General features: G+C 37.7%; 2 protein-coding genes across 2 annotated transcripts; one reads left to right on the top strand and one right to left on the bottom strand.

Moving 5' to 3' along the window:
- Window positions 1–13203: 13203 nt before the first annotated feature.
- Window positions 13204–16470, top strand: LOC150088461 (uncharacterized). Its single transcript, XM_090370167.1, has 3 exons — window positions 13204–13359; window positions 13780–14158; window positions 16373–16470. Exons 1-3 carry the CDS (start codon window positions 13204–13206, stop codon window positions 16468–16470), a joined length of 633 nt encoding a protein of 210 aa, XP_090226293.1.
- Window positions 16471–23391: 6921 nt separating this feature from the next.
- Window positions 23392–49476, bottom strand: LOC150088460 (uncharacterized). The gene is made up of 3 exons (XM_090370166.1): window positions 49324–49476; window positions 48670–49048; window positions 23392–23489 (listed from the first exon to the last, which is right to left on the bottom strand). The coding sequence occupies exons 1-3, from the start codon at window positions 49474–49476 to the stop codon at window positions 23392–23394; spliced, it is 630 nt and encodes a 209-aa protein (XP_090226292.1).
- Window positions 49477–72089: the final 22613 nt, after the last annotated feature.

The raw sequence follows: 72089 nt of genomic DNA, 5'->3' as shown, positions 1-72089 counted from the left end.
TTCATTGGGGCCCACTTTTTTCTATTTACGTTACTGATGACAATGCAATACCATGAAGGTATCTGGTACTATAAAGTCCCAACATAAGTTTGTGATGATCTCCAAGGATTCAATTGACACTTGTAGTTCCATTATAAAGAATGAAAATGATTAGAAGTCCAATCCAGGAAGCAGATATCTAAACCAGGAATTGTGGTCACAACATTTCCTTAAACCTGAACAGTTCCAGTGCCTTATACAACGAGATAATCACCTCCTTATCCCTGCTTGCAAAATTTTTGTATATCCAGGTAAATAGGATATTTCTCGTCGCAAGCGAACTCAATTATGTTCCCCAAGTTTACAAGATAATCTGCCATTACCAGGTCTGTCATTTACTTTAGTGGAAAATGAGATCTTTGGTAGAACTGTTTCCTTTCCTTTGGATGGTGAAGACATTTATGCCAGCACCTCCTGTTGGTCTTCTACCTGCTTCGAAACTAGTGGATAAGCTAGTGAATAATTTCCAAAAAGTCCTTGAAATTTCGACTCTCAAAATACACAAATAGTCAAACTATTTTAACTGCTCATTATAAAAATCCTATACATACAGCAATTTAAAGTTTAAATTTCTGTTTCCCTAAACTAAATATTTTATATAAAGCATAAAGAATTAATACCACAAAATAAGTAGAACCATCCCGCCATGCAAAAAAAAAAAAAAAACAGGAAATAAAAGAAATTACAAGAGCACTAGACTACTGTACTGAAAACCATAAAGTGCTGCCACCTATCAATAAAACGTCTCATTACAGTCTCTATCGCCGTAAACAAAATGCAATAAATTCGTTTTGAAATATTATTATTATTATATTTTATTATTTTATATTATTATTATATTTTATTTTTTATTATTATAATTAAATATTAATGATAATAATATTGTTATTATTTATTAAATATTATCAATATTATTAATTATATTGATAATGCAAGATAATATAGCTTGTAATGTAAACAAATTCAAATGATAAATAAATTTGTATTCTATTGTATTAAATGTTATTATTTCTCCCTGATTGATGAATTCCACTCCGTGACGAGTACTGCTACCAAGTACACAGGGTGGTTGTTACTGTTGGTCGAGGAACTCTCTGACTATCCTACAGGTGTTCAGGATTGCGACTTTCTGGAGTTCCTTGTAGGTGTTCTCTGGGAGACTTATTGCTGATAGGCTTCTATGTAGGGTCTTTGGCACCATACCGGTGGTTGACACGATGATCGGGATTGTCGTTACTTCTTGCATATGCCACATCTCCTTGACCTCATGTTTCAGGTTCGTGTACTTATTAATTTTTTCCTCATGGATTTTCTGCAGGTTGCCAGTGTTGGGTACCACTATGTCAGATAGGTAGAATTTTCCTTCTTCTCCACAAGGGTTATGTCCGGTCTGTTGTGCGAGATTATCCTATCCGTTATTATGGCGCAGTCCCAGTACAGCTTGTGGATTGGGGTCTCTAGTACTGCCTGGGGCCGACCGGGCTAGCCGAGTGGGAAAAGTACCTGCCCGGCAACCCAAAGGTCGCGGGTTCGATTCTCGCCTCGGGCTTGGATCAAAGTACTGCATAAACCTTGGGAGGTGCAATATGGCCACAGAAGCCGATGCGCCAACAACTACCAAATCAAAAAAAAAAAAAAAAAAAAAGTACTGCCTGGGGTTCGTACTTGTAGTATGGTACACTTTGTTATTATTATTATTATTATTATTGTTGTTGCTCTTATATTATTTCTCCCTGATTGGGGGTTCCACCACGTGACGGGTATTGCTACCAAATACACAGTGTGGTTGTTGTTATATCTGGTGTTATTGTTGGTCGAGGAACTCTCTGACTATCCTACAGGTGTTCAGGATTGCGACTTTCTGGAGTTCCTTGTATGTGTTTGCTGTGAGACCTATTGCTGCTAGGCTGTTATGTAGGGTCTTTGGCACCATACCTGTGGTTGACATGATGATTGGGATGGTCGTTACTTGTTGCATATGCCACATATTTTCGATCTCCTGTCTTAGATTCGTGTACTTCCTGATTTTTTCCCCGTGTGTTTTCTGCAGGTTGGGACTGCATACGTGTTTATGGCTTTAACTGTGTTCCCTCCGTTCAGCCTTTGCTTTCAGCAGGCTTCTAAGTCTCTGATGGTATTTTTCGGTCAGGCAGGCCTTAATTTCCTTGTGCTGTAACTGCTGCCTGCATCATCCCTAAGTATTTTTAGGCCTCTCCCTCTGCCATGGCTTCGATCTCTTTACCACTCTGCAGCTGGTAGTTTCGGTTGACTAATTTTCCCTGGTGCAATCCGTGAGTCTTGAATTTGTCTAGACCAAATTCCATCCTAATATCATTGCTGAATTCTTCGGTGATCTGGTGTAATTGCTGAAGGTGCTTCTCGGTTCCCGCGTAGAGCTCGATGTCATCCATGTACATCAGGTGGGTGAGGGTGTACAGGTTCTTCCTTCTTTCTTTGAGGTTATATCCATACTTGCTACTGTTCAGCATGGTGGATAGCGGGTTAAGTGCTAGATAGAACTTAACCTAATGGGCTCAGGGCATCTCCCTGAAAGATTCCTCTCCTGATGGGGATTGGCCTGATTGTGATGTTTTCGACCTTAATGGTGGTACTCCATTTCGCCCTCGTTTCTCATAGGAAGTTTATCACTATCGGATTGACTTTATAGATGCTCTGCGCCTCTATTAGCCAGCTATGAGGCGCGGAATCGAAGGCCTTGCGGTAATCGATGTAGGCTGTGTACATGTTGCGGCGCTTCTTATAGACTTGCTCCATAACCGCATCTATGGTTAATTGCTTCTTGCATCCTTTGCTCAGCCGCTTGCATCGTTTCTGCTGTTTGGTCATTATGTTCTGGCTCTCCAAGTGATCTGATATCTTCCTGGTTATGCAACTGGTCAGTGGGCTCAGAGCATCTCCCTGAAAGATTCCTCTTCTGATTGGGATTGGTCTGGTTGTGATGTTATTATTATTAGCTATATGGTGCAAGGAAGCCTTGCACCATATAGCTTAGGCTACACCAGCCAAAAGAAATTTGAGCACCCTGAGAGAGAGAGAGAGAGAGAGAGAGAGAGAGAGAAAGAGAGTGTGTGTGTTTAACAATAATAATATACATTATCCTGCAACTATCTTCTAACATGTTCGCGCTCCTGATTTTGTAGTCATTTCTCTGTCATATAAAGATAGAGAAAAAATAAAATTTCCATTTCATTTTGAGGCAAATGTAAAATTATTGTATGTTATTACATGCTATTTTTTATGTACAGTGTATAATTTACGAAACTATTTAATACTGTCTCTTCTACCACAATATTTTAAGCCAGCGGCTTAGAGCTTTTTGTATGGGCTACCTCAAAAATAAACAAGGTTACCAGATCGACCTACTACATTCTTTACAAGAGCATTTATATTTTAAATAAAATACGCTATTTGTAGAATTATCATAATTTTTATTACAAAAAACGCGTGAGGTACGTAGCTGCGTTAAAATCGTAAGCAAACTTTAAAAAAAAAATCAGGCAAACAATTATTGAGATCTCTGCCATGGTGTTCTTCAGGAAATTATATATTTTTATTTCTATGCACACTAAAGATCTGAGTGTAAGTTATCGCAATGGTGGGCATTAATTATTGGTGGGCATTATTATTAGCCATATGGTGCAAGGAAGCTTTTGCTGCACAGCCAAAAAAAAAAAATAATAATAATAAATTCAGAGTTACTCTGAGAGAGAGAGAGTCAGAAGTAGAACGAAATCACAAAGAAAATGAAGAATGATGATATCCAGCTTAGGACCCTGGGTGTGCCAAGCCCATACTTACCAGATGTGAGTCCCTGGGGTTTCAACATGTCCTAAGGTTTTTCATTAAAATATTGCATTTCGTAATTAGCTTTCTTCCACATCTCCAATTCATTTTCTGCCTACACTAAGGTCACAACAATTGTGAAGCAGTAATTAATCAATCCAAACTAGAATTCGGACACGTTAAGAGTTGAAAGTTGATGATTCTGATCATATGCATGGAACACATGACCTTACTCATCTCTTTTGAATGTTCATGTATTTTTTAGCTGCCTTTCGCTCTGTTTTCTCTGTCTGCTTTTTTTCTTTTTTCATGCGTTTCCACTCGGACAATGAGGCTCTACAAGTACAATTAATTCATAATAGTAGTGTGCGTGTGCATTAGTAATAAAAGCAAAATAGTATTTAGTTTTACTTTTTATTATTATTTTTTTCTCTGTATTTATGTCAGTGCTATGGCACAATGGTACTTAATAGCTGGCCATCAGTGATTTCTTTTACTATAAACTTAGAGGAACAAACTTCTAAGGAACAAATTCTGGACGCGGTGTCGAATTACTTTTTTGCATGCGTTATTTTTTATATACACAACAGTTTGGAAATCACTGGTCAAATGTTTCCACCAAATAATTCTACGAGGCTTTCACTAATGACAAGTTCAATGGAAACTGTTGTGGAAGTAAATAGTTTGATTTTAATCGATTTTCGTGTAAAATGCGGTAATGTGTACATTAGTCCATACTATTATTACTAAATGGTAGCTGGATAGTAAACAGCAGTAATAGCAAGAATTCTTATTTATGTATATGTTGTTGTTGGGTTTTAGGAGCATCAGTTACTAAGACCATATTGCTCCACGTATATTGTCTGTAAATTGCGAATATTCTGAGGCCGATTTTCTGTTTTCTGGACGAGAAACCCAAGTTTCCGAGAGATAGAAAACGATGCTATCCTCATCTGAGACCGACTACCTCAGCCACGCTGTGAAAAAGGCCCATAAAAATTCCTCACGTCATCGACGGGGCTCGAACTCAGGTCTTTTGCACCAATGCACTACTCACGAGAGCGATTTATCCATACTCTATTAACTATGCTTCTTGGTTAATAAAGTAATGCATTTTAAAATCAATAACGACGCAATTATTCGATAACTTTTCATGATATACAGTAATGAAAATTATGGAGAGAGAGAGAGAGGATTGGTTGCTATAGAAATTTAGGCGCATCAGCAACTTAGGCCATATTGGGTTGTATATAACATGTCGGTAAAAAATGCGTATTTCTATGGTTAATTTGCTATTTTCTGGACGTAAAATCGGCGCTTCCGGGAGAAAAAGCCATACTGCCTTCGCCTGAAACCAACTAACTCAGCCACGTTTGAAAAAATGGCGCATAAAAATTCCTTATATCATTGACGGGATTCGAACTTAGAACTATTTTAAACCAGAGAGGGGTGATTACACCAACTGTGCTACACACGAACCAGAGAGAGAGAGAAATGATGATTATAACATCAGCTATATAACCTTGAATTAAAGCATGTTATCGTGGGAAGCTGTCATCTGCGGTAGTCATTCGGTGGTACGCACACAGCTGTAAAATATGATTATATAATGCAATGTTTCATTGGAGTTTTGTTGAATCTTTTTGAAAATGAATGAAAGAAAATAGGAATGGTTTCCTAGCTTCTTCTATGTTATTATTCTGAAATATTTTATCAATGTGATCATATGTGATAAATGTGATAAATTATACAGAGCTTTTCTTTATAAATATCAGCAAAAAAAATAAATTTATAAAATATTTACATTAATATAACTGTTTCATCAATGTGTGTTTTACCTGGAAATCTTGAAACAGAAATTTTAAACACAAACCCATATATGTACTGATAAAACTTTGATCTTAAAATGCAGTAAATTAAAAACACTGGGGTGAAAACATATGTACATATTAGATAATATGTTTTACCGGGCATCCTTTGGGATTGAGCTGTGCTGGATTTTACAATTTTCCAGATTTTGGAGAAGTATGCCTAGCGTAAACTCTTTTGGTAGTGGAAACTGCATGCTGTTGTAGTATTCCCTCAACATGAATCGCTGAGGAGGCTTCCATCCTGCAGTGGGTTGATAAGGGCTGCTGTTTACCTTTTTATTTAATACCGTGTGGATGAACACGTTTCGAAAATTACATTTGAATGTGGTGCTGTTTCTTGTATTCAGTCTATCTTGTGAACTCCTCTGACCGTTTGGTCGTCCCGGAGTATAAACAGAAAATTTATTTTTTATTTATTTCAATGAATATTAAGCACAGAAATTGAGCTTATTTACATCTGCAATATTAAATGCATACCTGGAACAGCATCAGTCAGAATGTCAATGAATTCGGCAAAGAAATAAAAATAAAAACACAAGCAAACATACTTTCTCATTGAAGAATAAGATAAATGTAGCTATTCTTCTTAAGGAATAATTTTAACGGGTATTGATTTAATAATCTACTAGGGGGTTCCGCTCCCTGCTCGCTTTGCTTGCCAATCCCCGCGCACGCTTTTTGACGTAATATGTAGAGGTATGACGGAGTAAGTCTAATCTTTTCTACGTAAAACACACACCTGTCGAAACATACTGATCGAAATCTAATCTCATTTATAAAAGAAAATATAAAGTGTAAGAAAAAATTATAAAAAGTAAAATTGTGTGAATGTTGAGTGAAAGTAAGTTATTATTAATTGCATGTTCTGTCTTAGCCTCTTCACTGGACAGACCGATGGCTATGCAGGCCCTCAGGGGCCTCTTGGTTATCCAAGCTGTAGTTTTTCCTAGCTGGCATGGTGTGGGATGTTGACGCTAGCCATTAGGGTAAAACCCCCAGGTCAGTGTGGGACAGAGCTGCAAAAAGCACGCTCCACCATAGGAATCTTTTTCCCTATGTTCTTTTATTCCTACCACCTGGGATGATTGAGTCTCTTTCCTCCAATCCCCTTCCCCCAACCTGTGTGGCCCTACCCCCTTTTGACTGGTGGCTCACCCTACCACCCAATTTCAACTCCCACCCTCTGGACCAGGATGCCCCTTACTCTCTCCCCTTTTAAATCAGACGAATGTATGAACACTGCTTCCTCTGTTCTCTACCCATTTTGTCCCACCCTCTTCCTATTTATTCATTATCTTCTTTCCAATAATTTTTTCTTTTTCTTTTCTTTTTTTTTGGGGGGCTCTCCTTGGATGCCTAGACTACCACAGGGTTCACCCCACCAGAGCTTTCTTCTCTCCTGTGTCCTGGCCCGCCTCCCCTTGGCGGTGGCGGAAACTGGGGTTGTTAGTGGCTCTCCATAGCCTCCAGGCTAAGTGGCCAGAGGAACAACACAACCCACACTAATACTCCACAAAACACAAACACACTAGCGCCTCCGTAGCCAGGTGGGCAGGAGCAGCAGTGCGTAGCACACGCTTCTTGATTAGACCGGGGTTCGAGCCCGTGACCACCAAATACGGAGGATGCGGAAAGGTCAGGTCGGGGATATGCGGTGGTCCGTGACCACCGCATATCCCCGGAGCAATATGGCCTTAGTTGCTAATGCTCCTAAAAAAAAAAAAACTAACACACAACCTGGCCTTATGCAGAGTATTGTATTCTACACAGAATAAAAACATGGGGGAGACCCCCGGTGCCTCCAGACAAAAAAAAAAAAAACAATATTTTGCGTGATCGACATCTAATCAGAAAATGACCTATGTAATTATTTACCTGTGCAAGGTCTATAAATATAAATAGAACGCAGGTAAATATGTAATTATTTACCTGCGTTCACATAGGTCACTTAGGAAAAGGCCTTTTGCTTCCGGTACAAAACAACGGTTTAGTACAAAATACTAAACCATTTACAAATACAGTATACAATATTCATTAATAAACAAAAAACGTTATAGTGGAACATCAAATGTGAGACAGCGATCCACGTGCACAAGGTTGGTGAACGTAATGGAGGCAGTTGTCAATAATTAATTCCATTTGTAGTAACGTAATTGCCTCGCTCTCTTCTTCCATTGGCTCGAATAAATATCACTAGGAGGAAAACTTTTTTAACGTATCGAGAGGTTATGGAGAACAGTTTATTTTCGCGTTTCCTTTTTTTTTTTTTATTATTATTTTTTTCTTATATAGGGGACTTTATTTTGCTACTTTAAATTCGAGGGTTTAGTGTCAAACAACGTTAACTACAAAATCATTTTGTAGTTGATGTTTTTGTAATTAACCAAAAAAAAGAGTCATTTGACATTTTTTTGGTTTACCGGAAATGTACTTACAACCTAAGCTAACTTGTGAAGTACTAGAGAGATACAGTTCTATGACATGATATGCATTTTTATTTGTATAAAGCAAAACTAAAGTTAACGCAAAAAAAAAAAAAAAAAAATCCAATTTTGTAGTTAACGTTGTTTGACACTAAACCTTCGAATTTTTAAGTTACGTTTCCTGTCCGGTCGGTCTCCACAAAAATATTGATCGTACTGTGGAGAAATTGAGTCGATTGTTCGCGCGTAATAAAAAAATTAACGGTTTCGTTTTTACTGACATATCAGAGAGAAAAACAACAGGCAGCTCAAAAAACATCAGGCAAGGTCACTCGCTTCGATAACGTTGAGTTGTGCGGAATTAAATCTATTGTTTGCGCGCGTCAGTAAGTAGCCGTTGATGAAAGAGATTGACCATAGATTTAATCAAGAGTATCATTTTCAAATGACTTCAGCTGTATCATTTTCTATCACTCTTTTCTCCCAGCTGTTCTAAAGTGACATCACATTGTTCACCAGCTCACGAAAGCGCCGTACTTTTTATTTATGTGGTATGTGCAGTCTTTAAGATTGGCTGCGTAGCTGTAATTTGTAAGAGCAGTTTGCACTAAATTACGACACTTAATGAATAATAAACACTAAAAGAGAAGAATTTCGAGGTTCTCGACGCCGTATAGATTTAGCTATATGGCCTCGAGAAATTATAAGATATCTGCAAGACTGTCCTATCCTGATATATATTTTAAACTATATTGATAATGCAATGGTCTTAATTCTCACAGCAGAATAAGCTGGCCTTTGTAACTGGTTGCGCGGTATTGCACTGGTTTCAAATAGATAGCCTAACCAAAAAGGCTAATTGACCAATTGTTTCAAAATTACACGATTGAACTGTGGTACGCTTTTAAAACATTAATCACAGATGCCTTGAATGCGTATATACCATTAAAAAAATACTCCACGAGGAGGGTTCCAAGTTGGATGACTAGTGAAGTTGCCGCATTACTTGAGCAGAAAAAGGTGGCATGGAAAGGTTACAGAACAATAAAAAGTACTGAAGCCTATAACAGCTACAAGGTGATGTGTAATAGAGCCACAGAAAAGGTTCGACAGGCAAAGGCAGTTTATGAGAAATCACTAGCAAACAGAGCAAAGAGGGGGGATAAAGAATTCTTCACATATATAAATGCCAAGAAGAGCAGGACAAACCAGATCGGACCTTTATGTAAGGGAAAGGGGATAGTAATAAATACACCAGCTGCCGTTGCAGATGAACTCAACAGTTATTTTGCATCGATATTTACAAATGAAAAGCCTTTTGTGGCAAAGGGAAATTGTGAGAGCGAAGTTAAAAAATATGTAATTAATGATATTGAAATTTCGCAAGATTATTTAATGAAAAAACTTTCGAGCCTACAGACCAGTAAGGCTCCTGGAGTTGATGGAATATACCCTATAATCTTAAGAGAGGCGGCAAGCGAGTGCATTGAACCATTGAGGCTAATTATGCGAGCATCATTAGACTCTGGGGAGATTCCCTTGGATTGGAAAAGTGCAAATGTATCTCCCATACATAAGGGTGGCTCTAAAAGTGAAGTTGGAAATTATCGACCTGTCAGTCTGACTTCAGTAGTAGGGAAAATCATGGAGGCAATGATCAAGGGTGGAATTCAGGATCATTTGGATCGAATTGAAATTCTCAAGGATACTCAGCATGGTTTCGTAAAGGGAAAATCATGTTTAACAAATCTGGTTCGCTATTTCGAAAGGGTCACTCACGAGCTGGATTTAGGGAATAATTTCGACATTGTTTATTTAGATTTCAGCAAAGCTTTTGACTCAGTCCGACATGAGCGGTTGCTTTATAAGCTGGAACAGGTTGGAATCACTGGGAAAATCCTTAGATGGATAGAAGGATGGCTTCAGGGCAGGAGGCAGAGGGTTGTGATAAATGGCTATTCCTCAGATTGGGTTGATGTAAGAAGTGGGGTTCCCCAAGGATCAGTATTAGGACCACTGTTGTTTTTAATTTTCATAAACGACATTGATGAAGGGATAGAGGGCGTGATGTCTAAATTTGCAGATGATGTTAAAATTGGGAGAGTAGTTAATGATCACTGTCAAGCTGAGCTTCTTCAGAGAGACCTAGATAGACTTCAGGAATGGTCAGAAAAATGGCAGCTGTGCTTTAATCCAACAAAGTGTAAGGTATTACACCTGGGAAACAGTAATCCCAAAAAAACTTATTCACTTGGTGGAGTTCAACTAAAGCCAGTACTGGAGGAAAGGGACTTGGGTGTTACGATACGGTCAGACATGAAATTCTCTGAGCATTGTAAACAGGTTGCAAGGAAGGCCCATGGTGTCCTATCAATGATCTATCGAACTTTTGCAAGTACAGATAGGGACGTGATAATCCCATTATATAAGGCTTATGTTAGACCACACTTGGAATACTGTGTTCAAGTATGGAGACCGCACCTGAAGAAAGACATCGAGCTTCTTGAAAGGGTGCAAAGAAGGGTAACTCGCCTGGTGAGATCGGCAAAAGGGCGTCCTTATGAAGAAAGACTTCGAATATGTGGGTTGCAGAGTTTGGAAACTAGACACCTTAGAGGAGATTTGATTGAGGTGTTTAAGGCTCTGAGAGGCATCAGTAAAATGAATGAGGACAAAATTTTCAAGATTATAAATGATGCTAGAACTAGGGGACATAAATTCAAGTTACGGGGGGAAATGTTTAGATTGGATTGCAGGAAGTTCTATTTTAGCCAGCGAGTTATAAATTACTGGAATAAGTTGCCTTCATGGGTGGTAGAGGCCGAGAGTTTGGGGAAATTCAAAGGTCATCTGGATAGTACTTTCGGGTAAGGGAAGCACATAGGATGATAGGTTTAATTTCCTTTTTATTTATTTTTTATTTTATTAATTATTATTATTTAGTTATTTATTTTTATTTTTTTGTTTTTATCATTGTTTTGTTCGGATTTATTTTTTTTATTTATTTTTTATTTTTTTTTTTTTTGGCTGGTGCAGCATAAGCCATAGGCTTTCTTGCACCATGCGGCCGTTACTAATACTAAAAAGATAAGACATTGCCAACTAGTCTCTCATTAGGCAATAGGTGGTCTCTAGTGAAAAATTTCAGGCATAATATATGACTTTAGCTGTATTATAGCTTCGAAACTTTGAATTCGTATGCCGCATGGCAGCTCACATTAAACAATTACTTTACAACTGTTTCGTCTGTGTTGTCACTAGAGACCACCTGTATGATGATAAAAGATGAGACAATGCTGTGAGTGAGTGAGATGAATACAATATAGTAGTGGCTCGTCTTTTGAGCAAATAATTAGTTGACCTTTCAGCGAGGCTATCTATTTGAAAGTAGTGTAATATCAGACAATTCGTTGCCTGCTATTGCACTACTTTCTGAGAATTGTGAATCTGAAAACTGTGAGAATTAAGACCATTGCATTACGTATCCAGTTGAAATCTTGCTGGTCACAGAAATTGATGACAGTAGGACAAGAATCTTATAAAGATTCTTGTCCTACCACCACCAGACCATATGTCTGCGGTTGGTTGTATTTTTCCGTCGGTTAGCTGTCTGCTGAACGAAAAACCAATTCAACCCCCGCCTGAGACTGACGAACTGGATCACGATTTGAAAAAAGCCTATAAAAATTCCTTGCATCATTCCGGGATTCGAAGGTTGCCAATTTCCAAATAACGTTGTGGCTGATGGAAAGTCATTCTAAAATACTAGCAGGAAACAGTATTCTCAACTTCAAGCAAGAGTCGTGGCTGCTTTACAGGACTGAACAAATGCAGGATGTTGGGATGGTATTGTTAGAAAATTCTCGTACAAAATTATACTTACATTTTCAGAAGCATCTAATATCAGTTTCGTGGCAATAAAGTGGACGTAGATATGGACCGGCTCCACGAATTTTGTTGTGCAGAATTTTTAAGGAAAACAAGATATATCTGTTTATGGTTTATGAATTACTGAACTTCTTTCAACTCATCTATGACCATTTTTCTTATTTCAATATACTTTTCGAAAATGGGTGTTATTGAATCATATATGGATATAATAACGCGATTTGACACTTTTAATTTTTTTTTTTTTTTTTGATAATCAACAGAATAAAAGAGAAGTCTATTCAATAATTAAATAAAAACCTGCTGTACCTAGGGAATTAAAATATACATTAAGGTTTTTAAAAATGTGTTCGGTTCCTTGAAAGTAATAGCAGTATTTGGTCTCTTTGCCCTATATTTGTGTGTGCATATTTTTTTTTATTTTATTTTTATATCGCTAGCTTTTAATTTATATTTCACCCCTGTATTTTAACTTCCTTAGTATTGTATTTTGTTTTTTTTTTTTTTCTTTAAGTATAATATTTATCTCTATTTTATTGTAAATTAAGTTTAATTTTACTACTCTGCCCGTTTGGTCGGTGTACCCTGTATTTCTGTTTTTTATATGCAATTTGATATTTTCCATTAAAAGCATGAATTTCTTTTATTAATCCAAGATAAAAGTGGACCAACTCATTTGTTAAAAGAACAATATCTAAGAATTTAAAAATAATAATTAAATTTTAAATAAATAATTAAATAACATTAGTTATTTAATTTAATTTAACAAACAAATTTTTTGTTCAACATATGGACGTTGGTGCAAATTTCTTAGGATTTCTTCGAGCAGCATGTATGCTGCTCGAAGAAATCCTAAGACACGGAGGAACTGATGAACACGGAGGAACTGATGCAAATCACCGGTATAAAGAATACTGCTCTTTTAACAGTTAATAACTAACTGTTTCAGTCAGTTAGCTCTGTTAGCTCTTGTTTCAGTCATCGTGAATTTCTTTATCTGTCAAAAAAAAAAAAAAAAAGAACTAGAGTGTACATTAGGCTAACGATAACCCCTATCTGCCCTGATACAAGCAAAACGTTATGCACACGTTTTTCAGAGAACAGGTATATAAATCCCAGAGAGAGATAAATAACTTGCTTTCATACCTTTGCCAGAATTCTTTGAAGCTATCTTCAAGATGATGTTCAGGTTTGTTGTTATAGCGGCACTTGCAGGAATGGTGTGGGGTCATGGGAGACTTATTGATCCCCCTAGCCGATCTAGTATGTGGCGGTTTGGTTTTGGCACTCCAAAAAACTTCAACGACAATGAACTCTTCTGTGGAGGATATGGGGTTAGTCTAGTTTGTTTGTTCTTTATATTTTTACGCGGGCTTTCAATTTTTATTTAATCTTTTCTGTGCACAAAATCTGTATGTTCGTACTGCATACTTGATATATTCTCTGTTAGCATTTCCATGTTTCCATTGACTGTATTTGCTTGGCATATTTATTTACTGAATATCCAAAACAACCATATACATGTATATAGTTGTTCTTGTATATTCATGTATGGTCTAGCATATATGTATATATATATATAAAATCCACACATGTAATTTCTTATACATACATATACAAAATCCATACATGTATTTTCTTGTTATGGATGATTTATATTTCAATAAATTTTTATAAAACTTTCTAAAAATTTTAATATAATTATAAATATTACCGCTGATTATCTTTATTTTTGTACTGTATTATTTAAACAGAGACAATGGCAGGTGAATGGTGGCAAATGTGGCATCTGCGGTGACGCTTGGGATCTCCAGGTACCACGACCCAATGAAGATGGCGGTTTGTATGGCAACAAAATAATAGTAAAGACCTACAAGCCTGGAGAAATCGCTACCATTTCTGTTGATCTTACAGCAAATCACTGGGGTCACTTTGAATTCAAGATATGTCCAGTGACTGAAGGCGTGCCTTCTGATCAGGAATGTCTAGACAAGCATCCTGTATATCTTGCAGATGGTAGCGGTTATAAATATCAACTTCCTCACGGAGGTAAAGCTGTGTTCAAGGTGGATGTTAAAATACCGGAGGATGTAACCTGTGATCGTTGCGTACTACAATGGCATTACCGCACAGGTAAGATAAGTGGCATGTTTTTAAAATATTATTTTAGAATAATTTAATATTTAACTTCGTTTGATTTTTAATTTAATTTAAATTTAACTTTTTCTAAATTTTAGCGTTCGTAGTTGATATATTGTTATTGAATAATATACACCCCCCCCCCATAAGTAGGAATAGCATTACTTTCAGTTCTAAAACGTTTCGGTTTTCCTTCTTCAGGTAGAGAAAATCATTGTGCAACACTACAAATGCCGAAAAACAAAAAAAGACGAACGTATGCATTACCGGAAAAATGAGATCATCAACAACAACCAACTATCTTTCTATCGCATTTATAGCTATTATTGCTGAGTTCTTCGTGTATGTACTGACTTAGCTGTTAATGAACGAGCTGATCCTCCTGTTTCGTATATGCTATGACATTTCAGATTTTGCTGAGAGTCCATATCTGCTATGCATGCATATTCTTACATGTTCAGAACTTACATTAATTTCAGCAAAATAACGGAGATTTATTCATAAAAATATAGATCGTAATTTCTTCTTTAAGTTACAATATTATAGCTCATAATTTAAAATATATTTTGCTGAAACTAATGTAAGTTCTGAACATGTATACCATAAATAAAGATTTGGATAACACAATTGTCTGTTTAGCTCGGATTTCATATTATTTCTTTCTGAATTACTTAATTCGAAGTTTATAATGTAAGATGAAATATCGTGACAGAGAAAGTTTGCATTCACCTATTAGTGACTTCGCTAATTGAAATGAATTATTTCCCTTAAAAAAGTACTACATTTATTAGCATTTTATTTTTTTTAGCAGATCAGGAAAAGAGTTTTCCAAATTTGGAACAGCGCATCCTTTTTTAATTACGGTATAAACGTAGAAATCGTATTGTAGACATCATATTGTCTTAATGTTCTTTAGCCCAGACGAGCCTTTCAAGTAACGCTTACTATTGCTACCATCTTGATTTCGTGCTGCGGTCTATGCATCTACTCATTTGTAATATTCCATAAATTGTGTTTTCTGGTTGCTTTCCCTGCTTTGTTGGACGAAATACCAGAGTTTTCGCAGTGAGGTGTGGTGAACTTTGTTGTCCATGCCTGAGACCCACTAACTCAGCCATGAAAAAACCTCATAAAAATTCCCCGCTTCATTGGGGAGGATGGTGATTTAAGCCTACTTGCCCGGACAGAGAACAAATGTATATATAAAAAAGCTGTTTTAAAACACTTGCTGGCTGCTTTCAGACATTGCATATTCTAGGAGCTTCCCACCCTAGAGGCTGTACCTGACCCTCCACACAGATGAAATCATCCACCCAGTGATTTTTCTCTTCAGTAATCTGGATAAACACCTACATGCATGGAACATTGATTTTCAAGTGATAGTGTAATTGGGTCTAAATAAATCACTAACTCTATAGACCAATAATTACGTATCAGTAATCATGTCTAAATTTTAATTTAGACTGGTTACTGATTTACATGGCACAAGAAATTGCAGCTAAATTCAACAAGAAAAAATACTTAAGTGTTGCTAACTAATTCCTGTTACTAATTACCATGTATATAATAATTCCTGTATCTAATTACCAAGCAATTAAATAAAATTATTAAATAACTACAAAATCAAAAATGAAACCAAATAAATGAAGCAAACTAGAGCTTGCACTCATATAGTGAAGCACAGCAGATTCCACAGTTGCGACGCAACTGCTTCCAGAGAACCGTAGTTTCCCATCAAACTCTATTTATTTGGTTCCTTTTTCATTTTGTCGTTTTGGTTTAATAATATCGTTTTATGTTTTATTTAATTTATTGGTAGTAGGTAGCAGTTAGCGCCTCACATGTATTTCTTGTTGAAATCATGTTGTTGTGCATGTGCAGTTTCTCACGTGATATTTGAGTGGTTTAATTTTGATTGATCACACTATTTTTACGTAATTAATTTTTTGAGTACAGTATTTAAATCATCTTTAAAGTATTCGTTCTTTTTGGGTCTCTCGCGATTTATTTCTGTCTTATTTTCCAATTACTAGCATATCCTGTGAAATCAGCTTTAAAAATGATTTAGATCGCTCATGCACAACAACATGATTTGCATGATATTTGTGATTTTGTCCTATCATATACAGGCAACATAAGAATCAAGTTAGAACACTCGTATTCAACTTTGCTCAATGTGTAAATGGTATCTTTTGATTGTTTTTGCAGCTAACCGCTGGGGAAAATGTCCAGATGGTTCAGGAAAGACTGGCTGCGGACCGCAAGAAACATTCCGTGGCTGTGCTGACATCACCATCAAACCCTGAAATATCTACTTCCAGAACCTTGGGATATCCTCAGAACTTAACCGCATGACTTCTTCAAACCCGTGATAACCGTTTCCTACTAGAATCGCTATTGAATACACCAGACCGTTGTTATTTTCAAGTGCCATATTGTGCAGATTGTTATAATTACAAAAACCAGCACAAAAAATAAAATATGAGTTATTGTTTCAATTAATTTCTGAATCCTAAAAACCTGGTGTTTTGGATGAAGGACATTCCAGGACAATTTCCCAAGTGACTAAAAATTTATATAAGTTTATTTATAGTCACTTGGGAAATTAAAAACACATTAGTACTGGATTCTTAAAATAAACTATGATATACGTTAATATACAATCCTCCAAAAAGTATACAGACACTCGGCAGTTTCACATTGCTATCATTGCCATTCACTTCGACAGCGAGTCGTTCCGCCTTTGGCTGCTATGACGCACTCCACCCTCTTGGGTAAGCTTTCCACCTACGAATGATAACCTGCAGCGGGTATAGACCTCCATTCTCCTGTAGAACGGTGACCAGTTGAGCTACCGATGTAAGACATGTTAGTCTGGCCCTCATTCTCACATTCCAGCTTATCCATTCGTTACTCTCCGCCGGCCATTCCGTCTTTTCTATTCATATCATTAAGCCATTCTCCTACAGCATTGGAGGCATGGTATTGTCTGAAGTATTAGGGTAGGCATCAGTGTTCATGATTTTCCGGACAATCATCAAATATCCTAGGCAATACAGAGATGGTAAAGTCACGCTTCCATTTCGGGATAACATCATGGCCGGGCGACTTTGGATGGCGTACATTGTCGGCAGTTTCACGAATCGAGAAGTCAGCAATGTGAAATCCAACCTAAATATCCCTCTCGTACTCAGTCATTTCTGCTCTTCGTGCCATGACGAGAACAAGTAACATGTATAATTCACACGCCTTCCTTGTATACCCATCAAGTCACTAATTTACCTGGAATGTTGGATGGACAATGAAAACAGGGGTGCCCGGATACTTTTTGGAGGGTAATATATATATACACAAAATGTTAATAAAGTAAAGTTAATATTGGTGAAAAGGCATTATTGTAAATCATAATTTTTATTTTTATTTTATTTATTTATTATTTTATATTATTTTTTGTTCGAAGGAGCAACAATTAGTCATACCCTGTCCAATTATTTACAGACGATTTAGACAATTATTTTGTGACAATTTAGTCACACAGGATGTGACTAAATTGTCACAAAATAATTGATCCTTACTCGACAATGACCGTTATATTTGTAAATTCGTTGGATGCCAAGGTATGCGTCATTTGGGATGCGTCATTCCAAATGATTACACAGATTTTCAATGGGATTCGAGGGTCTGTGTGGGCCATGGCAGATTCTACATATCACTGGATTTCTCTGCATGGAATTCCTCTATAGTTCTCTATCGGAAATAGAAACCCCATCATTGCTGATAGATGTTATTATTATAGGGGTCTTCAATGAAAATACTGTGGTTTCTCCAGTCAATGATGGGATTCGAACCGAGATTTTTTCAAACGAGTGACCCGGAGAAACCACAGTATTGTCATCAAAGACCCCGATAGTAATAACATCTATCAATTTTTCTAACTAAAGTTGCATTTAAAAACTAACTGTTTTCTTACCATATTATTCAATTTTACGCACCAGATTCCGAAACGCCTAAACACCTATTAGCTTTGTCAAGTCCGTCCATACACGTGTAACAAGACTCTCAGGGAATGGATTCTTGTGAAATTTTATTTACTTTTTAGAATTTGTCGAGTCATTCCAAATTTAATTAAAATCAAACATATAGAAGTCTGATTTTTTTTTAATAGAAAAGGAAACAGAAAATGCATTAATGAGCTAACTCAAGAAACAGTTTAACCTCTATGTAACTGTCATCTCCTTCCACTTATGCCCTACTTCATTTATAAATGATATACATGATCATAAAATTCAATTTTGAGCGGCCTCCTTTTCTCCGCTGAACCCCTGCCTTACCTGTCCTAAGGGATCGAACCTCTCTGATACAGGATCAACAACTATCAAAAAACACCTCATATAATGGATTACCATGATACCACAACTGATCGTAAGGTGAATCTCTCTACTAGCAATGAACGTCACCGTCACCGCCTTTTCTGGTATAGAGAATGAAGACATCACGCATTGAAGTAGTCGCTGAACATAATGTGGTGTGATAATCCAGGTACACAATTCAGGAATCAGCTGGACGCACTTGGGTGCCGAATGTGCCTAAAGAGCCCTTTCACTCAAATTGTATTTCACCAACAATGAAATTCAGTGGGTCTGCTTTACGCAATTTGGACCTCATCTGCTGGTTTTTTACGATCATGAACACAGCTATGATATTCTGAATAATTATGTCTTACTGTCATTGTGATAAGTCTTTGGAGAGAGAAAGAAAGGCCGTATTTATATCAGCATAACAACACTTCGTTTCACAAAGCACGGTCAGTACAACGGTAGTTTGAGGGGGAACAATGTGGTGAGCCTGCCATTTCCAGCCTAGAGCTCTGGATCTAAACCCAACTGTGAAACATCTTTTGGATGTTTTGTAACAACGAGAGAATTAGCCACAATCTTGTGAGAATACTGGGGCAAGTGTTTTTCAGTCTATATGACCAAAAAAAAAAAAAACCTGTAGCAAGTGCCTTCTTCAAGATATTGGTATTTTTAAATCCCACAGGGTCAAAAACGAAATTAAACATTTAATTTTCTTACCAGTCATTTCTTCATTCATTGTTTAAAAAGTGCTGGAAGAGGATACTGTATATAAATAAAAACATCGTTCGAACGGTCAGCCATTACTCGATTCGAAACAGCCTAATCGCAAAATTTTCAGCGTATACTCCCTGGAAAGGTTTTGATCCATGGAAAATGTTTTAGGTCCGATTACGTTTTCCTGCCTCTCCCACAGAAACGTTGCTATAAATCTGGAACAGTAGCCTCACATATTTTCAAAATTTTAGGATTTGTTTCAAATATTTTCATGGACTTTTTTTTCGAATTTCACTTTGATTTTTCAATCCATTTACCTCTTGCACCAAACCCCAACTCACCACTACCCATTGCGTATCGCGTGGTGAGGGGTCAATTATATAATAACACTGGTTCGACAAAATGAAACTTTTTTTTTTTTCCATCATCAAAGATTTAAACACACTTTTAAAGTAAGGAAAAAGGTTAAATTTATTTAGGTGTGTGTATAAATTAAGCCATCATTTATCATATACACCTCTCGAAAAATTTATTTATCAAGCTCTTACTGAAATGGGTGGATCTTTCTAGTTACAAGAATATGCAAAACAGAATGATGAATTGCAAACAGAATTGCATTATCATAGGCGCCTCCGTAGCCAGGTGGGAAGGAGCAGCAGTGCGTAGCACACGCTTCTTGATTAGACCGGGGTTCGAGCCCGTCACCACCAAATACGGATGTTGTTGTTATTTGGTTTTTAGGAGCATTAGCAACTAAGGCCATATTGCTCCGGGATATGCGGTGGTCATTCCCTGACCTTTCCGCATCCTCCGTATTTGGTGGTGACGGGCTCGAACCCCGGTCTAATCAAGAAGCGTGTGCTACGCACTGCTGCTCCTTCCCACCTGGCTACGGAGGCGCCACCAAATACGGAGGATGCGGAAAAGTCAGGGAATGACAACCGCATATCCCGGAGCAATATGGCCTTAGTTGCTAATGCTCCTAAAAACCAAATAACAAACAAACAATTGCATTATCAGTATTTATGTGTATATAAATATTGATAATGCAATAAATCAAATACGGATTACTGGCAAATGAAAAATATATTACATCATACAGATTTTGGAGGCGTAGGGTTGAAGTCCGACTGGTAGGAACTTCCGGAAAGGTCATGAAAATCAGTAATAAAATCCAAGTAAACGGTTGCCCAGATGTATTCACAATGGGTATGAACATAGAAACAGTTTGGAGGATACACGACATGTGAACAGGAGAAAGTTCTGCAGGATATAGATGGGACATGCTGGCTCAGTCAAGAAGAATAAAGGCCATAAGGTCGACAACTAATGGAATTAATGGATTGGACTAGATCTTGTTGATGGAGGGACATCAACAAGAACTGTGAGCAAAGAATTAAAATATTTGCAGTTTTCGAACCAAGAAAAAACTCAAAATCCTCTAATGTCATCAGCAACAGACTCCTGCTATTGCAGTGGTGTAATAAACACTGATGATGAAAATGTTGCTAATCGATAAAGAGTGTGGCTACAACCCCATCAAGCGTATAGGACCATCATATTTTATCCCGCTATTTGGGATGTTGATTTGGAGAACGTTTTCATGAGATGGACTGCATTTTCTAATTCCTGTGTATGTATGCACGATCACTTCAGGAGTGCTGTTGGGAACCCTTACGACAAGGTGCTGCCGCTAATTCAATTGCTTTCATCCATGTTATTATTATTATTAGCCATATGGTACAAGGAAGCCTGAGGCTTATGCTGTAGCAGACACGAGGAGAGAGAGAGAGAGAGAGAGAGAGAGAGAGAGAGAGAGAGAGAGAGAGAGAGAAGAAGGATGATGTCCAGCTCAGGACCCTTGGTGTGCCAAGCCCATACTCACCAGAGTGAGCCCCTGGTATTTTGGGATAATAATACCATTATTCCTCGAGTTCAGATCATGTTGAATTAATTTGATAAATATGAAACTGACTTTCGTTATATCCACTGGCCTCTCTAATTCAGGATCTGAGTCCTATTTATCATTTTTGGAATATTTTGAAATTAAAATTTTTTAATTCAACCACATCTTAACCCTCATTCATTCATTTCTTAAATTTGAATCCATCTTAATGGCAGAGTAAAACAAAACGTATGTGGTGTTTTGGCTGCAATCGTTGCCCATGGGAAAATATATATTAATAATTATTCATGATCAATTGGCTAGGCAGGTTCAAAAGAAGCATTATATTAAAGACTTCTAAATTTCTATTAAGCATATACAATATGAATAATACATGCCGTGCATAAGAATGAATTATAGGAGAAATATTCCCGTCAAAATGTGCTACTGGAAAGTTATCTAGAACAAAGGGTCAAAAACTTTTGAGACGTGATAAGCCAGTTTAGATGTATGGCTGTAGATTATCACCTAAGTTCAGAATTTCAGATGCGGAAACAAAAACTCGCATGTTAATCCGCATAGTATTTTATGTATGAAGATATATAATGATAAACACTTCCTTATTCATGCAACGCACAGAATGTTTGCTCATTTCATAAATTTGAATTCATTTATTTTATAGTTATTCTTGTTCTAAACTACCCCACTGAGGCAGGGTTACAGAAGCGTCATATATAAGCATATGAATATTACACTGTCTTATACTTTTTACTACTTACTGTATTACTATTTTTAATCTTCGTTAGTAGCCAATTTTCGTTTATTGACGAGTTTGCTGCATTGAGCATACTGAGCTATATTTTTCAATATTTGTATAGGCTTATAGGGAAAGCAGAAGAGGTGTGACAAAATTTAAAGTGGTATTTATCTGATTGATAAAGTTATGCACGCTGATCAGTATCAAATTTGTTTTTCTATGTAGTTACAATTCACGAGTTATAGATGTTTTATATTAAAATTTCCTATTCCAGATATAAGCAAACAAATTAACATACCTGTATAAATTGATAGGATTCGTCACAGTAATGACAGACAAATAGACTAATAATATTTATTATTTTTTTAATTTCAGAGGAAATTTATCCTCCCACCTCTCCTGCACAAGTGTTATGTGTTGGCCAAGCCTAGGTTGCAGTTGCTCTGATAATGTTAGTAGATAAACTGAGGAATTTAAACTATGAAAAAATCATACGACCCTCCCCAATATGGAATAACTAGTTCAAGGTGAGAAATAGGTCGAAAAAAGTTCCTTCCTCCCGGAGGTCAGGTATTACTAGAATAAAATGAAGGAATTCAACCAAAGCATTTTCCATCCCTGTTGCAGAAGGCAGCAATAGCAATACTAACAACAGTGTAGAACAGTATATAAAGTTTAAAATTTAAAATTATAATAATCGCCAACTGTTATTTCTAAAACTGAAATTCGAGTTGAAAAAAAAATGAAAAAACTTGTATTGATCCATTGTAAATTTACATTTCACGATTGAGTAGTGAAACTCTGCTGAAGTTCCCAAAGAAGTCTTGGCAAAAATATTCAATATTTACAGACAGAATATTTTAGCCATAAGTTCAAAAATTCTAAATTATTTCTTATTATTTTGGAACCTTTGAGTCGTACATTTTATTTTAAAAAAATCATGGCAGGAGGTATTTTTTCTGGAAATAATAAAATATGCACGTTTTCACATGCTATTTAAACGCAATAAATAGTTTCATGTATGGAATTCAATGATTCTTAAATCATTTCCAATTTAATGATTCAGGCAATATGCTTTTTGAAGGAATTCATCGATGCCCCTTTAACATTTGGTTTAATCATTTTATTTAAGTTAAAAATTCAGATATGTATTCATTATTATTTAGATTCAAGTTAGAGGCAAGTAAACAAATTCCGGTAATATTTCGAGTAGTTTTAAAGACACTGAAGAAGTGTCTTTAAAGTGCATATTTGTAATGATAAACGTCATTATTCTGTTTATATTTTTAAAGGTCACATCCCTATTATTAACCAGCAGTATCATAAAGATTAATGACCAGAGAAAATTAAAAAAGGGACGAAATGTCATGATATCCATTACTGATGAAAGTAACTGAACACTCTTTTACTTAAGTGACTCTTTGATAATTTACAGCAGAAATTTTGATTCTTTCTCAGATGTTTATTGTGACGACATATTTATTCTAAGTACATAACATGAACCGGCTGTGCTTTATTCAAGGATTGCGATGTCTGCACATGCTCGGAAAGTTTCCTGCGGGCCGCATCCATTTCTGCTTGATCCATCTTCACATTTTCCCCATCGGTTAGCTGAAAATATAAATAAAGTAATAGAAATAAAGTAATAGTTTTTACTAAATTATATATAATGATAATTTTACTTAATTATACAGACAATAATTATGCATACATATTTCAGAATTGAAGTTGTAAAAACAATAATTATGCATACATATTTCAGAATTGAAGTTGTAAAAACAATATTTTTTGTTTTGCATCAAGTTTCACTTCTAGGCCGAAGAACAAACTGACTGAAAAAATGAGGAGTGGACTATTTCTGGTATGAGAACAAAAATATTAATATCTCCTTAACATTTAATTTTAAGTTACTTTGATAATTTTAAAAAGTTTACTGTATTTGTCAGTATTATTTTTTTCTTTTCCCCAATAATGAGTAGCGAAGATTAAAGTCACTTGAAGAAATTTCAATCCACTCTTCCTTATGTTGCCAATCTTTATTTTAAACTGTTGGTAATTTTCAGATTTTTCTTCCTGAGATTTTTATTAATAAAATGTTTAATCTAGCTGTAATTTCTACACATTGCTTTTGTAATTTTAGACTGATTATAAAACTATATCAAAACTATAAATATTTTCAATTTGTTTTTACGTGTTTTATTAATCTTATATTTAATAATTATTGTAAAAATAATTATTGTAATTTTTAAGTTTACTTATAAAAATACTGGAGGGCGTTGATATCACCTCAAATGTTCATCGGTTGGCGCAAATTAAGTATTATTTTATTAGTGTTGACGCCATTGTGGTGGAAGTACCAGTTGTGAGTTTTTATTGGTGGCTTCTGTGCTAAAATTATAATTTCAAGAAAGCCATATCACACAGAAAAACCAGGTAAGATTCCAATTCCTTTTAACATATTTTTATTGTAATTCTTTAAGAAAGTTGCGTCAAATATAATAGAGTTAGTTCAGAGCGAATATGAGTAAATATTGTTTATTTATACTCCATTTATTAATGTGTTTCTCATCATAAAGATGTGTTGGAAAATAAACATTTTATGTGCGTGTTGCTGATCGGAGGGGATATAGATTATGCAAATATAGGCGCGGGTTAAAGCATGAAATGCAAAATTCAGTAAATTTGTAATATTAGTGTTTAGTGGTTTCCGCTTCTTTGTAATTCGCAGTTATGGCAAAATGTCAACTTAGCGCAGCAGGAAGAACCCTTATTTGCTGGAGCAGCTTCTCGGCATGCGGTATGAAAACAATTAATTAAAAATATATTAAATCGATTTGATTTGCCTGTACGAACTGTGATTATGTGATTAGTTCGAACCGATAAAAGTAGGAATGTTGTGGTAAAATGACTGATGCTTTCTTTTTCGTTATCTGTAATATAGCTGTCGCATCCGATGTGTTGTTAAATCTAAGAACCTATAGCTTTCCTCTTCACTTGTGTGACAGTGTTCCAACGACTCGCTCATGAGAGGGGCTAAAGCTCCCTGAAGTAACTATTCTTTTATATAATTGTACGGTACTGTTGTTGCATTTTGAAGCTAGCCTTCTCCCCCCACAACAAAATTTTGGATGCGCCAATGGAGTCTGCTACAAATTTAGGATCTGTAGTACACAGAAATTTGATGTATTCAGAAAAAGTATTTTTTAGCATTAAAAAAAATATAAATAATTATTCATTGTTATTACAAATGAAAAAAAATTAATTCCCCGCCCTTGTATGTCATTGTTTCTGCTACGGTACTGTATAATATCCTTTAATGAACATTCGTTTGCCTAAATTGCTTTAAAATAATGCAGTACATATTACAGTGAATCAAGTGCATAAATACGTTGGCGTAAACAATCCAGTTAATACATGTACTTCTAGAAGAAAATAAAAATTGATTTAAAATTTTCTCAAACTTATTACAAGTTTGAGAGACCATTAATGCTGGTATTTTTTTTTCTTTTTTTTTTTTTTTTTTTTTTCTTTCAATTAACATTTATTATCCTCTTAAACCTCTTTAGGAGTCTGTAATGGCTGGCTAGTCACGGAGGGGGGTGGCTATCGATATTTTAACATTTTAGATACGATTTATAGTATAATTCGGAAAGGACGTACGTTCTGATTCTAACTAAACAACCAAATTAAAAAAAACACACTGGTGTATTAACGCGTGAAATTCTTTATAATTATTTATTATATTTTCTGAATAAATGATTATCTATGTATTCATTTGAAATGCCCTTAAATGCCTCAATCAGTTATTTATATATATCTTTTAGTGTTTAAAATGCTTGAAGTTGGGGATACAGTTGTATCCCCAAGTGTCTAAACTGAAAGATGTAAATCAGGGGCCGGCAACATTTTCCACCCTCTAAGCTACTCTAAAAAATAAGTTTCCAGACCGAACTTGCAAATTTTTTGGCCCATCTGTCACCGTCTTAGAAAAAATTACCCTGGTTCCAGAATTTTATTTCTAATTATAAAAAAGACAAAATTTTGAAGTAAATTTGAGCAAAATCAGGCAAGTAATTAGGGTTAATTTAGAATATGGCGCTGCATCCCATCGAACTTGGCGACAAGGAGTGAAGAGCTTGCCTAATCCCTCTTACCCGATGCTTTCCTCGCACTGATTGGATGATAATAATAATTATTATTATAATACAATACAATTTTATTTAGAGAATTTGTTTACAATAAATGAATGAATAATAATAATAATGGCATGATTGGATGATAATAATAATAAACTTCTTTATTGCTGCCAAGTGCGGTACAAGCATAGAGTAATAAGGTACAGCGTCCACTTGCTGGATTACTCCCAGCGCCACCAATTTCGGACCTATAAACTAACGCGCTCATCAAAATCCACAGAGTGCTAACGCGCATGCCCATTGCTAATAAAATCGGTACTAGGTTTGAAAGATTAGTTCGTTGAGCGTAGCGAGTTCATTTTCCTTTGCATTTTGATGACTATTATTTTAATTATTTGTGTATTATTATTGGCGTAGCGAGTTAATTTTTCATTGCATTTCGGTTACTAAAGGCAAAGCAACTAAGCAAACCCTTAGCCATAATTATGAGAGCATCCTTGGATAGGGGAGGTCCCCACGGACTGGAGATGTGCAAATGTATCCCCAGTTCACAAAGGGGATCGAAGGGTGACACGAGTAATTACAGACCAGTTAGTTTAACTTCTGTTCCGGGTAAAATAATGGAGTCACTGGTTAAAGATGCATTGCAGGATCATCTAGACAAGACTGCAGCAATAATTCAGACACAGCATGGGTTTGTTAAGGGAAAGTCTTGTCTGACAAATTTGATAGGATATTATGATGTGGTTACAAAGGAACTGGATGCAAAAAATAATTTTAATATCATATATTTGGATTTCAGGAAAGCTTTTGACACTGTTGCACATGAAAGATTATTGTACAAATTGGAGCAGAAGGGTATTAAGGGTAAGTTGCTACAATAGATAAAAGGATGGTTGAGTGGGAGAAGACAGAGGGTGGTAATTAATGAGTGCTGCTCTTCGTGGATTAATATTATTAGTAGAGTCCCACAGAGTTCGGTGTTGGGTCCACTGTTGTTTTGTATATTTATCAATGATATTGCTGAAGGTATATCAGGCTTTGTGTCGAAGTTTGAAAATGATACAAGGGTTGGCAGGGTTGTTAATGACAGTAATGGCAGTGTGTTACTGCAACAGGATATAGATAATTTGGGCAGATGGGCTAAGAAGTGGCAACTGAAGTTCAACCTTGACAAATGCAAAGTACTGCATATGGGTAGAAGTAACCCCAGAGAAACGTACCAACTGTGTGGTACTACACTCAAGGTGGTAGAAAATGAAAAAGACCTGGAAGTAATTGTGCAGTCAGATATGAAGTTTTCTGAGAAATGCAAACAGGCTGCCAGGGCAGGTCATGGGGTTTTGTCAATGATATATAGGAATTTTGCTAGCAGGGAAAAGGAGGTGATTGTCCCTCTGTATAAGGCAATGGTCAGGCCACGCCTTGAGTACTGCGTACAGGTCTGGAGGCCTCATTTTAGGAAGGATGTAGATTTTCTTGAGCGTGTACAGAGAAGGGCAACAAGATTGGTGAGGGGAATGAATGGATCCTCTTACCAAGAGAGGCTTAAGTTTTGAAAATTGCAGTGGCTAGAGACTAGGCACCTGCGTGGTGATCTGATTGAGGTGTATAAGGCCTTGAATGGGTTGAGTATGCTGAATTCTGATGGGATCCTTCCACTTGTTCAGATTACGAACCTAAGGGGGCATAAATTCAAATTAAGAAAGGACAGATGTAGAATAGATGTGCAGAAATTTGCCTTTAGCCAGCGAGTGGTTAATTGCTGGAACAAACTTCCATCTGTTGCTGTGGAAGTTGATAGGTTAAATAAATTTAAGGAGGAACTGGACAGGCATTTGGAGGGAATGGTGTGTTTTTTTTTTTTTTTTTTTTTTTTTGGCTGAGGCTGCATAAGCTCATACACTTGCTTTCTTGCATCACATGCCACTACTACTACTATTATAATTATTTGTGTATTATTATCAGCAGAGCGAGTTCATTTTTCATTGCATTTTGGTTACTATCATAATTATTTTTGTGCATTATTATTATTATTTATTTTTTATTTGTCTGCTGACATTATGAACAGAAGTGCCTCTCGTAATAAATCTGGAGTGCGATTATTATACTGACTTCCGAAAGAACATTCAAGGTAATTTATCATAACTGATAGAACCAGGAAATATTTAATGAAATGTAAAAAAAAAAAAAAAAAAAACACTACTGAATAGCTAATTATTAACTAATTCAAAACTGATTACATTAATTAATATGAATAAGAGGTAAGCAGCAGCCATTATCAATCCACTGTAGGATGGAAGCCTCCTCAAACAATCCATATTGTGGGAAAATGGACCATAATCTGCCATGCACTGGTTAGCAGATTAACCATATTTAGCAGTCGGAGGCGTGAACTGCAGTCTACTCAAATAGTGTGTGCTACTGCACTCCCACTTCTGACCACTCAGCTACATTAATATGAATAGTGTATTGAATTTATAGATGTAAAGACATGATTGGGTTGGGGAGTTTACTCTTCATTTATAAAATGTGCAGTTCTATATATATGCCATTCCTGCTCATTAACTTTTTTTTTTTTTAAATTATCATCCGTGGTTTTGACTCTGTTTTTTTTTGGGTTAATGACTGGCTGAAAGCAGTTGGTAAATTTGATAGTATTTGACAGCAAGATAATTATGCATCATTATTATATAATAATGCTGGACTGTGTGGATCTCAACTTTATGATTGGTGTTTTACAAGCACTCAAAGGGAAAACCTTATCAAATTTACTTGGCTGAATAGTGAGTTTCTCCTTCAACTGATTGTGAGGTGTTCAGTCCACGTTTTTCAGCCATGCCCTAGGATTTTGCTTTTAATGTTTACCTTCAAAGACTAAGTACTTATAAGTTATTGAGAAGGAAGCTCAATTTACCAATCAGAAAAACCCTGAAGCATTTAATGTTGAACATTGCTAATAAACCAGGATTCTGCCCTGTTTTGCTGAATTGTTTAAGGAAGCAAATAACAGCTATGCAGGAAAAAGACAAACTGTGCATTCAATGAACAAACAAAGTGCATTATCTAATTGTGAAGATGATGATGATGCTGCTGTTCTTCTTGGCCTCTTAAACCATACTGATACTTTGTTTGAATTGGTTCACTGGGATCTAGTGAGCCAGTAAGTAACTGACAAAGTGAAAGAGTCAGAATTAACCAGGTACAGTGAGGATATGGATATTTCTGATGAAAATGTACTGGCATATGTCTCAGGTTACCTAGCCAGAAATATTTTAAAGAGCAACAATTGTGAAACATGTAAAAATTTACTATTAGGCCCAAAAGATCTTGACATTGAAAAATTGTTGTATTTTAAGTGAGGAGTATGGATTGAAATGGCCATCAAAGGAATTGTTGAATACAATGATACGTGTATCACATATCTTCTTTTCTGAAGTTGATTTGGTATTTCGTAAGGAAAATTTTGTAAACTAACATGTTTATAATAAAACATGTTTTATTGACCTTGAACAGATTGGGAACCACAAGCACAAAGATAATATGCAAAAAGTGCTTTTTCAGTCTTTTTTGAAAATTATGTTAAGCAAAAAGTGAAAATTTGAACTTGGCTTAACAGTCTAGTCAAGCAACAAAATATCTTTAAAAAAAAAAAAAAAAATTAAATATGTTGAACACGTGTAACTGGGAAATGTTAAACATGTGTTGTGAAACGTAGAGGGAAAAATTGTCATGGTTTTTTTTTTTATTAGAGATCAGTTGTATCAAAGCAGTATTAACTGACTGTTCTGAACTACATAAAACATGACAAATCCATAAATAAGATACAATTTCATTTCAATTGGATGGAATTCTACTGTCTGGTGAACTCCAAATCACTGAAGTGTCTTCTTCTGGTTTTCAGACACATTCCAAAGTAATCTTCAGAATGTCTCTGAAAGCCAGACCTGAAGATTATTGTAAATATGAAAAATAGCTGTTCCATTTTATTAAGAAAAGTAGTTCAGAATTGGCATCATAGTTTAAAAAAAGAATTCTGATATTGTTGAAGATGACAGCTCCTACTTGTTTTAGATAGTGAACTGTCCACAAAAAAAAGTTTTATGCATGTTTCAGAGAGTATTTATCTGTGTCAGTATATTTCTTACAACTTAACCCCGGGGGCTCACATCTGGTGAGTATGGGCTTGGCAAACCCAGGGTCCTGAGCTGGATATCATCATTCTTCTCTTTCTTGATGATTCCTTTCTACTATTTTGTCTCTCTCTCTCTCTCTCTCTCTCTCTCTCTCTCTCTCTCTCTCTCACAGGGGGTAACTCGGGAATTTTTTTTTTTTTTTTTGGCTGGTGCAGCATAAGCCTCAGGCTTCCTTGTATCATTTGGCTAATTATAATAATAATAACTCCAGTATTAAAGTTATCTAAATTTTTATACAGGAGTTGTAAGAAAGATACTGATATTTGTATTTACAAAGGAAGCAAAACTTATCTCTCAGTAACATCATATCATAGCATCTTTACGGTTTATGAAATAAGGATTGTATTGAAGACCGTGAAAGGGTGCTTTATTATTATTAATTTATTTGTTTATGTTGCTTGTACTGAGCATATAAGTCTTGCTTTTAATTTTATGACAAATCAATATGTTTTATATATATATATATATTACAGGACAATTCATGTGGTTATATTACTATTTCAATATACAGAAGACAGCATATAATTTAAATCTTTCATACATAATGAGAAACTTCATAAATTAAAGGAATTTGAATAATAAAGTGTGAAGTTTGTCTTTTTTTTTTATTGTTATAAAGCTAACTGAAATAAATAGTGATCTAAATGAAAGAATGCTAAATTTTGTTAAAGAAAATAACAAACTCAGCAACAAAACAGTCAAAATTTAGTCACATAATTGTATTCCAAATTTTCATTGATTCCATATTCTTTGTATAAAAAAAAATTATTAGTGACTATGGTTAGCAGCTATATAATTCAGTGTTCATTTCATAGGATGCCATGGCAAAAGTAATAAATAAATAAAGAAATAAATAAAGGAAAAGAATTAAATTAAAATTCTGAAAATATACGTAAATTGCCATATGTATACTTGAGAAGTGAATTTAAATTATAAGAAGGGAGGGGAAAAAATGCGGGGGGAAAGAAAAGGGTGGTGGGGCGAAAACAAATGTTTCAACTGAGGAGGAAGAAAACGACTACCCTTAACGTTACCACACAGCTATCACAATCGTTAATTTAAATTTGCTGATGTCCTTACTTATGCTATATTTCGTTATTCTTCCGTCCTTTACATTGTCTTTTCTTTTTTTTTGTTTTAGAGCAATAATTAATTATGTATTATTTCATACTAATAATCGGTGAATTGATATATTGTCCATCGCAATTACAAAGCTGTTGAAAATTCTCCACGCACTCTTCCAAATGTTCCAGCCTGTTTCCTAGGTCCGAAATTGGTGGCGCCACTTTCTATGTGTTTTAACATGTAACAGGAATTAACATCTAGGGAGCTGACACTGTAGTAGTAGTAGTAGTGGCACATGATGCAAGAAAGCAAGTGTAGGAGCTTATGCAGCATCAGCCAAAAAAAAAAAAAAAAAAAAAATCACACCATTCCCTCCAAATGCCTGTCCAGTTCCTCCTTAAATTTATTTAACCTATCAACTTCCACAACGACAGATGGAAGTTTGTTCCAGCAATTAACCACCCGCTGGCTAAAGGCAAATTTCCGCACATCTATTCTACATCTGTCCTTTCTTAATTTGAATTTATGTCCCCGTAGGTTCGTAATCTGAACAAGTGGAAGGATCCCATCAGAATTCAGCGTGCTCAACCCATTCAAGGCCTTATAGACCTCAATCAGATCACCGCGCAGGTGCCTAGTCTCCAGCCACTGCAATTTGCAGAACTTAAGCCTCTCTTGGTAAGAGAATCCCTTCATTCCCCTCAGCAATCGTGTTGCTCTTCTCTGTACACGCTCAAGCAAATCTACATCCTTCCTAAAATGAGGCCTCCAGACCTGTACGCAGTACTCAAGGCGTGGCCTGACCATTGCCTTATACAGAGGGACAATTACCTCCTTTTCCCTGCTAGCAAAATTCCTATATATCATTGACAAAACCCCATGACCCGCCCTAGCAGCCTGTCTGCACTGCTCAGAAAACTTCATATCTGACTGCACAATTACTCCCAGGTCTTTTTCATTTTCTACCACCTTAAGTGTAGTACCACACAGTTGGTACGTTTCTCTGGGGTTACTTCTACCCATATGCAGTACTTTGCATTTGTCAAGGTTGAACTTCAGTTGCCACTTCTTAGCCCATCTGCCCAAATTATCTAGATCCTGTTGCAATAGCACACTGCCATTACTGTCATTAACAACAACCCTGCCAACCTTTGTGTCATCTGCAAACTTCGACATTAAGCCTGATATACCTTCATCAATATCATTGATAAATCCACAAAACAACAGTGGACCCAACACCGAACCCTGTGGGACTCCACTAATAACATTAGTCCACGAAGAGCAGCACCCATTGATTACCACCCTCTGTCTTCTCCCACTTAACCATCCTTTTATCCATTGTAGCAACTTACCCTTAATACCATTCTGCTCCAATTTGTACAGTAGTCTTCCATGCGCAACAGTGTCAAAAGCTTTCCTGAAATCCAAGTATATGATATCAAAATTATTTTTTGCATCCAGTTCCTTTGTGACCACATCATAATAACCAATCAAATTTGTCAGACAAGACTTTCCCTTAACAAACCCATGCTGTGTTTGAATTATTGCTGCAGTCTTGTCTAGATGATCCTGCAATGCATCTTTAACCAGTGTATCCTACTACCCTGTGAATACAAGTATGTACTGGAAACAATAGTTCTCATCACGGCGACATGGCCAGGAGTTTTACATTAAGGAATGATACATGTGATTAAATTGGTAAAATTAATAGTTACATGGGCTATTATAAGTTACACTAAATAAAATATGTAAATTAAAATTATAATAAATAGGAAAATATAACAAAAACAGAACTGAACATCGTAACACAATTTGTAATAATTTATCCCATTCAACAGATTCGATCCACTCGAGAAGAATGCGACGGTATTTGTAGTCGGTAACCATTTTCTGCAGGCTAATTCCAAGACGGAGCAGTGCCTGGGCAGGTAGGAAACGATTACATAGTTTCAGCCGGTTGTATTTGAGGATTAGTGTGGGCTCTGACCCCAAGGATGGCAGAGGATGTGCCACTGACAGAAATCCCAGATGTTTGGGGGGTTTAGCACTCTTGTGTACATTTTTCCTGTAGTAATTACCTGCTGTCAATTAACTTAAGGAGCCTGGGTACATTTAGCTGCTCGGCCATGTCGGTTATTCTCAATTGAGGGGGGTCGGCGATGCTAATTTGTGGCCCATTTCAGCGTCCAGTATTCACATGCGAATACCGGTTTTTGAAGTGAGGCCGACGCAGATATCCAAATTTCAGCAGCGTATAAAATAACCGGATAAACTGGGGTTTCAAAGTATCTGGCGGCATCGATGGAATGAAGTAAGTGCTGCTTTGCTCTCCAGCGTAGAGTATTAAATCGCTTCCGGAGGTAGTAGTAGTAGTAGTAGTAGTGGCATGTGATGGAAGAAAGCAAGTGTATGAGCTTATGCAGCATCAGCCAAAAAAAAAAAAAAAAAATTACACCATTCCCTCCAAATGCCTGTCCAGTTCCTCCTTAAATTTATTTAACCTATCAACATCCACAACGACAGATGGAAGTTTGTTCCAGCAATTAACCACCCGCTGGCTAAAGGCAAATTTCCGCACATCTATTCTACATCTATCTTTTCTTAATTTGAATTTATGCCCTCTTAGGTTCGTAATCTGAACAAGTGGAAGGATCCTATCAGAATTCAGCGTGCTCAACCCATTCAAGGCCTTATACACCTCAATCAGATCATCGCGCAGGTGCCTAGTCTCCAGCCACTGCAATTTGCAGAACTTAAGCCTCTCTTGGTAAGAGGATCCCTTCACTCCCCTCACCAATCTTGTTGCCCTTCTCTGTACACGCTCAAGCAAATCGACTTCCTTCCTAAAATGAGGCCCCCCAGACCTGTACGCAGTACTCAAGGCGTGGCCTGACCATTGCCTTATACAGAGGGACAATCACCTCCTTTTCCCAGCTATAAAATTCCTATATATCATTGACAAAACCCCATGACCTGCCCTGACAGCCTGTCTGCATTGCTCAGAAAACTTCATATCTGACTGCACAATTACTCCCAGGTCTTTTTCATTTTCTACCACCTTAAGTGTAGTACCACACAGTTGGTACTTTTCTCTCGGGTTACTTCTACCCATATGCAGTACTTTGCATTTGTCAAGGTTAAACTTCAGTTGCCACTTCTTAGCCCATCTGTCCAAATTATCTAGATCCTGTTGCAGTAGCACACTGCCATTACTGTCATTAACAACCCTGCCAACCTTTGTATCATCTGCAAACTTCGACACTAAGCCTGATATACCTTCATCAATATCATTCATAAATATACAAAACAACAGTGGACCCAACACCGAACTCTGTGGAACTCCACTAATAATATTAGTCCACGAAGAGCAGCACCCATTGATTACCACCCTCTGTCTTCTCCCACTTAACCATCCTTTTATCCATTGTAGCAGCTTACCCTTAATACCATTCTGCTCCAATTTGTACAATAGTGTTCCATGCGCCACAGTGTCAAAAGCTTTCCTGAAATCCAAATATATGATATCAAAATTATTTTTTGCATCCAGTTCCTTTGTAACTACATCATAATATCCTATCAAATTTGTCAGACAAGACTTTCCCTTAACAAACCCATCCTGTGTCTGAATTATTGCTGCAGTCTTGTCTAGATGATCCTGCAATGCATCTTTAACCAGTGACTCCATTATTTTACCCGGAACAGAAGTTAAACTAACTGGTCTGTAATTACTCGTGTCACCCTTCGATTCCCCTTTGTGAATTGGGAATACATTTGCACATCTCCAGTCAGTGGGGACCTCCCCTGAGTCCAAGGATGCTCTCATAATTATGGCTAAGGGTTTGCTTAGTTGCTTTGTCGCCTCCTTTAATATAACTGGATAGATCCCATCCACCCCAGGTGCTTTTCTTATGTTTAACTTGAACAATTTCTCCTCCCCTTTGCTCTCAGTTATTACAAAGTCATTAAGTACCCTGCTACAATTTGATAACCTTCTGCCATTTCCAAACCTTAATAATTCCTCATGTGTGAATGTAGATGCATAATACTCATTCAGTTTGTTTGCCATCTGAGCAGGATCATCAACAGTCGAACCATCGATGTCAAGTGGACCAATCAGATTCATCCTCTTCCTTTTAGTTTATATAAGTAAAGAAATCCTTGCTGTTTTTCTTAGCATCTTTTGCCAAAGTATTCTGGGTGCGCATCGAATCTCAATTCGGATCAAAATTGACACCGAGCTCCTTATAGCAGGTAACCACTTGGATGAGAGTGCCAGAAACTGATGGTTGAGTTACTGTTGGTTGTTTTGTTTCAATGAGTAAATTATTATTGCAGATTTTGAAGGGTTAAGGTTTAACCCAAACGTCTTCAAGTAAGATGATAGAGCGGTCAAATTCTCAGTGATTGAAGACGTAATTACCTTTGAGTTTGCAGACGGTGGGATTAAGGTAAGGAACTTTATATCATCAGCATATATTAGAGTATCATCACGGGGACGCGGCGCCTCCGTAGCCAGGTGGGCAGGAGCAGCAGTGCGTTACACATGCTTCTTGATTAGACCGGGGTTCGAGCCCATGCCCACCAAATACGGAGGATGCGGAAAGGTCAGGGAATGACCACCGCATATCCCCGGAGCAATATGGCCTTAGTTGCTAATGCTCCTAAAAACCAAATAACAACAACAACACGGGGACGCATGAACGGAATTAGAATAGCTGAGAAAAGGAGGCCAGACAGAACGCCGCCTTGTGGGACTCCTGCATTGATTTTCATTGTAAAGTGGATCTTCTTCATTGTGAGGGGGACACTTCTATTCCTCAATAAAGCGGTGAAGAAAGCTAGTAGATCTCCCTTTATCCTGAAGAAGAATTGCAAAAGGCTGAGAAGGGCTGTGATGTCTAAGCTGTCAAAACAGCTTCAGATTCGGCGTACACAGTAGCGAATTCGGATTTAGTTTCGAAGGCCTGAAGAATTGATGTCTGTGCCACCATGAGGTATGGTGGACCTATTTGCGATTGCGAAGTGGAACTGTTTCGGTTTCTGTGGCATCAGCGGTTTGTTCAATGCTGGAAGAAGTACCTTTATAAGGAGTTTGAGGAGGGTGGAAATTGAGATTAGTCTGAAATCTTTTGAGCTTGTTGGCGCTTGAACCTTAGGCAGTGGACTCACAGAGTATTGATTCCATTGAGCAGGGAAAACTCGTGTGGAAAGAAACGAGTTGTTGATTGAGAGCAATGCATCTAAGATGTGGGGGTTAAGGCACTTAATTATGAAATGAGTTATTTTTTCTCGGCCTGCTGTAATGGATGGACGCAGAGAGTTTATAGCATTTATCAGTTGCTGTCTTGTGATGGAGAGGTCATCAGTAGGAGCAAATTGAGAGTTTTGGAGAGGAATTTCTGCAGAAGCGGAATTGTCTTTGAATCTTAAAATGTAGTCCATCCAGTTATCTAGATAAAGATTGGGATTAATGACACTGTGTCTGGATGAGTATGGCGCTTTTCCTTTAGACAAGGTAGCATCGGTGTCTCTCTTTATAGCTGATGCCTTGAGTCGGTTGAAAATTGCTCTTGCTCTGGAAAACAGGATCCGATCTTGGGTTGTGCCAGAGATTTTCCATTGCCTGTGAAGGTACTGCTTATTGTGGAAATTGCGCGCTAAATCTTTGGTCCATCTTGTGATTAGGTCAGTCTGCGCGGTAGCACAGTGGTATCGTCACCGTCCTCTCCACACGGGGTGGAAAAGGCCTGGGTTCGAATCCCGTCGATGACGCGAGGAACTTTAATGGGCTTTTTTCACTCCGTGGCTGTGTTAGTTGGTCTCAGGCGTAGATAGCAAGGTTTTTCTCTCCAGTTACTGCGGTTTTTTCGTCCAGCAAAACAGGCAAATCAACCATAGAACATACGCAATTTACAGACACAAATACGGGTTAATGTATTTAATTACGGGTAACCCTAAAATAATAATTTTTTTGTGATTAGGTCACTGCGAGGATTGCGTCACATCCATCAAGCACATGCTATGGAATACACTGTGCTGCCTTGAGGCACTTTTTGGGATCGAGAAAAGTCGGAGAAAATATGATTTTCTTTACCACAGTATTATGGCAATTGAAGCTGGGCATAGGAGTACAAGAAGTAATGCAGTTGGGTCGTGATCCGATTTGAAAGACGTTTCTGGTGGAATATCGACTCTGAAAATGCCAGAACACAGAATCAGGTCGAGACGATTAGTGCCTTTCGTTGGCTCCTCATTGATAATCGTAAACTGTAATTTACAATGACAGATTGTTCATTAGTCGTTGAAGGAGAGGGCTCAGATGCGGTGGAAGGTTAAAATCGCCACAGAGAATGTGAGTAGCAGGGGGTGTAACTTACTCATTATCCAGCCGGTAGCATCATCAATTATTGCAATATCTCAAACTAGGGGCGGGGGAGGAATGTACATTGCCGCTAAATCGATTAAACAGGCATTAAACTTGTCACGACTATTGCTTCATAAAATAAGGAGTTGTTAGGTGAGACGTGCACAAATTTAAGGTTGGAATCTTTGACGAAGATGACAACACCGTCGCCTCTGGATTGAGATCTTGATGTGAAGAACGATGAATATCCAGCGGCCGGAGCACAGGCTATTAATAGATTCCTGGTCAGGTTCGAGCCATTTTCTGATAGACAAATTACATCCGCGTTGTTGGACAACAGTTGTTCGAGGGTTCCAAGCTTATTTTGGAGTCTCCGGAGCCTCCGAGCTTATTTTGGAGTCTCCGGACATTTTGGTAGAAAACTCTAAGGGTGAGTTGAAAGGGAATTTTTAGAAGTGCTGATCTGTTTGTCGATGTTTTTGGATACCTCAACAGATTAGGCCTAGGGAAATTATACTGTGAATTGATGGTGATTGAAAAGCAGGATTATGAGGTGTCACATCAGCACGATTATAAGCAGTAGCTGGGGCAAAAAAGTGGTTGGAGCTGAACATGTGGTGCAGTGGTTTTCGACAATTGTTAGAAACTAGTGCAGTTTCATAATTTGTTAGTCATGCAGTGGGGAGCAGTATCATCCTTCGGTTTTGCTCACAAGATGAGCAAAACCGAAGGATGATGAATTTGAAGTGGTTGGTTTTGGGTCTTTCGATTCATAAAAATGCCTGATTAGGGTGCCAACTGGCCACACTGATGTGGATTCAACAGATCTGAAGGCCCGACTTTCGCAAACTACTTTAAAGGACGAATAATTCGGCCTTTTCTTGAGTAAATTTGGTCATATTTTGGTGTGCTGTTCTTTACTCTTTGCCGCCTCAATATTCTCAGCGGTTGTCAGTGACCCCGGTCAGGAAATAAAAAAGGCTTCTGTGATGGGAGGCTTGCTCATTGGTCTCGGAATAGAGGACGTGGAGGTACCAATCCTAATCCCAGGGCTCCATCCTGGGGCCAGCTGTCTGGAATATGATACTCGACGACTGGCTCCTGAGGGACTACCCACACACTACTCAGCTTTCTTATGCCGACGACATGGTTATTATCATTGAGGGCCCCACCCGCGCCACCATAGAAACCCAGGCTACGGTTGTTCTCGCTGCTCTGTCCGTATGGGCCACGGAAAATAAACTCTCAGTCTCCACTGAGAAGAGCAAAACCCTCCTATTAAAAGGCAAACTGGACTTCTCCAGACCTCCTACCATACGTTTTAATGGCCGCTCACTGAAAAACTACCGATCGGTGAAGTACCTAGGAGTAATTTTGGACGACAGGAGAACTTTCATTCCTCATATCCAGGCTATCAAAGAAAAAATAAAAAATTACATCACTATGTTAGCACGCTTTACCCGCAAGGACTGGGGTCTTAAAGGACCAACTCTACGCCTTTTATATTCAGCAGTATTTATACCAATTGTCACATATGGAGCTGCAGTATGGTACCACCGAATGACTTTAGTGCATGCTCAACGTAAAATTCAGCAAATTCAACGACTTATGCTACTACAAATGACCCGCGCATGTAGAACGACATCAACTGCCGCCCTACAGCTACTAACAGGCCGCCTCCCTTTGGACCTCCACGTCGCTTTTATCGGACTTTCTCATGCCATCAAGAAGAATAAGGAAGCTGAATTCCTCACTATTCAAACCCGTACCGATACCGACATCAAACAGGAACATAAACGTGTGTGGCTACAATTCATAAACTTATGGCAAACCCGCTGGAATAACTCCACAACTGGTGCAACTACTAAACTTTTCCTTCCTGAAGTAACCGACATCAACAAGCAACGTTCCACTTGGTTCTTCCCTAACGTCTATGCTTCCTTCCTATTAACTGGCCACGGGTCCTTCAAGAGACGCCTTCTAGAGTTCGGCCTAGTCGAGGATGCCCTCTGTACCTGCGGAGAACCTGAAGACTGGGATCACGTGATGCACTCATGCAACGTATACTTAGATCTAAGAAACCAACTACTCCTAGACCTCCACACTACATCACTTCGGCCAGAAACCAAGTTATTGGAATCTAATGATGCCTTCCGTGCACTGACCAGTTATGCCAACGAGGTCTTTCGTCGTCGCTGGCATCACCTGCAACTCCCGAACACTACTCCTGGATAACCTCCTCTAGACAGCAACTGATACCCAGCACCGGAAACTTCCAGACATGAAACTGCAAATGGCAGACAGCCCTGTCGACGCCGTTCCGTGATTCTCCATTGTGACGATCCTGGACTCTTTAATTTGAACTTTACCTATTCTCTTCTTCCTACCCACAGTCTTTCTCCAGGACTCCCACAACTGCACCTAGCACTCTTCCTGCTCCGTTTCGCCTGGGAGGATGCCTACGCTCTGTCATCCTCGCTATCTTGTCTGTCTTCCACTTTCCTGTCTCTTCTCTGCTCTTTCCTTGGCCTTCCCCACTCTCGCTCCTGCAAGAGTGTGGACGGCCCGTCAGATGTCTTTTACTCCCTGGTCCGGCTCCTCGTGCCAGTGGACGGATGCTGGGAGGCTCTTTCCTGGTGATCGCGCCTCCCAGTAACGAAGAGGCCAGTCAAACAACACAAACAACACACTACTCACACATAACCCACACTGACTGGCTTTGCTATGTTAACAGAGTATTTAACGCGGATTTGTGGGAAACCACGGGAACCGCATAACAAAAAACACTATGTCCACTATGTACCAATCCTAATCTGACACTTTTCGTTGATATTGGCAGGGTGGCTCTTAATTTGAGAAGGTGAACTGGAGAAATGAGGGTTCTGATTAGCTGTCAATTGAGGAGATGAAACAGAACGGGTAGCGGCGATTTCAACCCAAGATTGTTTTTTCATGAGAGGTGAGCGATGGATTTTTTTTAATGAGGTCGTGTGTATTCTTTTCCATGAAGGTAGAGTTGTTGCTGCTTTCAGATAGCAGCACAGATGGTAAAACTGAGGTCAACTTTCGAGGTAGGATGCTAATTTGGTGGGCCGCCACTTGTGGATCGCACATCTATTCAGCTCCATGACATTAATTCATGACCGGGACTTCGCCGATTGCTACATTAGGGAATTGAGGTTCATCCGAAAGGCGATTGGGTCCATGAGTGTTTGAGCAACATTCAAATTCAGCGGGATTGTGAGAGGTCAAAATATCTAGCTCTGCTGATTGGGCGGTGAATTGATTCTATTAACTGATTCATGTTGTTTGGAAGACATGAGTTTTGAAGCATCCGGTTTTGATTTGCATATTAGCATACAGATCATTAAGGGCAGTCGTCAGTTTATCTATTAACACAGGGAAGAAAAAACTTTGCAACACATCTGCGACAGACTTACTTATTGATCTATTCCTGTGCTTAAATCTCAGTTCCGCATAATTTAAATGGTATTAGGACACAAATATAATAAAACTGAAAGAACGCTTAAGTTTAAACAATAAATTATATATTATTATTATTATTATTAGCCATATGGTGCACGGAAGCCTGAAGCTTATGCTGCACCAGCCGAAAAAAAATTTCTGAATTATCCTGAAAAGAGAGAGAGAGAGAAGTAGATATTAATTAGGTAGCCCGAATTAGTGAGTAATTTAAGTGCATTCCAATTATTATTTTATTTATTTTGGAAATTCATATACAGGCAAACACCCATTAGTATCATACTGATGAATAAATCTACAGCTCTTTCGAAATACAGTATATCTGAAAGGACAACGCTATTACCAGGGAACGGCAAACGTTCGATTGCAGTGGATATAAATAAAAATATAATTTTCTGGAGAACATCAATGCCAGAAATCTAATTAAGGTTAATTTTTAGAATATTCATCCCATTTATCTTAGTGCATCATCCCATTTATCTTTGCAACAAGGAATGTAGGGCTGGCCTAGTTTCTCCTATCCGTTGACTTTCCTCACAGTGATTGGACGATCTATTCCCAATTTAAAACTAGCAGTAAAGGGGGATTGTTCCCCCCCGGGGGGACGGTGGTTTAAAATGGGGAAACGAAGTTAAGCGATTTGAACTGAGATTTGCCTTAAACGAGAATTTATTTCCGAACTTTTTTCAGAACGGTCCACAACTTTGTGAGAGATGCAAAATCATTCACGAGGAAACCATTCAAGATGCATATTTGTTAGATAAGCTGATGTTTGAATTTCCCCAAACTGTCAGCCTCTACCACCCATGCAAGCAACTTATTCCACTCGCTGGCTAATATAAAACTTTCTGCAATCCAGTCTAAACATCTCTACCCGTAACTTGAATTTATGGCCCCTAGTTCTAGAATCATTTATAACCTTAAATTTCATCCTCATTCATTTTACTATTGCCTCTCACAGCCTTAAATACCTCAAAGTAAGGTGCCTAGTTTCCAAGGTGTGCAACCCACATATTCGAAGTCTTTTCTCATAAGGACGCCCTTCCTTTTTCCGATCTCATCAGACGAGTTACCCGTCTTTGGACCCTTTCATGAAGCTCGATGTCTTTTTTTAGGTGCGGTCTCCACACTTGAACACAGTATTCCAAGTGTGGTCTAACAATAGCCTTATATAATGGTATTATGACGTCCTTATCTCTACTAGCAAATGTTCGATAAATCATCGACACCATGGGCCTTCCTTGCAACCTGTCTACAATGCTCGAAGAACTTAATGTCTGACCGTATCGTAACACCCAAGGCCCTGTTTTCCACTACTGACTTTAGTTCAACTCCACCAATATAAGTTATTTTGGCATTACACTCCCCAGGTGTAAGACCTTGCACTTTGCTGAATTAAAGCATAGCCGCCACTTTTCTGACCATCTCTGATGTTTCTCTAGATCACTCTGAAGAAGCTCTGCTTGGCGGCGATCATTAACTACTCTACCAATCTTTAGACCATCTGCAAATTTAGACATCACGCCCTCTATCCCTTCATCGATGTCATTTAAGAAAATCAAAAACAACAGTAGAATTCTTCAGAAATGGAATTCTTCAGAATTCCATTTCTATCCAAATGATCCTGAATTCTTCACTTGATCATTGTCTCCATAATTTTCCCTACTACTGAAGTCAGACTGACCACTAGATAATTTCCCACTACACTCTTGGAACCGCCCTATGTATTAGAGATACGTTGGCACTTTAAATGTGAATACCCGATTTTACTTTTGCATTTTTTTTATGTAAAGTGGGGTCAAATAGTCCTGAAATGGGAGTCTGGGTGGTGGTGCCCACTGAGAATAAGTAACAGTAATCTTCTCTACTGGGGAAGCTTTACTTATTCCAGGTATAATGAGATAAGCGACTCGTTATGAAGGAGCTCACAATATGAGATGTTATGTAATGATGCCACTGTACAGCTTCGGTGTATATAAATGATGTACTGTGTATAGAAGTGACGCTATTGCACTAATTTATTTTATAGTAAACTTGCCGCAGTATGAGTACTATACCTTAAATCTACAAGAATATATTCTGATCTTAAAACAGGGTAGAATTTTAAGGACCTTAATTTTTTTTTTCTTAAAAAAAAAAAATGTATACAGTGCGTTACATTTCAGGCGGATTAACAAATAGTAAATAGTAATGATTCATGGCAAAAACAAAAAAGCAACGACCTTTATGCGCGAACCGAGAAAATTTTGTTTTTACGCATCCATTACCATTGTCTAATCATTCCTCCAACCAGCCTATGATGACACAGTATCTAGTGCTACAGTTCGTGGTATGAACTGTAGGACTAGATACCGTGTACTGATATGTGTGAAATATAGACTACTAATATGTGTACAAAAAAAAAAAAAAAAAATTGACAGATTTCTACTAATTCAGTGTTAAGGAATTTTGGGAATGGTCGACAAATCGTTCTAAACAGCGAAATGTAAAATTTCAAAAAAATCTCTCCCCCCCCCCTCCTATTTGGGTGTAAGGCTTTTACATGCAGATGGACGGACATTGGGAAGACAAAAGGCGCATTATACATATATGCTAACGCGTCTGAAAACGTAAATTTGAGGGACTAATTGCCAGGGAAGCGTAGTTCGCTGTGTGTGTGTGTGTGTATACTAGAATATATTTTCAACTTTCTGATATCAACTATAAAAATAATTTTGAAGTATTCATTTTGAATATTTCAAAATATATGGAGTAGAGCATACTGGATCATAGTATGGAGGTTAGGACCTCCATACTATGATCTAGTCCTATGAAAAAAATAAAAAAAGAATAAAAAAACGACTTCGGAATGTAGCATGAAAATGTGAACTGCTTGGAATTGTTTAACCTGGGTAAAAGCGCAGTTGGCAACATCTGCAAAGTTCTAAGCGCCCGCCCAATATGGCGCGGTGTTTGACGGACGTCAAAAGGCCGATAGTTTTGCAAATTTTTGTTCTTTACTGTGCATTACCGAGGAATATGTATTACAGCAGGCCCAAAAATATGTTAAAGTACAATTTCATTGAATTGTGGAACGACTGAAATCAAGATCGATTAAATCATCCCCCTCACTTTTTTGCTAATCCTTGATCGATTAAATCATCCCCCTCACTTAATACGAGTTAAGAGGCGAGTTGTTAATTGGTGGAATGCGGAATTATCCAGGTTAAGGAAAGAAGTATTTTTATGTAGGAAGTCATATCAGAGGTATAGGCGGTGGGGGCTGAATGAGGCTCAATTTTATCATGCATGTTATAGGAATAAAAAGAAAATTTATTATAGGGCTATTTATGAGAGTAAATTAAAGACTTGGAGAAATCTAGTTACTAGTGTGGGCAATACAGATCCTTGGGGATTAATTTATAAACTAAGTATGAATAAAGTAAGACCTGGAGAGATAATGAATACTGTAATCGTCAATGGAGTGGAAACAACTGATTGGATTACAACAGTGCAGGCAATAACATCGGAGTTGTTTCCTCATGAGGAAGAAGGGGGGGAGACAACAGAGCAAGAAGGCATCAAGGACTCTAATGTAACATACCTTGGGTCTGTTGATATTAGCTTATTTACTTTAGAGGAATTGAGAGCCGTTTCTAAGAAAATTAACATTTCCAAAGCCCCAGGAATCGATTTAGTAGAGAATATCGCTGTTCTTAAAATGATTGAGCTTTATCCTAACATCTTGTTAAACTTGTATAATAAATGCTTACTTCAAGGTACCTTTCCTGGTATCTGGAAAGTTGGTTTGATCAAGTTGTTAGTTAAGCCGGGTAAAAAACCAAATGACCCAAGAGGGTATAGACCAATTTCGTTATTGGCCAATCTTGGCAAAGTTTTTGAAAGATTGTTATTTTTAAGATTGAACCAAGTCATGGATAAAAATGGTTTGACCCTGCCTTATCAGTATAGTTTCAAGAGAGGGCATTCTACGGAGGATGCCATTAATGATCTCATGAATTTCACCAGCCAGGCAGAGGATAAGTATGTGTTAGCCATCTTTATAGATTTTACTGGAGCTTTTGACATGGTGTGGCATGAGAGTATTCTGTCTGCATTAAGGGGTATGCAATGTCCAGACTTATTGTATAGGACGATACAGAGTTATTTGTATTGTAGGAAAATTATACTGAAAGCTAAGCATCTACAGTTTAATAGGAATCTTTCGAGAGGGTGTCCTCAGGGGTCTGTATTGGGGCCACTTTTTTGGAACTTAGTACTTAATTTATGGCTAGAACAATCAATTGAAAATCTGCATAAGATTGCTTATGCAGATGATTTGGTTTTATGTATTACTGGTGAATCCAGGGCTGTGCTTGAAATAAGACTGGCCCAGGTATTAGAAAGTCTAGTGTCGTGAGCTGATCTGCACAAACTATTGATATCTACAACTAAAAGTGTTATGATGCTTCTTAAGGGGAAACTAAATTATGCGCGACCGCCAAAGGCTTTAATTAACGGGAGGCAGATTCCCCTAGTATCTGAGGTGAAATATCTAGGTATAAGAATTGATGATAGATTATCGTTTTTCCCACATTTAAATAATTCGATTAACACGGTCAGATTGGGGGTTGAAAAGGAAAGTTTTAAATTTATACTACAAGGCAGTCTTCTTACCCATAGTTGCGTACGGAGCATCAGTGTGGTACTTCAGAGTTACTAACGTTAAATTTAAGCAGAAATTGTTATCGATTCAGCGCTCAATGCTTTATGTTATTTCTAATTTGTGCAGAACAGTCTCAACGAATGCTATGCAGGTTTTGGCCGGGCATTTGCCTCTAGACTTGTACATTGTGTATCGGGCCCTTTGTTATTACTTAAAAAAAGGCATTGTGGTTTCTTTCATGAATATCACATCTGATGTCACTATAGAGATAGCTAAAGCTAAGAAAAATGTTCTAACACAGTTGATTGGTATGTGGCAACAGAGATGGGATATTAGTGCAACTGGGGAGGTGACTAGATTGTTTATTCCAACAGTTAAATTTACTTATGATAGTAATAACAAATGGTTTTTTCCTTCTATGGTAACATCGTTTATTTTAACTGGCCATGGCTCATTGAATTTTAAACTACATTACTTTGGTCTAGTCAGCTCTCCTTTATGCACTTGCGGTCAACCTGAGACTTGGAGTCATTTATTATATGATTGTAGTTTGTGTGTTGAACATAGAGAAAGGCTAAAAGTGAAGATTGGTAATTTAGTTAGAGGCTGTGAAAGTGACCTTATTGCTAATCAGGATAAATTTCAAGCACTGCAAAAGTTCTGTGTAACTGTTTTTCAACGGAGAAGACATTGGAATAATTTAATGATTACTAATTAAGATTTGGTTATATACATTTTGATTATTTGTGTGTTTTTTCCCCCTTTTAGTTTGTTTATATTATGTGTGTGTGTATATATGTATTTTATTTATTTATTTTTCTTTCTTTTTTTTTTTTTTTTTTGCTGGCTCTCAGGTGTGGGCAGCCTGGGAGCGGGATTGCTGGCACCCACCGGTATAGCACTACTTCCGGTGGGTGCGGGATTTTTGTGCATGAGGCACTTAAAATAGAAGACCAGGCCCAGCACCAAGTGAATATGGGCGGCCAATAGGGTCTATTCGCCAACGGGGAGCGGCTGTGCAGGTGACAGCTTCTCCCTGATGGCGAAGAGACCTTCCATACAGGTCTATTTTGCAGAGGTTCTGCACAAAGTCAACTTTATCAGGTGGAGATAGACGGAAGTCTAGGTGCCACCTTAGACATAATAATAATAATAAAAAAATAATAAAAGGCCCAAAAATATGTTAAAGTACAATTTCATTGAATTGTGGAACGACAGAAATCAAGATCGATTAAATCATCCCCCTCACTTTTTTGCTAATCCTAAGGCCACGAAAACGACATTTGTTGGCTAGACTTTCCCGGTGGTTTTTCGTATGCTCTGGAATTCACCAGGACAAAGTTATTGCGAACAACTGTGCTTGAGGAGAAATTGAATGCTTTGGTTATGCTGATTTTCAAACAGGTACTAGCGAATCCATTGAATCTTGAGCACAAAATAAAACTTGAATTATATGAAGGTGTGCGTCTTATAAAGAATTTCAATTTTTGTTTTATAAAGAATTCTTATAAAGACGTCTTATAAAGAATTTCAAAAAATAGTCGCGAGCAGTTTAAAACGCAACGCTGAAAATGCAAGCCGTTTTTCCCGTAGACTGACTTCCGTTCTTCAACACCATGAAGTAGCCCCCCTTCCTCAACGGCATGCAGATCTAACTACTTTGAGAATCTATCGGATGCAGTAGTGTTCTGTGTTCTTCAGAAAAAAAAAAAAAAAAAAAAAAAAATTGGAGGGCACAGATGCCAGAAGTTTCTTTAATTGCTTGCCGAATTTAGTTTTAAGTTCACTTCAATGTTTTATGTACCCACGTAAATGTTTTTTTTTATAGTTGAAAAAATATATATAATAATTTAACAATCAGCGTATTTTATTTACAACAGAGATACACTTGTAAAAATTTGATATAAGTCGATCCCTTGTTTATTTTTAGAGTAGGCATACGGGGTCGGAAAGGCTGCTGCCGCTAAAGTAGAGGAATTATCGCTAGCAGTGGCACGAAGGCCGCCGTAGCCCAGTGGTCAGGCGCGTGGGTGAAAAAAGTACACGTGCCTTGAGTGACCGGGGTTCAAGCACCGTGACTGCTAAATACGGTGCTGTTTCTTGTATTGTGAGTATATTGTGAACTCCTCTGACCGTTTGTTCGTCCCGGAGTATAAACAGAAAATTTATTATTTATTTTTTATTTAAATTACCTTACATACCTCTACCCCCTCTCCGCTGTTGAATCCATGCACATAAGCGTCGACTACGGAGCAAAAATTATCGTTACCACCACCTGTTAGTTTTGAATATACAATTTTCATACTGCATTTTGCTCCCGAGCTAAAGAAACATGAAACCTGTGCCTATTCGCTTTTCAATTCAAACTTTAAAGCGCGGGCAGGTCTTACAAGATGCTGCGGTTTAGGTTTTTAATATTTGGCTTTGCAGCATGTATAGTAGTCAAACATGGGGGAGGAGAGGGGGTGAGTTCACGGAAGATTGAAATAAGCAACTACCCAGCAATTCTGTTAAAATGATTTTTGACAGAGATATTAGCCATATAAAACAATATTGAAAAAAAAAAAAAAGAGAATGGAAAAATATAATTAATATAATTAGGAAAACAGATTTAGAGAAATAAAACCTGACAATAAAAATACAAGATTCTTCTATAAACAGAAATGATAAGGAGCATATCTGTAATGTGGAGTATCTTCCGCTTATTACTGAAATGTAAAGGCTGCTTTCTTCTTTTGCCTTTGTCAAGCCGGAATAGACTGGAACTTTAAAAATATGATTGTATAATATATTCCATCTATCTGTATGCTATCATTTATATCCTAAGTCTGAGATCGGTAACAATTAACAACAAATACTCTAACAATTAGTATTTCTCTTAACAAAGCATAAAATTGCTCACCTGTTTTATAGTGCCACTGCAGTACACAACGTTCGCAAGTGACCCCGGGTGGAAGTTTCACTGGAATCTTAAAAATTGCTCCACCCATGCGATTGATAATGAACTTGTCTCCGCTGCCATCAGCTAGCTGTAGAGGATATTTATCTAAACATCCCTGTTCTGTCTTTTCGCCTTCAACGACGGGACACAGTTTGAACTCAAAGTGTCCCATGTGGTTGGCATTCAAATCGATGGTTATCACGATGTTTTCTCCAGGTTTGTAGGTCTTCACAATGATTTTGTTACCGTAGAGACCTCCATCTTCATTGGGTCGAGGTTCTGGTAAGTCCCAAGCATCTCCGCAAATTCCACATTTACCACCGTTTTGCATCCACTGTTTCTGTTAAGAGAAAAAAAAATTAAGCTTCATTTATAGAAAAAAAAAAAAAAAAAACATAATTAGTAACGATTGTAAAGCGATTATTGATATTTCTTCACCATTGATAATAGCAGAAGGGTTTATGATAAGTTGATAGAACATATTATAAAGATAATATGTCCTAGCAAAACAGTTACAGAGTCAGTAAGAAATAAATCACGATTGAATTTATCAATGAGCAGAAACTTCTGTCAAACAGTGTATATTTATCGTAAATACATTAAAATACCGCTTACTCCCCAGCCTCCACAGAAACCTTCGTTGTCATTGTAATTTGCTGGGGTGCCGAATCCATATCGCCACATACTTGAACGGCTAGGTGGGTCTGTGAGCTTCCCATGACCCCAGGCCGAACTTATGGTGACCAACAGGACTGCTAAAACAAGCATTTTGAGGGGAAAAATTAAAATGAAATTCAAATTACAGTAACACCTAAAGTGCTGGCATCAGAACTCATTTCTCGTTTATGTTCGTTTATATAAGAAAACATGGGTAGTGGAGAATTCCGATATCTTCTGTATAAATGCATCACCTGATTGATAGATATGTCCTTTCAAATTAATGAAACCGGCGATTTCTTTCAATCGATAAGCAATCTTTGTTTTGAGGGCTTCAACAAGTGGAAACATCTGTTGGTTCTGACGAGTATTTTTGCCAAGTGCGTTTGGTTATATAACACTCCTGTAATCAGTCACTTAAGAATCCCACCTGTTTATATCCTCGTGGCGTCCGAGGTTTATTAAGAAATCAGGTTTACGAAACAGTTTTTCGAACGAGAAGAAATTAATAACGTTCCTGTGATACGCAGCTTTCACTTTTCAAGAAAGAACAGCCCTTAATTGTATATTTGATACTTGTTGCAAACAGAAGAATATTAAGGTGTTATTGGTGATACAATAAAATTCTTGATTGATCTTCCACAAAGAAATAAACGATTTCAGAACTATAATCACAACTAAACACATTGATAGATGCATCCAATAGTATTAAACACATCAGTAATTTGATCACCATCCGCAGCAAACAAAAGGCTTGGTGTTCTTAAACGAGTTAACAAAGATTTCAGTCAATTGGTACTTTCATCTTTCTCTACAAAAGTTGTTAGGCCCTAGAATTTGCCTCACAGGCCTGGTCTCCCCATGCAGCTTACTAAAAATTAGAAATTAAAACCATCCAAAAAAGAGCAATACAATACGTTTGTTTTAAAAGTGGACTTGAATACAATGAGAAAACTTACCAAGAGTGGTGTATATTCTTTGGACTTGAAACGCTGGAAGAAAGAAGAGAAAAAACTGACTTACTCCTTTTTAACCAGCTGTTAAATGGTACCGTAAAATGCCGTCATCGCATCTCACAAATAAACTTCAACACACCGACAAGAGCTTTAAGAAACCATCCTCTGCAAGAACTAATTGTGGATACTACAACTACTATAATAAGACTGCAAGATCAATCAACAAAGAAAATCTGAAGATATTTGATACACCTGGATACTTCAAGAGGCAACTGAAATTCCTAACCGCAACCGTTACCTGAACCTTAAAATTGATTCTCTTACAATTTCTAAGACTGATTCTGTAATTGTGTGAAGAAATACCTGCATTCAACCTTTCTCCTTCCTGTTCACTTCAGTTTGACTGAATCCTCCTCTTTTTATTTATTTAGTTTTATTTTTTTCCTGTAGATTTCAATTTACTGTTTTTTGTTCTTTTTATGTACATTACTTTTTCTTTACATTATAAATTTATACTGCTTTGGAGTTGTGTAATGATACATTGTAGCTGTAGCCTCAGGCAATTTTAATTGCTGTTTTGTAGCAATTAATAATGAATAAATAAAATAAATAATCACCGTCCTCCTCACACAGTGCGGAAAATGCCAGGTTCGAATCAATCCTATCAATGACGCGAATAATTATTTGGGCTCTTTTTACCAGCGTGGCTGAATTAGTCGGTCTGAGGCGACGAATGAGCGGATTTCTCTCTCTCTCTCTCTCTCTCTCTCTCTCTCTCTCTCTCTCTCTCTCTCTCTCTCTCGGAAGCTCGTTTTTTCGTCCAGCAAACAGACATATCTATCACGGAATGCACGCAATTTACAAGCATTATATTGCCTCAAAGCCTTAGTTTCTTTCGGGCAAAACACACGAACGCACATAGCCTTGGGCAATTACTGCGAGTTTACGTTTGCAATGTATTGCTTGTCCACCAGCATATAAAAATAAAAAATTAAAAAAATTTCTGTTTATACTCTGGGACGACCAAAGGGTCAGAGGAGTTCAAAGACAGACAGAATACAAGAAATAGCACCGTATTCAGCAGTCACGGGCTTGAAGTCCCGGTAACTCAAGGCACATGTACTTATGCACCCGCGCGCCTGACCACTAGGCTACGGCGGCCTTACGTATACTGTATTTGGACATCTCGTTCCTGAGAAGTAATTTCATGACAGGTAGTTGACCATACCAGGTTAAATAGAATATAAGAAGCGTGTACTTTTAATGGCAAGTAGACGCAACAGAATGAGACATGAAACTATCTTAGCAAAAAAAAAAAAAAAAGACATTCGCATGTCTAGTTTTCAGCATCTAAAATGAGGAAAAATGCTATCGTGCGAAAAGAAACAGCGTAGGGATTAACTGATGTCATGGTGAAATAACAGAAGCTATGATTAGAAGCAGCCAGACTAATACATAGGAGGCTTACCTAGAGATGGGTAAGTGGGAAGCTATCCCAGCTTCAGCTTGATGGGGAGCGGGGCTGCAGACATTGCATTCAAATGAATTTGCATTGCATGCAAATGAATGAGGGGCACACTTCTTAGGTCTTACCCTGGCGAAAATACCTAGTTACATCTCAAACTGTAATAATCTTTGTGCTATGCGAACTAGGCAGGCATAAGTAAAAAAAAATCAAATATAGAGCTGTCACTGCGATCCCGGAGTAAAGTACGTGGACACTTACTCATTGAGAGATCGAGTCCGTCCACAAAGAAAGCTGTCACAAAATATGGCTTATTAACTGTTACGCTTGTTTTGGAACCATAGGAGTATATACTGAATTTTATTTATTCACTTTGTCCACTTTTTTACCAAAACGCCATTAATGACCTGGTCATGTTGTGAAAATGTTTCCCGATTTTTTTGTTAATAATAGATCAGGTGTGTTTTCTGAAACTACGTTTGTTTTGGGTTAGGTTAAGTAAATTCTATAAGTTATTTCATGTAGAATAAATATGAACTTCGTTTCTAATTTAGCAGTTGAGTCACCATTCCGAGATGTAGTTCGACACACTTCTTCCAAGTTTCTGCTAAAGCTATTCCTGCACTGCCATCTTGATATTTTCATCTGATGAAGTTCTCTTAGTGTGTGTCGTTTAGTAGCCAAAAAACAACAACAAAAAAAGTAATAAAATCACACGGCGCTGTCCATGAATATAGAAAATGAGGTAATATCTCGAACTATATCTCCTGTATCTGATTTCCTCCTACGGCCTTTCGAACAGGCCGTATAAGAATAGGCGTTATTATTCTGTAGCTGGTTCAGAAACACATTAAGGTATTTGTCATTCGTCAAATTCGCCTTACAGGCTCTTGTTTCTCCTATCTCCAGATAATGTTCCAGCTTTATGATCCCGGAATACAGTGAGTACCACTTTACTAATTGTTAATGACAGTAATGGCAGTGTGCTACTGCAACAGGGTCTAGATAATTTGGGCAGATGGGCTAAGAAGTGGCAACTGAAGTTCAACCTTGACAAATGCAAAGTACTGCATATGGGTAGAAGTAACCCCAGAGAAACGTACCAACTGTGTGGTACTACACTTAAGGTGGTAGAAAATGAAAAAGACCTGGGAGTAATTGTGCAGTCAGATATGAAGTTTTCTGAGCAGTGCAGACAGGCTGCTAGGGCGGGTCATGGGGTTTTGTCAATGATATATAGGAATTTTGCTAGCAGGGAAAAGGAGGTGATTGTCCCTCTGTATAAGGCAATGGTCAGGCCACGCCTTGAGTACTGCGTACAGGTCTGGAGGCCTCATTTTAGGAAGGATGTAGATTTGCTTGAGCGTGTACAGAGAAGAGCAACACGATTGGTGAGGGGAATGAAGGGATTCTCTTACCAAGAGAGGCTTAAGTTCTGCAAATTGCAGTGGCTGGAGACTAGGCACCTGCGCGGTGATCTGATTGAGGTCTATAAGGCCTTGAATGGGTTGAGCACGCTGAATTCTGATGGGATCCTTCCACTTGTTCAGATTACCAACCTACGGGGACATAAGTTCAAATTAAGAAAGGACAGATGTAGAATAGATGTGCGGAAATTTGCCTTTAGCCAGCGGGTGGTTAATTGCTGGAACAAACTTCCATCTGTCGTTGTGGAAGTTGATAGGTTAAATAAATTTAAGGAGGAACTGGACAGGCATTTGGAGGGAATGGTGTGATTTTTTTTTTTTTGGCTGATGCTGCATAAGCTCCTACACTTGCTTTCTTGCATCATGTGCCACTATTACTATTACCGTTTGATGCTTGGGTATGGAAGACCTAAGCATCAAATTTGATGCCTAGGTCTTTGTTATGGGTATTGCATATAAAATTCCTTCACTGATTTCTTCAGTCGAGGTGAGTCTGTATGGTGCCACTGTGAGCTTTTAGCCGTTTTTTCAGTGGTATGCAATACTGCACCCAAGATTCATCTCCGGTCACCCTGTTCTAAGGAGAGTTTCCTTCGCGTTCATACCGCCTAAGAAACACTGAACACATTAAGTTGTCATTCCTTCAGTTCTAGTATTAAATGCTGAAAAATCCATCAAGCGCACTCGTCTTTGCAACGACTCGCTGATCATAGTATGCGCCGAACCGCATATGAAGAAAGTGCACGCAGTGGCACTTTCTTCATAGGAGTTCTTTCACTGCGCTATAGTTGTGTCACTATATGGATTTGCTTGCCTTGGTGAGGAGAAACCTCAACACCCAGTACAGTTCTTAAAATTGTTCGCCCACTGTGGACTTAACCTTGACTCATGTACTCTTCACCATATACTGACGAACATTCTAATAAATTTTAGCAGACATATAGAGATGTATAGTAACTGCACCCGAACAATAAATTCCAGCAGATTTTATTCTTTCTGCATTCAAAATCGGATTACAATCGCATCTTTATTAAGCTGCGACTCAGTGCGATTGCAACGGTGCCACCATTTGAAAATTGGCTGTTTCTAAATAACGCTAGCAGATGATGCCATGTGATGCTCATTGTTAACAAACACGTTTCCTTCAATAATCTGACTTAAGATTACCATCGTTTTTTTTTTTTTTTTTTTTGTTTTTTTTGCTTGATGTGCATTTTATGTTAGTTTTGTGATTTTCATTTGAATGACCTTCGTATAAACAAAGTTCCTAAACGTGAAATGCTTTGCAGGTTAGATTAGGTTATAAAATTTAATTTTTAATTAAATGTTTTAGAGGCCATTCAAAAATTACGTAATTCGATTTTTAAATCTCATCCATTCATCCACGTAATACTAAATAACAGCTGTGTTGAGCCTTCAGAATTGTTATGTAGTGTAATACTCCAAGTCGCGTTTTTAAATTAATAGATTAGCATAGCATTCTTGTGACCGTTACTTTTCATGCTCATAACGCATTGTAACGTTTTGTACCTAATTGTGTTCTATAATTTGCCATGGTCCCTTAGGGGAAAATTGGTCCTGGGATCCCCAGACCTTAACATGCCTAGGATTTTCTGGGAAGAAAATTGCTAGTCACATGCTCCTTCCCAAAAAACTCATCGAGCTTGTCTCGTCTCTTACCCAAGAATGGGAATTAATACCTTCTGCACCAAGTAATGAAGAAGAAAGCCAGAAGAGCAAGCAGGTTTCAGAAAGGGCAGAGGAACCAGAGATCGAATCTTAAGTCTACGACTGATTATTGAAAAGTGCAAAGAATTCAATGTTCCAGTCGTTTTGTGTTTTGTAGATTATTGAAAAGCATTTCATTTTGTTCAACATGAAAAACTATGGGAAACGATAACTATTATGGGATTCCCAATTGACATAATTCAGCTAATTCCTGTACTGTAACAAGCACAGGAAGGTACTGTGAGAACCAACATGGGAAACACCGACTTTTTAAAAATCGGTAACGGTGTCAGGCAAGGCTCTGTTTTGTCACTTCCCCTTCTTAATCTTTATGCCGAATATATTATGGGTGAAGCTTTGGAATGTTTAGAGATTGGCATCAAAATTGGAGGACTGAAGATAAACAACCTTCGTTATGCAGATGATACTGTGCTAATTTGCTGTTCCAAGATTATCTTAAAGAAACTCTAAGGAGAATATGTGACGCAAGTGAGAAAAAAAGATTGTTTCTTGAATGTGTGTAAAACTAAAATTATGGTGATTATCACAGTTCCAGTAAAGTGAAGGTTAACGGCCAAGATGTCGAAGTTGATGAATTTTGATTACTTAGGGTCAAGAATAAATAAAAATAAAACTGCTCAAACAATGGAAAAAGACGACAGGCAATTGCTAAAATGTTGGTCACTGATCTGACAAAGTTATTGAGAGATCAAGATCTGCCCCTAAAGACGAACCCGAGAATCGTTGACTCGTTAATTTTTCCAGTTGCCACTTATGGATGTGAAGGATGGAATCTGAAGAGAGTTGACAAGAAGAAAATTTATGTATTTGAAATGTGGTGTTATAGGAGAATACTACGTATTTCTTACCTTGATCGAAGAACAAATGAGTGGGCATTGAATAAAATTAGCAGGCCTAAAATTCTTCTTCATAGCATCAACGGGAGAAAACTTAAATTTTTTGGACACATAGTAAGGAAGGAAAACTTTCTGTTGAAGAATATAATGGAAAGAAAAATCGAGGGGAAGGGTGCAGAGGAAGACCTACAACTAGGTGGAAGGATGGGATCAGTGAACGTTTGGGTGTGACATTTTGCGATGCCATTCGTATAGTACATGATCGATGCAGTTGGAGGAATTTGTTGGTGGTCACAACAACTCCTCAGGGAGCTATGTGACTGGAAGAAGAAGCACTAAGTAAATGTTCTCAGCATGAGACTTCGATGTTGCACCCACGCAGATCACATGCCTCATTTGGATGTTTTTTCATGAATTATCGACGCGTCATTTTTGACCGCACTTTGAACTTACTTGTGTAACTATCATTTCAAATAAAAATTTGATCAGTCTTTGTGCGTTATTAAGATACTGAAAAAATTCACTAATGTTTTATAAATGTAATAAAATACCACTGATTTCTTTATGTTTTTGCGTTGCTCTTGTTTCTTGGTTTTCGAATTCCGATGCATTTTATGCTTGAAAAATGCAAGATATTGGGAAGCATAAAAATAGTCCGAAAATAGCGAATTATTTGACAATGTTGCTGCAGCAGATGTTGAGCTTGATGTCACGATTATTCCGTTAGCAAATAACATAAATTATATGCATTAAGATTTTGTTGGTGTGGTAACTTCAACAAAGCTAGTAGCATGGGTAACCTAATCAATAAAAGGACTGTGAGCAAACAAAAATGGCTTTTTGCTGTTTAATATTTAAGAGTTTTATTTTACATAAATATTCTCAGTAAGAACGGCGCCTCCGTAGCCAGGTGGGAAGGAGCAGCAGTGCGTAGCACACGCTTCTTGATTAGACCGGGGTTCAAGCCCGTCACCACCAAATACGGAGGATGCGGAAAGGTCAGGGAATGACCACCGAACCGGAGCAATATGGCCTTAGTTGCTAATGCTCCTAAAAACCAAAACAACAACAACAACATCAGTAACAACAATAAGCGGCGGCGAAGCAAAGAGAATGATCGACGATGAAACAATAATAACATACAAACACACAATCATAAGTGGAGTGACGGGCGATTTACCTGTGCGTTGTTATTGGGGGTATCATGGCCCTCACTACGTTTTTAAAACGTGTGCATTTTTTCCTTTCTTATTAATTTTACATCTAAATATAGTTATCTTTCAAATAATTTATAATTTAGTTAGCACGCGTTTATTTCCCTGACTTAGGTTTTAATTTAAAATTAATTTTTAAAAAATTATATTTCCCTTCTCTGTGGTATACACAAAATATATTTTTATAAACTTAAATAGGAGTCCTCAATAGAACCACTGTCCCGGGTGCTGTTTACTGTAGGATTGACTCTGGATACAATTGATCATGAAATATATTTGCCATAATGGTTTACGTAATAGGAGTAAAAACGTTTGCGATCGTATGGAATATATTAATTCATCTCATATGCCTCAGTGATATAATTTTGATATATTTGGCACGATCCTGTACCACAACGTGTATTACTGCATTCAGTGTTGATAACTGAACTGATACTGTACACGGGATCGTTAAGGCTGTTTAAAATTGATCCTTCCACGGTACGAACACAAAAGTGAAAGAGTACGAGGGGCGCTTAAGAAGTTCTTGGCGTGAGTATTAAGGGTTTATTTTAGGATTCTGGTAACATGCGAAATTTCAGCATAGTACCCTTTAGAGTCAATGCGATTTTGTCACCGATCCCTCCTATTCCTCTTCAAAATTGTGCTTTTGTCTTCTTATTTCTTAGCTATCTTTTTATTTATCAGGTCCACTTTACAGATTTTCTGCTTAAAATGATTTAGGTGGAGATGGGCTTTTACCTGGGAACCACCCTGACACAGTATATACACACACACACACACACACACACACACACACGATGCTGTAATGCTACTTCTAAAACAGTTTCGTCATGGTTTTGTCCTTCAATGTTCACCAACTATGTGCTGACAGGACGTGGGTCCTTTCGAGACAACTTATGTTCACGGGGTCCGGAGCCAGATCCGTGGTGTTCTTGTGGTGAGGCGGAAACTTGGTTGCATACACTGTTTTATTGCCCATTTTATAATGTAATGTTGAGAGGCGTCGTCTTTTCGAACTGATTCCCGATCTTGCTGAAAACAAAGTGCAGGAGTTTGGAGTGTCTAATTTTCAGGCATTGCAGGTTTTTGCTGCTGCAGTGTTCTCTAAGTGATCAATTATCTGGAACCTATCAAAAAATGAACTGGCAGGGTTTGGGAGCCTCAGACCTGGAAGCTTTATGTCAGGTCTTGGGCTCCTGAGTATGTACCACTACGATGTTTTTTTTTTTTTTTTTTTTTTTTCCCGGTTGTTGGGTTTGGGCGGTCCAAGACTGGAAAGCTGGCACCCAATAGTATTGCACTTTCTCTGTTGGGTGTAGAATTGTGCTTTGGCACTACAGCTAACAATAGTAGAAACAGGTCCGACTCCACGTGCCGGGGACGGGCATCAGTTGGCAGCTGTTGATGTCAGCTGCCTCCTGATGGCAAAGTGACCTGACCTGACATTAACAACACACTAAACACACAAACACTTCTTTAATACATTTTAATCTTTCCTATACAAAATGATGTATTAATTTTAGATACTAGCGTTGAAAATTGTAAACATCTCAATTTTCTTGTTTTGAATTCTATTTCTTAGCTATCTATCAGGCCCACTTTACAGTTTTCTGTATTTCTTTAAATGTACTAGGTGGAGATGGGCATATGCCTAGGAACCACCCGGACACAGTTTACACACACACACACACACACACACACACACACACACACACACACACACACACACACACACACACACAAGAGGATGTAATGCGTTGATTCCAGCTGCGAAGAAAGTTTCCTCTTGAGCCTCCAGAAATGTATCTGTGACTGGCCTTTCTTCAGGTAATGCACTAGCAGCACTCCATCAGCCCAAAAAATAGAATGCCATCACCTTGCCAGCAGAAGGAATCGACCCGGATGTGTTTGGAAGTAGTGGGGAGGGTGGAAAGAGCTGTACATGGGAGCTGTTTCCACTGTTTGGACTGCTCCTCTGGCTGAAAGTGATAGAACCGTCTTATCCGTGGTAAAAAATCTTGCAAGGAAATTTGCTGGATCTACATGAAAACAATGCAAATGTTCACTTGACTTGACAATTCTTATGCATTTTTGATCTGCTGTCAACAACTATGGACCCACTGTGCCGACACATCTTTCATAGCGAGAACCTCTAATTATGTGGCACACACGTTCAGAGTAGTTCCTCAATACGCAGGCAATGTACCGAACTGCCACTCGTCTATTACTCATCACTAGATCATGCACACTGTTAACAGCTTTAGGAACGACGGATGGACAATGCAAGTCTTTCACGGTGTGGGCCATCGTCCACGTTCTCCCTTTCTCGTTTAAATTCTGCTGCCCACTTCTTAACCATAGAATACGGAGGGGCATCCTCCCCAATGTTGTAACTGCATCCTCATCTTATTCGTGGGGTTAGTCCTTTTTCCTCAAATATTGGATGACTGCTCGGCAACTGATTTAATAACTAAAAATAAGTAAAATTCAAAATAGTCATTACAGAAAAATATACCTGAGGCTTTTGACTCATGTATTTTTTAAGAAAACCTGAGGCTTTTGTTGCGCCAGCCAAAAAAAAAAAAAAAAAAAAATCCTGAGTTACCGAAAGAGAGAGAGAGAGAGAGAGAGAGAGAGAGAGAGAGAGAATCACCAAGAAAGAAGAATGATGATATCCAGCTGAGGACCTTGGGTGTGCCAAACCCATGCTCACCAAATTACTGAGATAGTGACTCGTCTCGATAATGTTACAATGTTAAAATCCGTACCCTAAATTCCTGCTTATTCACCTTGAAAAACAATCTTTAAAAGCAAGCACAAAGTGCTCAAAGAATCAATGAACGAAGTGAGAAAACATTGAATTAAATTAATTCATTATAGTGAGAATACGGTTAAATTAGTTAAATTGGCATCGTTTTGATTATATCTCATATTGTGAATGCCTTCACAACGATATAATCAATAAAAACGAAATTTAAATACTGTATATAAAAAGATATAATCAAAACGATGCCAATTTAATTTAACTACTTTGGTAGATGGCTATGGTAGATTAACTTTGGTAGATTAAAACTGGTGCTTTTTGCACTAACCTATACGTTAGTCATTGAGAATACGGTTAACGGCCTTGCCTGTAAAAATAAATTACAATTGTTATTTTGCTCAATAGATGGCTGCACATGATGTGTACCGGTTTATAAAACGCTTTATTTCCTCATGAAGCACGCCTCCATTTCTTTTCAATTATCCACTAGAAATTGTAATGGAGGAAAAAATTTTATAGACCAGAGGTTCCTAAACCTTTATACTTTGAGCCCCCCTTAAAATTTTTCATAAATTTCCCACTACCCCAAGTTTCAGGTCAAGTGTAAATGAACAGATTTGACCTAAAATTTAAAAAATAAATAAATTTTCTGTTTATACTCCGCGATGACCAAACGATCAGGAGTTCACAAGATAGACAGAATACAAGAAACAGCACTGTATTTAGCAGTTACAGGCTTTGAACCCCGGTCACTCAAGGCACGTGTACTTATACACCCGTGCGCCTGATCACGTGTACTTATGCTTTGACCACTCGGCTAAAAATATACTTACTTTTATAAAGTATATATACTTCAATACATTTAATCGCAAAGAAATAAAATACGAATAATAGAAATAAATAAACATTTCATACGTGAGTTAGTGGGATGGTTTGTCCATATTTCGGTAAAAAAGTGCTTCATGAAAACATCTCCCCCCAAAGAAAAGCGTTCGCCTTACACTTTGGGAACCTCTGATATAGACAATAAGTATATAAACTTTTTATTCTTGAATATTATTCGAAGAATATGCCTAACCAGGATTGTTTAAATTATTTGATTCAGTCATATTTATATCTGACCCCACATAGACTTAGTTTTGATATGATGTCCGAGACAAATTCCCGGTGCCTATTTCAGCATATTGGGCACCAATTAGATTAAAGTTTAGGTACATAAATACCTTTTGCATTTTTAGTTAATTTTCTTTCTTTGTTATTTTCTTCCAGCCACATTTTGTCAATGAGGAAAGAAATCATTCCTAACAAGTATGTAGATCACAAATCTGTCGATTTTTTTTATTAGAATTAAATCAATATTTACTGCCCTAACCAGGGGCAAAATAAATAAAGGGGCCTTGGGGTTAGAAAGGTTGTCAGTCTGTGCACGGAAGAAACTATAAATTCTGTTCCCCACTCGCTAGATTTCTGAATTTTCGTTTCAACATGATCTTTAACAGCCATACCAAACCAGCCGTTGGGCCCCCAGAGTCTTTGGTGAGCATTCTATTGAAGTAATGGGGGCATGGAAACATTTCTCAATTGTGGCCTGTATCAGAATCATAGCTTTATCGCTGAAAGAAGTAAAACTGTCAACGTTAAATGCGTGTGGAAAAATGTATGGCAAGAGTCAGTTCATTCATGAAATATGGTCGAGCCGGCAGAAAACGGAATCGGTGCGATAGTAGAATTTGCTACGTCGGTAGGAGGGGAAGGTTTTGAAGATATGACTACTGAAGCCCTCTTGGCGCCTCCGTAGCCAGGTGGACAGGAGCAGCAGTGCGTAGCACACGCTTCTTGATTAGACCGGGGTTCGAGTCCGTGACCACCAAATACGGAGGATGCGGAAAGGTCAGGGAATGGCCACCGCATATCCCCGGAGCAATATGGCCTTAGTTGCTAATGCTCCTAAAAAACAAATAACAAACAAACTGAAGCCCTCGTGTGTAGCATAGTTGATAGAATTGCCCTCCTCTCCACACCGGGTGGAAAAGACCTGAGTTCGAATCCCGTCGATGATGGGAGGAATAGTTATGGGTCTTTTTTCACAACGTGGCTGAGTTAGTCGGGCTCAGGCGATAGTAGCATGGTTTTTTCTCCCGGAAACTCTGGTTTTTCGTCCATCAAAACAGAAAATCGACCTCAGGCCACACGCAATTTATAGACAATATACGCAGAGCAATATTGCCTTAGTCGCCAATGCTCGTAAAAAAAATTAAAAAAAAGATATGATTACTGCAGACGTTCAAGAATTACTGGTAGAAAAAGTGGCTGGCGAATCGGATTTTGTAGAAATGGCATCGGCGGTAAAACCAAATCAATTCAGAGGATGATAGCGCAGATTAAAATTCTGAAGTTCCAAATTTTAATTTAAAAAGCATACGGGTAAGTTAGACGAGCAATTAGAATTTTGTTTTTTTGAATGCAGAATCTTAAATGAAAGGAGCCTCAAGTTCAAAAGATAGCTTCAAAAATGCTTAGTTCCATACGATGAAATTGACAAAGATTTATCAAGCAAAAGCAAACAAAACCAGATTACTCATGTTTTTTTAAAGAGAGCAAAAGATACACGAAATCTAGAATGGTGTATTTTTGTTAACGAAATAGTATATTTTTGTTAGCTTTTGAATGTAACATCACTTTTTCTTAGTCCCGTATAACAAGATTTCGTACAACACGACATTTTATAAGAACCTAAATACCGTGTTATACGAGAGTTACCTGTATATACTTAAGTTAACGCTAATGTAACATGCAAATTCAGTTCAGGGTCCTACTATAGAAACGGGTTTGCGGTCACGGGCTTACACGAGCTACAACTTATATCTTGCATCGTCTTTAAGCTCTCTGTTCTTATTTCACTGAATTTTTTTTTTTTATGTGAACCCGAAACACGAGAGGTATTAGAACCTATAGTACTTAGTACCATGCTTGGGTTGGAGGTTGAGAAGACGAAAGAAGATATTTGTTGATATTGGACTTGAACTTCTGTAGATTGTAATTTTCAGGAAATACGTATGAAGGAAGGTTGTTCCGGAAAACGGCAGTTGAATGAATAAATGAGGAAGATGAAAAGTTGGTTCTGTGGGTTTGAAGTTGGACAATAAATGGATGTTGGCTGGTGGCGGCACGTGTTCGGACTGTTTTGAAAGAGAGAGCAGGAATTATAGAAGCCAATTCAGAAGAACAGTGCCCATGGAAGTATCTGTAGAAGAGGAATGCAGCAGAAACAGTAAGCCTCTGAGAAAGCGAGTGGAGAGACTCTGTTAGAGATGAATCATTAATTAACCTAACTTCCCTCTTCTGAATGAAATCAAGAAGCCTGAGAGAGGTTTTGGGGGAACCACCCCAGATGTGGGAACAATATTCCATGGCAGGGCGGATTTGCGATTTATACAGAGTGAGCAGCTGTTTGGAAGAAAAGTAACGCCGAGAGCGAAAGAGAAAACCAAGTTTTTTAGATGCAGAAAATCAATTTTGCCTAGAAATCGGAGTGTCACTAAAGATAAGCATAGGAGCAGAAGAATCCTTTTTGCGAGATATAAGACAAGACTGAGTTTTAGAAGGGTTGAAATCAACTAAGTTGTCTTTGCCCTGGAGAATTACCTGAAGATCGGCATTTAAGGAATTGGTAGCAGATTTTCGAGACGTTGAAGCTGATTGAGCAGGACTAGGTTTCTCAAAATGGAAAGTGGAATGCAATGTGCTATCATTGGCAAAACTATGGATAGGATTTCCAGTCAATGAAAGAAAGTCATTAATATACAAGAGGAAAAGAGTGGGGGAAAGAACTGAACTTTGGGGGACACCGGCATTAGTGGAGAAGTTAGAAGACAGAGAGCCATCTACCATCACCCTCGGTGAGTGATCAGAGAGAAAACTGGATAGCCAATTACTAAAAACAGTTGGCAAACCATAAGATGGAAGCTTGTTTAGAAGACCTTTATGCCAAACACGATCAAAAGCCTTTGAGATGTCAAGAGCAACTACTTGTGTTTCACCGAACCTTTCCATTGAATTAGTCCATAAATGAGTAACATAAGCCAGAATATCACCAGTGGATCGACACTGACGGAATCCATACTGGCGTCTTTGATCAGACAGAAGGTTTCTAGGTAGTTTAAGAGTTGGCGGTTAATTGATTTCTCCAATACTTTAGAAAGAGTAGAAGTAATTGCAATGGGACGATAATTGGATGGGACGGATTTGTCACCCTTTTTAGGAACTGGCTGGATATGAGCAAATTTCCTTCTGCTTGGAAAGAAGAAAAAACACCTTTGGAATAAGAAAGTGAAAAAAGGTGGCAAAGAACAGGAGTAAGTTCAGGAGCACAGGTTTTGAGAACAAGTGGAGAAATACCATCAGGACCTGGAGCTTTCTTAGCATCAAGATTCATCAAAATCCTTCTGATATCCTTTTGACGGAAGACCACAGGAGGCATTGAATGGACCGTGTTGGGAATGGTGGGAGGTGTTTTACCAAGATCATTAATACATGAGCTGGAAGAAAAATGGGATGCTAGCAGGTCAGCTTTATCCTTGGCTGAAGTGACAACAGAACCATCTGGTTTGGACAGAGGTGGGAGCAGAGATGGGCAAAAGTTGCGGCCAATAGCTTTGGCAAGAGACCAGAATGCTCGGCTACCATTAGGGCAAGAAGCAAGTTTTCTACTCTTAGCCTGTTCAAACTCTAGTTGGACTGATTAATAACTGCTTTACAATTGTTGCGAGCTTTGGTGTAGGCAGAAAATGAAACTGAAGAATTAGAAACAAGCCAATTACGATAATGAACATTCTTCTCTTGAACAGCCTTAGCACATTTATTGGAAAACCAAGGTTTAGATAAAGGACGAGATTTTAAAGTGGAGTGTGGGATAAAGGATTCGATTCCTGCAAGAATAATTTCACTGACACGATCTGAGCAAACGTTGACATCAGAAGTTTTGAAACAGTAATCCGACCAAGGAAAAGAAGAAAAGAAGTCTCTCAGGTCATCCCATTTTGCATTCTTGTAATGCCAGTGAGAAGAGACAATCACCAAGTTGTGATCTGAAGTGCCTAAAGGACCTCTCACTTCGACCGTGTGCTTAGAATCACTGAAATTATTACGGTAATCCGAGGATGAAGGAGAAACAACTACTTATTTGTACTACTATATTTATAAATGGGTTAGAAATGTGAAATTCCTAGGTGATGCACTTTCTTTGAACACCGGTGTGTGTGTCTATATATATATATATATATATATATATATATATATATATATATATATAATTATTATAGTAAAAGCACAATAAATACTATACAGATGCTGAACATGCATATGAACACAACAGTATACAGCTTGCAGTAGGCCATAAGGCCAAAATAACTTATATAAACTAAAATAGCCCATGCAGGCCTACATGGCCAAACCATGTACTCAAATTTTTCATACTTTCATGTAGTACAGTTCAATGTGGTAAGCAGCTTTTAACTACTGACTTATTTATTGGTTATTCTAAATTATCTATTCTTCATTTTATTTTATTATCTGTTCAGTATAGAACATATACCATTTTGTGTAATGGGATTATTTATGATAAATAATCATCCGCTCACCTCGAATACCAACATTCCAGTGTTGGCATTCGACGTGAGCGGAAGCGCTTCGTCAGGGCTCCTCAATTAAGTGGATTACTGTTGGTTAGTGCTTTTAGATATTTGATTTATTTAGATATTGTTGGATTATTTTGTTATAGGTTTTCCTCTAACCGTTTGATTTTAATAATATTATAGATATAATTTTTTAAAGTTAACTTTCATTGATATTTATTTAATTTTATAAGTAGTCACGAGATCTGGCTTAAACACGTCACAGGGTATCGTGACTCACACGGAAATAGCCGATGGCGATTTACGGGTGAGTAATTATTTAATCCGTTGTGGAACCTGTGGAATGTTTTCCAAGGTCGACCTGGTAACTAATCCTAGCTCACCTGGGGATTCTTTCTTTGTGATCGATGTAAGGAGTGCACCGTTCTTAAATTACAATTTGGTGCACTGATGGTACAATTCGAGTCCCTGAAAAAACGGGTGCTTGACCTCGAGAGTAATGCATCTGGGAACTCGCCAGGGACTCAAGACTCCAGCAATCTACCAAGTGATGCACACCCAATTCGGGCCTCAAAACAGAAAAACCAAGTGCAAACTATTCTGGTTAAAAAGGACTGTTTTATTAGGAGACTCCATTGTTAGGGAAACGGGGAATATTTTTTGTAATAAGGATAGGTAGAGAAGAAACCAGGGTATGTCTGCCGGGAGTAACTATTAATGATGTCACCAACAGATTGTCAGATTTTAAGGGGGGGTAAAGAGAATATTATTATTCGTGTGGGGACTAATGATATTAAACGTACACGATCTGACGATTTGTTGGAAAAATACAGGACCATGCTGAGGAAATGCCGCGAACTAGGCCACAATGTCTGTGTGTGTGCAATTCTGCCCAGACACGATAGGAGGGATTATGTTAAAAGCCTTGTGGATTAACTCAAGACTTGAAGGACTCTGCAAGGCTTGGGAGGGGGGGGGGGCTTTGGGGGGAATTTTGTTATCAGCATGGCCCACACTTGTAGGTAGAAGGAATTTGTTTTGTAGAGCTGGATACACTTAAACAAAGGTGGTGCAAATGTTTTTGCCAGTATTATTGAGGATACCTTAAAGGTTCAGGGAAACTGCTAGTTACGGGGGGGGGATGTGGGTAATACTGACACGCGTTTATCTGATAATATTGGTCAAAGTAACTCTTGCACATACCTTAAGAGTTCTTATCTGTTACCCCAACTGGACGTATTATCTAAATGTTCTGGAGGCAGAAACGTTTCACGTGAGCGGGTAACTAATGCCAGGGAAGAGAGGCTAAAAAACTTCAAGGGTTGTTAAATATACAAGAACAGTAAGTCTTAATTGTTTATACAGTAATGTTAGAAGTGTCGTCAATAAAATGAGCGAATTCAAACTGCTGGAAGTAACGCGGACATAATAAGGCTTACAGAGACGTGGTGCCACCCGGAAATTGGGGATGATGAGTTTCAGTACGGCTTGTATAATGTATTTAGGAAGGGTAGGGTAGATAGAAGGGGTGGTGGGGTAATGCTTCTTATTAGAAGCAGCCTGAGTGCGACGATAGCTCTCCCCGATTGAGACGTTTCACATTCTAGTATAGAATCTGTATGGTGTGAGATAGTTGGAAACAAAGGTATAATGCGAGTAGGAGTAATCTACAGACCAGGTGATTGTGAAGATTATGACAAAAGCCTCTACATTCATATGGAATGGGCAAGTAAGCGTCAATGTCTTATTATGGGTGATTTCAATTTGTCTCTAATTGATTGGAGAAAATGGGAAGGAAACTCGACATGGGGCACAAAATTTTTAAATCAACTAGATGACTGTTATTTGTATCAACATGTCAGGGAAAGTACAGGAGAAAAGAATATCCTAGACATCATCACCCATGAATCAGATGACATAACAGGGCTGACAGTAGAGAAACCAGTAGCAGGAAGTGATCACAGAGTTCTACGGTGGATGATGATGAGAGAGGTAGCAGCAGTAAAAGGCAAAGGAATGGGTTTTAATTTCAGAAAAGGAAATTACGATGCCTTAAGGTACTGCATGGCCTCTATTAACTGGGTAGATATCGCGGAGAGAATGAACACATTTGAACTGTGGTATGCTTTTAAAACATTAATCACAGTGCCTTGAATACCATTAAAAAAAATACTCCACGAGGAGGGTTCCAAGTTGGATGAATAGTGAAGTTGCCACATTACTTGAGCAGGAAAAGGTGGCATGGAAAGGTTACAGAGTAATAAGAAGTACTGAAGCCTATAACAGCTACAAGGTGATCTGTAATAGAGCCACAAAAAAGGTTCGACAGGCAAAGGCAGTTTATGAGAAATCACTAGCAAACAGAGCAAAGAGGGGGGGGGGGGATAAGGAATTCTTCACATATATAAATGCCAAGAAGAGCAGGACAAACCAGATCGGACCTTTGCGTAAGGGAAAGGCGATATTATTAAATACAACAGCTGCCGTTGCAGATGAACTCAACAGTTATTTTGCATCGATATTTACAAATGAAAAACTTTTTGTGGCAATGGGAAATTGTGGGAGCGAAGTTGAAAAATATGTAATTAATGATATCGAAATTTCGCAAGATTATTTAATGAAAAAACTTTCGAGCCTACAGACCAGTAAGGCTCCTGGAGTTGATGGAATATACCCCATAATCTTAAGGGAGGCGGCAAGTGATTGCATTAAACCATTGAGGCTATTATGCGAGCATCACTAGACTCTGGGGAGATTCCCTTGGATTAGAAAAGTGCCCATGTATCTCCCATACATAAGGGTGGCTCTAAAAGTGAAGTGGGTCGTTATCGACCTGTCAGTCTGACTTCAGTGGTAGGGAAAATCATGGAGGCAATGATCAAGGGTGGAATTCAGGATCATTTGGATCGAATTGAAATTCTCAAGGATACTCAGCATGGTTTTGTAAAGGGAAAATCATGTTTAAAAAATCTTGTTCGCTATTTCGAAAGGGTCACTCACGAGCTGGATTTAGGGAATAATTTCGACATTGTTTATTTAGATTTTAGCAAAGCTTTTGACTCAGTCCCACATGAGCGGTTGCTTTATAAGTTGGAAGAGGTTGGAATCGCTGGGAAAAACCTTAGATGGATGGCTTCAGGCCAGGAGGCAGAGGGTTGTGATAAATTGCTATTCCTCAGATTGGGTTGATGTAAGAAGTGGTTTTCCCCAAGGATCAGTATTAGGACCACTGTTGTTTTTAATTTTCATAAACGACATTGATGAAGGGACAGAGGGTGTGATGTCTAAATTTGCAGATGATGTTAAAATTGGTAGAGTGGTTAATGATCAATGTCAAACTGAGCTTCTTCAGAGAAACCTAGATAGACTTCAGGAATGGTCAGAAAAATGGCAGCCATGCTTTAATCTAACAAAGTGTAAGGTAATCCCAAAATAACTTATTCACTTGGTGGAGTTCAACTAAACCCAGTACTGGAGGAAAGGGACTTGGGTGTTACGATACGGTCAGACATGAAATTCTCTGATCATTGTAAACAGGTTGCAAGGAAGGCCCATGGTGTCCTGTCGATGATCTATCGAACTTTTGCAAGTAGAGATAGGGACGTGATAATCCCATTATATAAGGCTTTTGTTAGACCACACTTGGAATACTGTGTTCAAGTATGGAGACCGCACCTAAAGAAAGATATCGAGCTTCTTGAAAGGGTGCAAAAACGGGTCACTCGCCTGGTGAGATCGGCAAAAGGGCGTCCTTATGAAGAAAGACTTCAAAATGTGGGTTGCAGAGTTTGGAAACTAGACACCTTAGAGGAGATTTGATTGAGGTGTTTAAGGCTCTGAGAGGCATCAGTAAAATGAATGAGGACGAAATTTTCAAGATTATAAATGATGCTAGAACTAGGGGACATAAATTCAAGTTACGGGGGGAAATGTTTAGATTGGACTGCAGGAAGTTTTATTTTAGCCAACGAGTTATAAATTACTGGAATAAGTTGCCTACATGGGTGGTAGAGGCTGACAGTTTGGAGAAATTTAAAAGTCATCTGGATAGTACCTTCGGGTCAGGGAAGCGCATAGGATAATAGGTTTAAGTTCCTTTTTTTTTATTCATTATTATTATTTATTTATTTATATATTTTTTTATCTTTGTTTTGTTCGGTTTTTTTTTTTTTTTTTTTTTTTTTTTGGCTGGTTCAGCATAAGCCATAGGTTTTCTTGCACCATGCGGCCATTACTAATACTAATTGGGTCTTAGGTATTAGCCATTCCTCTAATTTTCTATATTATTCTTTATTTCATCATTATCTTTATCGATTTAACACCATAAGGTGTACTCTTATTGACATAATAGGATCCCTTACTAAAGGGTCGGGCAGTTACGCTCCCATTTAAATCCTATGTACAATTATATAAATGCTTTTTTCTTTACTTTTTACTATCTAACCCTAATTTTCATACCTCAAGGTCTGTTAGAGTAATTCGAAGGAAATTGAGGTACTATTACTGTACTTATCCCTACTTCCTTTCTCCTTATGTTAGCTATAGCTTGCTTTTGTATAAATATAAAAATAATACCACAACATAAATTGAAAATTATAGTTGGCCTTTTTATTTTTCCTTTTTCTATATATTCGTTTCGAAGATATCTGTCGGGCTAAATGTTATCTTGCCTGTTTGCTACTAAATTATAACATAATTAAGTTTAAGATTCGGACACTGTTAAACAGGCAGGTGGCAATCAGAAACAGATAGCTCTGTTAATTATTGGTAGGATATATTGAGAGGGTTATCCCTTGAAAAAGCCTCTTTCAATGTATCTCTACACCAATAGTTAACTACATAATTATCATTGTATTATATATTTATATTTTATTGCTAATTATATGTTTATTTCCAGGGTATGGCCATTTAGGCCTATTTTAGGTTTTATAAGTTATTTTGGCCTTATGGCCTACTGCAAGCTGTATACTGTTGTGTTCATATACATGTTCAGCATCTGTATAGTACTTATTGTGCTTTTACTATAATAACTAGATTACAGACTGATGTAATGTACAATCTGCTTTTGATGGCATTAATCTGATCTGGCTAATAACTTTTATATTCATCCCTATTGTTTATATATATATATATATATATCAAAGGTCCATCGGATTGCGCCGCATATTCTAAAGATTAACCCTAGATTCTATTCTAATAGAAGTAAAGGAACGATCATACAAGCCTGGATGGGCTGTCACATGACGCCTCTGGCATCAAAAATCGATCAGTAATCTCGAAATAAGTGTACGTTTATGCATATCGACCTTAATAACTTAGTCTGAAAATATGATCCCTGTCCAACTTAATGTTGTATTACTAACTAATACAATGCTAAGTAATTTACTTGCAAAATCTTTCAAGTTAGCTGTTATTGATCAGCTAAAAGACAGTCCTTCTGTTATACGATCTCCATTATCCCCCAGAAACAAAAGCAACGTGCCTTTCTCTTGCTTCTGAAGTTGCAGTCTTACATTCCTCAACTTCTTTCTGAAGAAATTAGTATTTCTCTCCAACTTAAATACAGCGTTACTATTATGCAACTTCCAGAATCAGCGGTAAACATAATCAGCGATTCAAATTCTGCTCCCAAATCCTCAGAAAAACAAGATGATGCTCAACATCTTTCTCAGAAAATTGACATTCGTCAGACTATTAGCACTTCCATTCCCAATGAACCTTTTCTAACCATCCCACGACCACTCATCTCGTCCTCTGCATTGTTGCGATCCTAGGGGATCTTAAGGCTTCATCTGCCAGTACTTGAAGTTATTAAGATCAATGTCCTCCTTGTAAATACTTCGCAGCATTCTGCTTGTTTGTTTATTTGTTTTAGAATTTTATGTCGCATTAGCGTCTAAGGCTATAGTGCGCAAGTCGAGTAGCAGTCTGCAGTTCTCAGTTAAGCGTCCGACATTAGCAGATGCCGCTGATCTCTCTCCAGTACCATATACAGTCCCTTATCTCAGAATATTTAATTAAAAAACCGCTAAAGATAAATCAGCATTAAATAATTTCCCATCAAATAATTGTAACTCCAACCTTAAACCCTTCTATGCTCAGGCATTTTTTTTTTTTAAGAATCAAAAACATCTTCAATTCCTAAAATTAAATTTTTCGTTTCAGGTGATAACATTCAATTTTTTTCCAAGAAGAAGTTAACATTAGCTTCTCTATTCGTAAAATTAAAACGCAATACTCTATTCATCTCATTGTATACTATACGAATCTAGCTCTTTGGCCTTCAGGGACTTTTGATTCATCCATTCAATGACAAGGCAAATCATGTAATCGTCGATTGAGCACCTCTGTTCAAACTCGTACTTGAAAAGTCCATAGCAATCACTCCCATTCTCTCACTCATTTAGCTATTAGTGGTAACCGACACAGTATTTTCTTTATGAAAATTCTCAGAGTACTTCGAGGGTCTAGTGTCAAACAACGTTAACTACAAAGTTGCGTTTTTTTAGATAACTTTAGTTTTACTTTATACAAATAATAATGCATATTATGTCATAGAATTGTATCTCTAGTACTTTACAAGTTAGTTTGGGCTGTAAGTATATTTCCGGTAAACTAAGAAAATGTCAAATGACTTTTTCTTGGTTAATTACAAAAATGTTGACTACAAAATGATT

This window comes from Mastigoproctus giganteus, chromosome 3 (assembly GCF_048544385.1).
Source record: "Mastigoproctus giganteus isolate SK-2022 chromosome 3, ASM4854438v1, whole genome shotgun sequence".
NCBI classification, from domain to species: Eukaryota; Metazoa; Arthropoda; class Arachnida; order Uropygi; family Thelyphonidae; genus Mastigoproctus; species Mastigoproctus giganteus.
The sequence above is the reverse complement of the archived record's forward strand: the minus strand, read 5'-3'. Positions and strand labels throughout refer to the sequence as shown.

Coding starts and splice junctions, on each gene's coding strand:
- LOC150088461 (XM_090370167.1), top strand. CDS start 13,204: ATGATGTTCAGGTTTGTTGTTATAGCGGCACTTGCAGGAATGGTGTGG. Junction 13,360..13,779: donor TCTTCTGTGGAGGATATGGG/GTTAGTCTAGTT, acceptor TTATTTAAACAG/AGACAATGGCAGGTGAATGG. Junction 14,159..16,372: donor ACAATGGCATTACCGCACAG/GTAAGATAAGTG, acceptor TTGTTTTTGCAG/CTAACCGCTGGGGAAAATGT.
- LOC150088460 (XM_090370166.1), bottom strand. CDS start 49,476: ATGCTTGTTTTAGCAGTCCTGTTGGTCACCATAAGTTCGGCCTGGGGT. Junction 49,049..49,323: donor GTTTCTGTGGAGGCTGGGGA/GTAAGCGGTATT, acceptor TTCTCTTAACAG/AAACAGTGGATGCAAAACGG. Junction 23,490..48,669: donor GCAGTGGCACTATAAAACAG/GTGAGCAATTTT, acceptor TTATATTTTCAG/CTAACCGATGGGGAAAATGT.